At 41.3% G+C, this 60,813-nt stretch overlaps 4 protein-coding genes across 4 annotated transcripts; 1 reads left to right on the top strand and 3 right to left on the bottom strand.

The window, feature by feature from the left end:
* Positions 1 to 1,594: 1,594 nt before the first annotated feature.
* LOC128299062 (uncharacterized) lies at positions 1,595 to 2,272 on the bottom strand. Its single transcript, XM_053034909.1, has 2 exons — positions 1,849 to 2,272; positions 1,595 to 1,767 (listed from the first exon to the last, which is right to left on the bottom strand). The coding sequence occupies exons 1-2, from the start codon at positions 2,270 to 2,272 to the stop codon at positions 1,595 to 1,597; spliced, it is 597 nt and encodes a 198-aa protein (XP_052890869.1).
* A 41,506-nt stretch (positions 2,273 to 43,778) lies between these two features.
* On the top strand, positions 43,779 to 45,492 carry LOC128310209 (UDP-glycosyltransferase UGT5-like). Its single transcript, XM_053046794.1, has 3 exons — positions 43,779 to 44,618; positions 44,689 to 45,134; positions 45,198 to 45,492. Exons 1-3 carry the CDS (start codon positions 43,779 to 43,781, stop codon positions 45,463 to 45,465), a joined length of 1,554 nt encoding a protein of 517 aa, XP_052902754.1. The 3' UTR covers positions 45,466 to 45,492.
* Positions 45,493 to 45,616: 124 nt separating this feature from the next.
* LOC128298285 (uncharacterized) lies at positions 45,617 to 46,502 on the bottom strand. Its single transcript, XM_053034030.1, has 2 exons — positions 46,257 to 46,502; positions 45,617 to 46,114 (listed from the first exon to the last, which is right to left on the bottom strand). The coding sequence occupies exon 2, from the start codon at positions 46,112 to 46,114 to the stop codon at positions 45,674 to 45,676; it is 441 nt and encodes a 146-aa protein (XP_052889990.1). The 5' UTR covers positions 46,257 to 46,502; the 3' UTR covers positions 45,617 to 45,673.
* Positions 46,503 to 51,869: 5,367 nt separating this feature from the next.
* On the bottom strand, positions 51,870 to 53,183 carry LOC128298554 (sarcoplasmic reticulum histidine-rich calcium-binding protein-like). Its single transcript, XM_053034321.1, has one exon. The coding sequence runs from the start codon at positions 53,181 to 53,183 to the stop codon at positions 51,870 to 51,872; it is 1,314 nt and encodes a 437-aa protein (XP_052890281.1).
* Positions 53,184 to 60,813: the final 7,630 nt, after the last annotated feature.

Below are 60,813 nucleotides of genomic sequence, written 5' to 3'. Positions count from 1 at the left end.
AAATATTTAATCTTGAATTATATTCTGAATATTCGAGTGTTTTTTTTAACTAATATTTCTGGAAAATGAACTTATGTCGGTAAGATACCGAGTATGCATTTGAAGGTAACGGAAAACTTTAATAGATAGTGAAACTGATGTTTTGTAAAAAAATATACACCCTGGAAATAGTTATGTATGCTCGGAGGTTGGTAGCCCAAAAGAGCTGAGGCGTAATTTGAAAGCAACAGTTTTAATGTTTCTTAATATTATTCACTTTATCAGATACTTTGTTTATGTTGCTAAGTTTATGTTTGCTTTTTGATTATTTTCGGCACATTTAAATCGATGTAGATTTTAAAGTAACTAATTTCTTCTTTCTATATTTTTTCTTGTGCATAATGCTGATACTGTATTAGCGTTGTATATTGTTGTGGACAGAACGTCGCGCGACATGCCACTCTGCGTTTGTCACTACGGGTGACAAACCATCAGACGTTAGGTTGACAGCGGTCCACGTGCAGGCGTCAGGGCGCGGCCGTGTGTGTGCAGGACGAGCACACACCAAGGACTCGAGAAATGGCAAGCGGTCAAGCAAAGTGCGTGTGCGATTAGGCTAGGTGGTTAAGTTAGTTCTTTTATGTAATAAACGTGTAACCAATGTAACTAAACCCGTTTTGCGACTTCACATTTTTAATTGTGTTCCAGCCACAAGAACACAAAATATATATGTTTAGGAAAGTTTTGTTGGCTGCATTTTTTTTTATTTATTTAAATTTACTTAAATATAAAACAAGTCCGCTTGCAAACAATGCCTCAATAACTAAAAATATAGCACAAAACGCATCTAAAAAGCAGAAAGATAACAATTACAATATGGAGCTAACTAGCTTCGTATCTCAAATACGTCCTACGAATACACAAAATAAATACCAAATACATAGAAGAAGAAATACGCATTCAAAGTGTGCGAGTGAATAAATAACAAATATCATAGCTTTGGAAATTACGGTTTTCTACCCTTTTGTTGAATTGGCAAGTGTGACCAGAAATTTGTGAAATCTAACAATCTGTACGAAGGTTAACTGGAACGCCATAAAATTACTTGAAATTTTAATAATTTTATTACTTAAATTTGGGAATACTCTATCAATAACAGCGATTTGTGTAAGGAAACTGAAAAAGTTGTATTACATGCAGTATTTTTCAGCCTCGAGATGAAATATACACTTGTTCGCGTTAAAAGATGCAATACTTAATAATTTTTAAATTCTACGATGAGTACGAAAGATTTGTTTTAATCAATAATGCTTTCAAAATGGTGTACTACCCATTCACTCAATCTCTTAATCTCTTCACTTGATCCTGTTATACTCAAGATACTATTAGTCTTGTAATTATGTCAATGATTGTTGTTGGTGAACATTTTCGTGTTTGGAAAAGTAGTATGTTATACTTCACCAATTATTGTTTGATTCCAAATAGTTGTTCAAAAATAATATACATTTCTTAATAGCTTTTAACGATTTTCTATTAATTCTCGATCCTATTCTTGGATCTCGATGATCATATCCATAACGAATAATCGATTGATGATCGATTTATTTATGAAAAATCACTGAAGATCTTTCACATGTTTTTGGACAAGCTGCTCCACGTGTTGACGCCAGATCTGCTCCTTTTGCTCTTTGGTAATACCCGGTGCATCATAGCCATCGGGTTTCGATTGTACAAGTGAATGCATGAGCTTTTGGTAGGGCATCGGTCCGGGCAGATTTTCCTCGCTGGCTTCCTCGCTGATCTCTTCACTGGTCTCCTCACTGGTCTCCTCGCTGGTTTCCTCGCTGGTCTCCTCACTGGTTTCTTCACTGGTTTCCTCACTGGTCTCTTCACTGGTTTCTTCACTAGTCTCCTCGCTGGTCTCCTCGCTGGTCTCTTCGCTGGTCTCCTCGCTGGTTTCTTCACTGGTTTCTTCGCTGGTTTCCTCGCTGGTTTCTTCGCTGGTCTCTTCGCTGGTCTCCTCACTGGTCTCCTCACTGGTTTCTTCGCTGGTCTCCTCGCTGGTTTCCTCGGAGGATCGCGAACAAGTGTTCACGTTAACGTCCCTCAGCTCGAGCAGCAGCTCCGCAATCACATTCACCAGGTCTACGTTGATCTCGCTCTTGATGTCCACGTCGGCATCAACGTTTACCTTCACAATGTCCCCAATGTTGTTGTTGCTCATCGATATGGGGCCCCCGACGACCGCACCAATAAGCGCCGCGAAGCATACGATGGCTACAGGGAAATTCATTGTTCTGAACGAAACTTTAACGGACGTTAAAGGTGATCCACTAATGAGGAACCGCATCAGTACAAATCCTTTTTATACCAGGGTTGTATCCGCGCGATAAACCAGCGAGGATTAAGTATTAAGCATGTGCGGGTTTGATAAGACTTTATTAGACGTACAAATGTGCAAGTGAAATCTCCAATCCAGGAATTGATTGGAATGATCGAGCTGATAAGAAGCTTGATTTCGGTCATTAAAAAAAAAGGAAAAACGGAGATTTGTTCTGTTTCATGTTTACGTGCTTCAGCCTACTACGTTTTTAGTCACCCTTAACTATTACATAACAGTGGCCTTCATTAAAAAGCCCACAAGATATAATATTTTATTATTTATCATATTATTGAAAGCATGTTTACGGATTAGTGCAAATTTTTGAAATTTTTTCAAAGTCCAGTAATGTCCAATAACGCTTCGGTTCCACCCTTGTCAACACCCTCATTACCATAAGCACACAATGTGCATGTCACGGTGTACAAACATCATTTACATATACATGTGCTGCTTTATGTGGCGGCCACCGTTCGGATTACGGATCACCTTTCAGCTACATCAAGATTAAAGACGTTTGATGGAAACAAAATAGCTTAGCACGAAAGCTTATGTTTTTTCGCTCCCGTGTACAAGGTGATCGATCACGGTACCATCGGCGTGGCGGTCCACTGACCAAAGCGTATAGTGGCATAATTTATGAAAACCCACCGCGCTTTGATCGTTTATCCCAGGACCGGGAGGGAACATTTCGTCGTGTGACAGTGGCAAAATAAATTAATTTTAAAGGAATATGAATGTGTGGCGTATGGGGCGCTACAGTATCGGCGTCTTGTTCACAACCTCGAAGGTCCACCCTGCACTGGCCAAAGTGTAGTTGCAAGTATTTATTGCGCTTCAAGAATATTGTGACGTGTTGTAAAAAGTGTGCACAGCTTGCAGGCACTCGCAAATGGCAGTGGTGTGTTTTCTACATGAAACGAAAGTATTTAAATGGTTTTCTTTTTAGCATTTTCCTGGTGAGGGGGTGGTAAGAGGGTGAAGCATCATACACCTGTTTCTTCGTATTTGCCTTGACCATTTGATGACTGTGGATGTCGGTGGACTGGGATTAGGATGAAGCGGAGAACGGTGCACAGGGAAAGGCGGCCGTCGGGAACGCCATCGGTGGTGGCAGCATGTGTCACATCCAAACATATATCAACTCGGCAGAACTCAATTGAAACCAACTGCCGTCAGCGCACAGCGGCGTGGCTGTCGTGCCGTGTAGGTGAGGATATCGGAGTACCAGAAAATCGGACTTGTGCTGCGCGACATACGATGGCATGGAGAAAAAAATGCCATGATAAACGAGCCAAGGGAACGGGAACGACGAATGAATCACCCATAATGCCCTGCGGTGTGGAGAGTAATGGTAATCGTGAAAGCGTTGGACATTTATACAGTTTTTCCTCGAGTGGCGGCCCGTGCTACCGTGTCGGGCTAAAGCATCGTCAGCACAGTTTTGCAACGATTATGTACGGTTTACGGGCAGAATCACATCAACGTCAAATGCCAAGACTTTTTTAGAGTAGCGAAACGGGAATCACGCGGGGTGATGGTTATGATTGGCAAGCACAAATGGAAAGAGGAACCGAAAGGAAATAAAATGGTCAAACCCTACATGGCCACTTCTGTTCCTGTTGTGACATTCATACACACTCCATTCGGGAACTGAAGCGTTGGACTAGACTAAAGTATGAAATGAAGTTGCAACAATGAACATGATAAAATATAATAAGAAATTGAGGATGAAGCACGTAATTAAGTTGAGTTCAGAAAAAATGAGCAGTAATATTTGCTACAAGATCGATTTAGCCGAGCGAGTGTGCTGCAAATTAATCTTATGCTGGTCTCTCATTAAACTCACATTACAGGAGGAGACGAAACATACAGAAACACAACGTACAAGATAGGGGGATCGAATATCAGATACAATCAAAGGTGTAGAACTGGAACTATTCACATGCTTAGTTGTTATAATCGCTTTTTGGAGGAGGCACCAACGCCATTTGTGCACCTAAAATTGGGGTCCACATGCCTCATTTGATTGTATGAAGTGAATTTAATGACAAGACCAGATATAATGATGATCGTGATCTTGAAGCTCAAGGAAAATTTTCTATCATTCAAAGTCCGTTTTGGCAAGAGTACATGTGTCAGAGGCGTACAAGAACATTATGCAACAAAGTTGAACTATCTGTCTCTATTTCTAGGACAGGTGATTTGCTCTTGAACTTAGCATCCTGTATCTGAACGTCCTTATATAATCAGGGCAGAATTTAGGCGAAAATAGCCAAAAACCAATTTTGATGTTGGCACCATCAGCGGACCTGCTAACAAATCGTAACTTACGCAAGGGTGATGAGAGCACCCCCTCGAAGTCGTCCAAAACTTGACCAACCTTGGGTTGAAAGTCAGCATCGACCACAAAATTGATATTGAGATACGCACTAGGGTACTGACTGATAATTCTACAGTCTGAGGAAACTTCTGAACTCAAAACACTTGTAGCGACAAGCGAAGCGAAATAGAACCTATATAGTTCTAGCAGTCACATATACATTCACTGAGACATAAATGTTGTCCAAATCCCTCTTAGCCATGTTCGAGAGGAAGATGCTCAGGAGGATTTTTCTTGGAGGAGGAGGAGGTCTCGAATGTGTTGAATGTGGTACAATGGAGGAGTCGCTACAATAACTAGCTCTATGAGCTGTACGACGAGCATACTGTCGTACAGCGGATTAGATTCCTCAGGATCCGGTGGGTTGGTCAGATCATGAGAATGACACCGTATGACCCAGTCCGTAAAGTGCTTTTAGGTCGTCCACATGGACAGAAGATGCGTGGTAGGCCCAAATTGAGATAGAATGATGGTGTCAAAGTTTTTTGACACAACCTGCTCATCTGGAGGATTGGAGCTTAAAAGAAATGACGGGAGAGGGCGCCACCAGCGAGGCAATAAAAAGGGCTGCATTGCGAGGATCGCGCCCTATTCATGTTGCAATCCAGATAATGAAGAGTAATAAATTTTGAACGTCTCTAAGTATAACGAGGCTGTTAAAAATATACTTTTAAAGTCCGAATTTGCAACAGATGGCGTTAATGCGTCCACCTGAGAGACCGAGATAACGGAATGTCAGACGAAGACACTCGACCGTGGGCAGTTTAGAGAATCACTGCAGCAGGCCAAGACCGCGAAGCGGCTACAACCGCCGGATTAGTAAGTAAGTAAGCCAAAACTTCGAAACTCGAAGCCTAATTTCCTAATTGAAGCCACAAAAGCAGATGTAAATCTTCACGCAAGTTAAAACTGAAGATCAAGGATAAAGTGATCATATTTTTTCGGAGGGAAGGTCGTAGCACCTGCTCGTACTCGTGGTGAAGTACTACCTCGACAAAATGGGTATTGCAATGCAAAAGTGTAATTCAATATCGACTGCTTCTGAGGGGTTCTAGGTGTTGATGGAAAATTATATGAGACGAAGCACGCTGTCATGCATATCGCGCAGTGATAACTATTTGAAATTAGATTGCAACCACAGACGTGGGAACCGGATACGTAACGCCCTCTCCCAAGGATATAAGCACGAATAACATCATGTTCCTGAAGAAGGAGATTTTTTTATCGTAGCCAATCGAGCACTGATAGATGAGTATGACAACTCCACAACTAACCGGAACGATCGAAATTCAAGAAGTATCACATAAAGAAGGTTGTTAGCTTTTCATGTGACCTGATCTCGACCACTATGACAGAGGATCGTTAAAAGGAATGTACTGGTTAAACATAAGCAATATCGTTCAAACAGTTGATGCTTAAGACCAATAACTTTGAGGTCAAAACGGATATAAAACTGATCGCCAATGCCAATCAATAGCTGCACTAAATGAAGACCATTGTAATTTTATCGATCTTTTCTTGATTTTCGACCATCTGGCGTATTGCCAATCAGCAGTGTGTCGATGAATTTACCAAAAAAAGCCGTAGTGAACGTCATAAGCAACAAAAATTTGCTTCAATTTAAGTGCCTTAGTTTTATAACTGATTCTTTATTAATATGCACAATTTTCCTACACAACGAAATAAACAATTTGTAAGCGACCGCTAACCTAAACGTGCTCGGTACGCCATACTAGATCACAATTTGTCTGCAAATGAGTTTTTATTATCGTGATATTACGTTGTTTGATTTCCATACCACATTCACAGCAGTAGCAGCACGTTCCGGCAAAAGATCGGATCGCGGTCGAATATGGTCCCGAAAGATGTAGAGTAAATAAGAATTCTTTAAACAGTCCAAGACCACCAGCGTGTCGGAACCGCGCGTACTAAGACGAAGCAATGTTTTTACCTCTTCCGGTCCCGAACACTGCACAGCCGTTCGCGCCATAAAGTGGACATGTGGATAAGTAATGTAGTGCCGGTGCCGTCCTCCGGCACCGAGCAAAATATGGGATAATGTATGCACCCGATGCTGCCCGGGTCCGGGTCGTACCTTGAGTTCGATTTGGCTACAATGTGTACAGAATGTGTATTGGTCAGCAGGGCGGATGCGTCCTGAATGGCGCAGGGATGGAGGATATGGAAATGTTTCCTTTTCACGATCCGCTGAACATCTTGTGCCATTTCCTTCGGTTTGTTTTCTTTCGAATGGAATCGAAAGTTAGCTAGGGACGAAACTTCAGAATGTTTTATTGTAATTGTGTTCCGGTTTCCACCTCGTTTTGTTGGTGGCCTCGTTCTTCGTACACGCTTCGGTTATAGCTTGCGGAGTGGGTTCGGAGCGTTGTGTGTGGCGGATCGTTGTGTTGGCTGGCTGATTGTCGGGTTAGGCATGACAATTGTGTTTGCTTTTGGTTTAGCTCCGGGAACCCCCCGGGCACCGGTTAGGTGCCGATACCGATTTAAGCGGGTGCAGTTGTTTGTATGCGTGCACCAGTGCAGCGTATATGGCAGCTATCTTTTTCGATTCTACTGCGCCAACCCTGCGCTTCCTGTCCCATCCCATCCGCATCGAATCCAACACCAACACCTTTCGTTCATGCGTCCGTTCATCGGGAGCACCGTATTTTGCAGTTGCAGTTGGGCGGGAGACGTATGCAAATAACGTTGCAACCCAGCAAAATCCGTCCAATCGTTTTCGATTTGCCTGCCTGGCCCGAAAACTGGCACCGGAAGATTCGGGAAATCCGGGCTGGAGGTTTGCAAATGAGCCCATGTACGTCCGGCTTGCGGTGTGTGGATTCATGTTTGATACGAAACGTAACGAGCCGATCGGTGCCAGTTCGTTCTGCCTTGTCGAACACTACGCGCCACGCCGTACACTCCACGCTTTCCAGGGCTGCGTTTCACAGACCGATTGCCCCAAATTGCAGCCGGAAGTCGGGAAAGCTTTCATCGGTATTGTGTAGGTAAACAACTGGACTGACCATAGGGTCGGATTGAAACGGTCCCGGATTACCGATTGACCGATGGGATGCTGCACATGTTTACCGAACAAATTTGCAATTATCGCCATCTGGATCGTGATCGTGAGGTCCATCGGATTGGGTCGGTACCGCCCCGGGGCATAGGTCTAGCTTCCGGTCAGGGGTTTCGGTTGCAGAATGCACACTGTTCCTGGCACCGGTAGCAGGTGTTTAGCTGACGTTGGAAATGTGGCATTGATGTGCTGACAAGTGATAAACAATGTGTTTCGTATTGTTGCTACCGATGGCAATCATTCCAAGAAGCCGTGGTGCATTCTCCAGAAAGGATTGCCACTATGAGCTAGCACCGATTGAACTTTGACTTTGATCGTTCGCCGCTGGGGTAGTGTGTGTGTGTGTTTTTTTTTATATTGTTCTGCTTTGTATTGTGTATCAGTGCTACCATTTGCAACCGGTACATGTACACGGAATAACGTAAATATAAAAGGGTAAATTATAAGCGTCAACCCTTCCTGGTAGACCAGGAGCATTCTGCTCGTACTCCAGATGGCATATAACGCAGGTCCACCTGGTTCCTGTTTCATTACAATTTCTGGTCAGTGAACATATTTTTAATTTTATGCCCGGATGGGAATCTTCATTGTAGCTGTCCTCAGCAACATAACGACTATTGGTCATATTGCTAGAGGCGAACGTGGAAAAGGGGAAGCGCAAAAGACTGCATCATGCCACAATGAACCTTGCGGCGTTGTATAAAGCTGTAATACGGGTGCAAAGCTTGCACAGTTCTTTTCGTTGCTCTAGGTGACGTGCTCGGCTGGTTGCTAGCTGATGACAACTGAAATCGCACTAACTGCTTTGATGTTTCATTATTATCTTGCTTGGTTATCCGTACTTTGCTATGGATTTTTTTTAAACAGCCGCCCAATCATCGTCGAATGGCGATGAAAGTATACGAAACAACTTCCAAAAGAAATTTTCAACACTTGTGACAAGAATTACTTCAATAAACAAATCTTAGTTAGAAAAACTTCTGTATCAAAAGTTATTTTATTTCGGGCGCTGTAATGACTCCATTGCAGTAATAATAAATAAGATTGTAACAGGTCTGCTGAAAATTGTTTGGCCTAATACATAGATCGCGCTAGTAGATTTAAATCCATATCATTTTTAGTTTGTACCAACCAAGGTCTGTGTAGGATAGAGGTCGAGTAATATAGAGCAATTTGACAAGTAGCCAAAAGTTCGTTACACGTGATTTGACGTTTGATCGCCCTTTTCCATTCAAATGTATTGTGTGTAGTTGTGTTGATTAATCGGGATATAGTTAACAAGTAGGCTAGACGCAAGGAATCTTACACGGGCAACCAAACGTCAAATGAAATCCAAAATGGCGAACCTCTATCTTGGCTATTACTCGACCTCTATCCTACACAGACCTTGGGTACCAACCTTCAAACGAGTTCTGTCAAAATTTAAAAGCAGTCGTACAATAACCTAGTGGGCTAGAGCCAATTTGTGTGACGCAACTTTTGTGTTTTTAGTAATCATGGAAAAGAAGGAATTTCGCATGATAATAAAGTATTGCTTTTTGAAGGGGAAAAATATAGTCGAAGCCAAAAATTGTCTTGATGAAGAGTTCGTCGGATTTTCGTCGGATAAAGAGATGTTCGTTGAAACTATTTTTGAGGCAAAAGAACAAATACTACTACAACAAGGGTATCGAAAAATTGAAAGACGTATGTTGAATACAACAAAATAGTTTTTCCAATAAAAAATGTTTTACTGTCATAGGCCAAACAATTCAATATCAATTATATGTTACCATGATGATGGAATACGATATCATATTGCATGACTGTACCAAACTACAGAATCAATGGTTATGAATGTACCAAATAACGTAATCAATGGCTATGCTTTACACACTCAACGCACCATGCGTCACTGTTTCTTTAATCCTTTAAGTATGTTTGGGTTAACAACGTAGAAAACAAATCCATAGAGCGCGTATTGGTCCGACGTTAAAGAATAAAACCGCGTCAAGTGATTTGTTATCGTACAATAGGGTAACGGTGGTAGTATTTAAAATCAGATTTGAAATATGGTGCGCTACTCTGGTACAAAAATAGCACTGTTCTGTCGGTTATCAATTTTACACTCTTGTGCAGTATGTGTGAAGGGAGGGGTGGACGTCAAAGTGACCTCCGACGTCGAAGGGCCCCCTCTGTCCTAGGTGCTTCGAAGGAAGAAAGAAATTTGGTGAACACCACGATACCGGTATCGCTAGAAAACCGTGACTTCAAAGTTCAAGGGCCCTATTTCATGTTGAGTGAGAAATGGTTTTCACTACCACAATGCCGATGACTAACAGGGACCTCGAGGTGACAGACACGCGGACCGACGGTGAGGTAAGGGTTTATAAAGGAAACGTAAGCTACGCCTTCCACCCGTTCACACGATAAATTTCACCAAGGGCCTTCGCATGTCTTGATTCGTCACTTAGTATGACTCACAAATGTTTCAGCGCACTGTTCAATCGTGGCAAAACGATAAAGTTATCACAGTTTGGCAGGAAGTGAGCATTTGTCTACCGGTTAAATTGGAAGCTCAGCGAATACCTATTACAGTGATTAACGAACAGCACATGCCGCGCTAACAAAGCTTACATTAAAGCCGATGTTTATGGTAGGATAAAGTTATCGCACATGATTGATTTCGGATTCTCATAACCTCTGACAGTTTGATTAAGCGGCTATTGAGCTTGCTATTGATGGTCGATTTTATGCAGAGGTCATACATATAGTCCGATATCTTATGCAAACGTACGAAAATGTTATTTAGAAATCACTTTGTAATTATAAAAAATACGTTTGCATGTAGGGCAGATGGTCCGAAAATACCAAACCTATTATTAGAAATGTTAGAAAAGCCATCCTGTGTTTAAAAAAAACCCAGGTGTTATATACACTAGCAATGCACTTGAATTTCGGCATAAATATGATAGAAAAAATATATGGTTAAATAACTCACGTAAAGTAGTAACTATGCGTAAGTTGAATTTATTTGTGTAGACTGAAGTTTGAAATTGTACTTGTAGTTCAATCTATATCTAGATGGAGATAAAAAATAATTTACGTTGGTTTTGACAAAATAATTCAAATAATATTTTCTTGGAAGTACTTTTTACAATAAAAGTTTTGTGCTTGTGGGATGTTTTTTTCTAAAACCCTGAAGATAGATTCTAAGCTGATACTTGGAGTGGGAGCTACTTTTTTATTGTATTCTTCGGATTGCCAAAACCTTCTAACAAAAAACTAAAAAAATGTTCTCCTTATATAATATATACTCCTTATACTTGTTGCTTGAGTGAGCTTATTATTTGCTATTATATTTCTTAAGTTCGATGGGCCGTTTGAAGCGCTATTTTTTAAATTAGGTTTACAACATTACAAACGAATAATAAATTAACTGGCAGTTGACCACAGCACAGCACGAATAAAATTGAAAAACGCGTAACGCGACATATCGGGTTCGCAACGATCATAAATTGAGTTAAATTCTCAATGTATAATTTCAAACGGATCAGAGGAACCAAAACGATTATGCCTTTCCTCTACTTTGAAGTAACGTTCTAGTATATAGCTGGGACGTAAAGATTTATTCTGGAGAGCAAATAATCTCTGCGCATTACAGTTCCGCTGTTCTTGAGCAGACCAACTAGCTGGTTACCTAAAGTCGCTGTATGCTCAAGCTGATCATTGTAGCTTAACTTCAACGTCAAGGAGCATTTCAAGGTCTCTGAATTCGACTACTTGGAGATGATCCTTTTACATTTTTATTTTACGCTAGCAACGTGGACGTCACGAACTTATCGTAATCATCACCAAATGCCAAATAATAAATATATTGCAATTGAAAATTGACATTAGGCGCCACAACCGCTTGAGGTCTGCTGTAGAGTTCCTACCGACTTTGATCATCCTTGTACTTGGTTTATAATCTAATATGCCGAGATGTGAGTGTTCAGGATAATTTCCTAACTAATGTTTCGTAATATTTATTAATCGAGATATCGATGACAGTTATTGAAAGTTATATGAAGGAATGATTCGTTTGAAGTAGTTCATTTAAAAATATTATTAACCCTCAAACCATATTTATAAAAATCCTTATCAGAGACCTGTTTTCCTTTCTAGTTGTAATTGTTGCTATTATGTACACTGTGATTAGAAATTCATCTTCAATGTTCGTTGCACACCTTAAAATGCTTTACCTTTCAAATGGCACAAAATAAGTATTTGATTAAAATGTTCATCCTACTGACACAAAATAGCAATTCGCAACATGTATGCATACGCAGACAGGAAGCAGGCCATGAATTTCTTGGAATCCTGCTTTAATGCATGGTTATAATCTATTTGGCACCGAATGAGGCTAGGCAACGTACTAGATCTCGAATGCCGAAGGTCGTGACACGTGAACATTTCCCCGGGGGGAAATACGGAGGATAGGGATGAAACTAATTAAGAATTTAATTAATTATTAATCGACCCGTGACGAAATCGATCGGTGGTCCAATAGTGCAGGCAAAGGCATCATTTCGCGGCATGCAGCCACCACACAGCGCTGGCACTCCATACTCATGAGTAGCGACACGATGGGCCGCTCCCCAGCGAAAGAAACGAGCAGTTGTGGGAAGCGCTTGGCTTTAAGGAATGCTGGAATTGAAATTCGATTCCGATGTGGCACTTAATTGAAGTGATTTGTGGAGATGGAAGGATGGATTGTTCGCAAGGATCGGTTTTGCGTTTGCATCCCAGCTGGGCCCGTTCTGGAGTGGAGGTTCGGGAATGCAATTCCGTCGGGATGAATTAAATTGCAATCATTTCGCGGACGCCTTTGGCCTCCGTATGCACGCTGCACACGACACACCAAAAACCCCGTTTGTCAATCGACGGATGAATTAGCTGCTTTGAATACCTCAATAATTAAGACATTGCACAACTGGCTGACCGCAGGTCGCGCGAACACCGAACAAGTGCCGGCACGAGTAAACTACATGGATCACAATTGATGAACCGGCTGCAAATGGTAATTTCAATTTCCAACGGTCCCCCTTCGCGATCGCCCACAAGCGGTGTGCGTAGGTTTAAAGTTGTGGTTGACACTTAAGCAGTGAGCCAATTGGTATCGACACAAGCCGATTTAGTGTGCCCCCGTTTGGGTGTGAGAAGCTGCTTAACAACGGACATGTTAATGCCGGAGCGTGCCAGAACGGTGAGTGATAGTGGAAGTTGCAAATCACAGTTTAATCTTTCACTTGAACCTACATCCATTAGCATAAGTGCTTGGAAGATAGAATCAGAAGAAAGAGCTAGCTTTCTCGCTCTGACAAGCGATTATGGGAAGAAGAAAAAAATACACACCGAGAAATACATCCCTTGCGTTATGGACGACTTTCTTGGTATTGGTATTAGGCATACGCCTGCCACGTGTCAGACTGCTTCCGATTACAATCCGTAGGAAGTATTAGTTTTCTTTTATCGGGAAATGCCCTGGGTAAAGTTTAAAGTATCGTTTCCCCTGTGCAGGGAAACGCGCCTCTCTTCTACACGGGTCGTCTCGTGAAACGGACGCCACTATTTGCACAAACTCTCTATGTAAGTTTGTTTTTCCGGCTTGGTTCTGGTACGGGATAGTTGCGTGTGCATTTTACTTGCGCAAGTCGAAGGCTAATTGAAATCGCATTTCCCGTGGGCCTGCGGGAGGCGTTCATCGTCCTTCATCACCCATAATCCGGGTCGGCCTGATCCGACGGTAAACGTGTGTCAGCCATTACCGGTAATCTCGCGCATTGGAGTATCAGTAAAGAGGGGCGGAGGGAATTTTTTTTTTCTCGCGTAGAACATTAAGGACCCTGTTTACGAGAAATTTTCATTTGTGCAATTTTAAACCATGCAACATGACCCGTACTGGACGATTAGCGGAAAATGGGCACGTCAAGATAGCAAGTGACCGGGCGGAAAAACGTTGACAATGGGTGTAACTTACGCTTGGCGGTCCTGGCATCAACTGTCAAAAACTTCGAAATAGTAGGCTGGTAAGGATGTGTGGGTGTGGGTGTGTTTTTTTATGTTATTCAAAAAATGATTATTCAAACAAACGGCTGCCGGCAGCAGCGGAAAATAACTGACAGGTGACTTATTCCGTGCATGGGGCTAAAATCAGTTCTTTCCATTTTTCGCCATTAGCATGCTCGGTGCTCTAGGCGGAGGGCGGCGAATTAATTATTTGCATGCAAATATCAATTTACGGAACCATTAAGCTGTGGTAAGCACTAGCAAGACACGACGGATTTCAAGCGAAATGGTCATGACGCCTTGCCAGCCGGAAGGGTTGTTTAAAAACAAGCGAACACACAGAGGCCCCTAAAAAAATGAGCAAACATTCTGCGTTGTTTTACTGTGTTGTAGGCTGTTTTGTTGTTCGGTTGTGTTGTATGTTTGCTTGCCGATAAGAAAATATCGCTAAATAGCACACAGAAAAAAAAACCCTCCAAATTGTTCTCCTAACTGAGGAAAAAAACATTTCCTGCCCTATAGGGTGCCATGGGAATAGTTAGCCCAAATGGGATTTGAAACAAATGCACAGTAATCCATCGCACTGCATGCGTGCGCAAGTGTGTGTGTGTGCGCGCGCCAGAAGCGGAAACAAACTGTTGATCGTTCCCGCTAAAGGAGGTGTTTAAGAAATGGCGAGCGGAACTACACTTTCGGAACTTGTTAGTGTCGCTGCATGTTGCATGAGCGCTAATTACTCGGTTCATTGGCTCCCATGGAATGTGTGATTCCTTGCCATTCGAGCGGTTTGGCGAGCTGCTTTCCTAATGAGGGGTAGGGTAGGGTTTGGAAATATTTTTCAATTCCTCAAATTGTAACTAATTCGTCTAAATTAGACTGCTCATTAGTGACGGGCTAGTGGCAGTTGCGTGGTTAGCTGCAGTGCTACTAAATGTGCGGCAGCGGAACTTCAGAATGCGAAAGCGCTGGGTTTATTTTTCTTACTACTCATTAACATCAAACTGTTGACAGTTGCATGGTGTGAGAGCGATCATGTCCCTGGTGCACGTATCGAAGCGGTGCCAGAACACGCAAAAATGCATTTTGCGCAATCTGATTAAAGTCCTGCATCCTGCAATGTGTGTTTGTGTTACGGCTACTCTCGCAATAGTTACGATTCGTACTTATGATTTGAACGTCAATTACTGTAATTGAAAAGTGGATCATTTTTAATAATATACCAATGTTGAAACATAGTGCAAAAGAAATATACATATCGCATGTAGCTCGTTTGTTGTTAGGGCTCATTCAATTATTACGTAACGGTGATAGGGGGTGGGAGGTGTCGGTTGGGGAGGGGGGGGATTTTCTTAATTTCCCACTTCATATGCCATCTATGAAAAATTTTCTTATTTAAGGGATTTTTATACAAATTCCATGTTATCTATCTACTTGTCGTTTGTTTAAAGGTCAAGTCTCTTGGTATCTTCTGCTACCTACTCATTGATGACTTCTGATGTCCACTCAGATGGTGATTTTGCAGTCCTGTGTGTAGTAGTGGATCCAGTTTGCATCCATTGTCACATAGCAAACATCGTCGACTCTTACATTGAGCTTGAAGAGCTCTAAACAGACTCAGAATGATGCATCCAAGTTATCCACTATCGTAAACAGCTTTATACAATCATACATCAATCATTAACCATACATCAGCTAATTATTCATTATCATTTAGTGCTCGGAAGCTTATTCACGGTACAATGAATAACTTTTGCCAACTAGAACGTGCAACAACGTGATCGGTGTTTGTATGGCCGTGTTTGAACTCAGCATACCAGCTAAAATGGTTGATTTTAATGGTGCTGAATTTTACGATGCTTATCAATTCAATTTAACCGTTTTTTTTTTCAAACAAATGCAATTTTTCAATTGACATTCTAAATTAATGTTGATCAACTGGGTGTTAAATGATAACAATGGGTTTGAGTTTTGAGTTTTCCGGGACTTCGTGGTCTTGGTCTGCAGCAGGAGTCCTCTAAGCCACTTACGATTGAACGCCGTCGTTAGTCAATCCATAATCCCGGTCTGTTTGGTGGACTCATCAACGGAATCCCTCTAACTTAATTTGGGCCTACCAAGCCTCGTCTAAAACCTCGACCTAAAACGGCTTTTTGGACAGGGTCGTCCAGTGTCATTCTCATGACGTGACCAGCCCACCGGGGCCCTGGCTGGTCTTATCCGCTATACGACGGTAGGTTCGCCGTACAGTTCATAGAGCTCATCATTGTAGCGGCTCCATTGTCCTTCCACACATACGGAGCCAAAAATCCTTCTGAGCATCTTCCTCTTGAACGCGGCTAAGAGGGTTTCGTCAGTTTTGGACAAAGCCCATGTCTCACTGGCGTATGTAAGTACTAAAGCTATATAAGTTCTATATACTCCTAGCTGTGTTCAATTGAAAATTATTCACTAAATCTACTTTACTAAATGTATATATACTGTCGCCATTTTTTGGATCCTTTAAATCTGTGTTTTATAACAAAAAAGTTAGTCAAAAAGTAGAATGAATAATGAGAATTAACAGAAGAGAACTACGCAAAAGAAAGGTTGTTAGATAAATAAGAGAGCAATAGTACTGATAAATAATTTACGTACGAATTGTTTTTCTTATTAGATTACATCAATTCGCCATGGTACGATGTAATGTAAACTCTCAAACGAGCTTCCTGAACTTTTTAAATGGACGATTACAATGAATGAATGATTTGACAATTTTTGCGTTACGTAATAAGTGAATGAGCCCTTATATGGTAACATGAAATAATATCGAATACTTGTACGATTAGTGTTAATATTTAACTGTATACTACCAGAGTGGATTATTACTACTGACTTGCTTCGTTATTATTGTTATTTTGAAATATAATTGAACACGAAACAATATGAATTAATAAATAAATGAAATCAATTAATTGAAAAATGTGCGTTGGACTTAGTTTTCCTGGACGTTAAGTAATAATCTATAAATTCTACTACAACATCACCCAAATCGAATACCTGCAACAGAAAGATTCCGCCTCGCCTAGTGGGCGTAGGAAGGTTTAATATGCTAGAACCATTCCCAGGCCGATATGGAATGATCAGATTACACTAACTTTTGTTTGTCACATTACCGGCATTATGTTGGACATGGCGTTCAAGGCACATGCAAAAGACTAAGATCAAAAATCGGATAAGCTTCTAGCGTTCTTACCAGAACAATGCCCAACCTCTCGGTCGACTCAGGGCCCATTGCAGGAAGAACAGTTCTGTGTGGGTGAGAGCAGCAGTAACGATGGATCGACATTTTCACATTTTCAAATGACTGTCGATTGTGTGTCATTTGCGATAGCAATCTTATCATCAACAGTGTAAAGAACAAATACTGGCTCCTGAGCTGGTTGGGGTTCGCTTGCGCTACTGGGGCCGGCCAGCGAGTTAGTTCGCTCAAAGCAAAGCCGACGGGAGTGAGGTAAGCGTTGGTCGCACGGAAAAGCGTAATTGATTTTGTGCATTAAAATGCATGCGATGTCATTAGAAAGTGATTTGGTGAAGCGGGCCAACCGGGTTTTTGATGGGCTACGTGGCCAGCAGTAACGTAGCCCGGTGCCTATAAACGCGGAGTGTTGTGGCCATTTCTTTGCACCCATTGCACCCCCCGATATCGATCTCCGCCACTCTCCGCGCAACCCCCTGGACTTGAGCTCATTTGCCGTCCTGTTTTCTTTCGGGAAAGCGTTTGTTGTCGTCCTGGTTGGTGTTTCGCCTAGGTTGCAATTATATCGATCCGTTCCGATGGGAGGGAGGGTTCTAGGATTGGTGTGGATGGTGCTTTTCGCCGTAGGCAAAACGATCGTACATACTGCCGGACGCGAGACGGGGTGTTTGCTATTTGGAAATAAAAACGCGACACAAGAAATGTACAAATTTAGAGGAAATAAACAAATGGAATTAAATTTGTATGCAAATTTGGAAAACAAACGTCACTCCTATCGCCTTGGCTAGGCCTCGGTCCGACAAGGATGAACCAAACAACCGAAGGGACAAAGGACAAATACCCATTTCGTACCGTTTTATCGCGCTGCTGGGGGTGCTGACTTCCGGCCAGAGTATTTGTCTGTGTGTGTGTGAGTGTTTTCGTGAGTAATTCCGACGATAAGACCACCCGGGCAGTTCAAACGATAGCTTTCTTGTTTTGCGAAGGGGAAATCACACCCTTACTACCGGTGCTGGGTTCGGCCGGTCTAATTGCTGTGCAAATTATATCTCTAACGAGATAGATAATGACACTTTTGCTCCCGGCCCGTCGCAATGCGAGTGCCTGGAAATGGCTGGAAGGAGGGGAACGAACCCTCGTGGCGTTTGAGTTTGAAAGAGTGTTTCGTTTCTGGTCAGGATTTATTGAAGCTCGGTGTACGAAATGTCTAATTTAAAGGGACAGACATAAAGTAAGCGATAGAGTGAAACGAAGTGAAGAAATCAAGTTCGATGTTTCGGAGATATGTGAAAGTAAGTGTGACATGGAGGTAGCAAGGAACCATTTTGTAAAAGCGTTAGCATTTCTTTCGAAGAATGATGAAATAAGGCTATATTTTTTGTCTGTAATTTTCAGCGTTTCTAGATTGTCCATCTTAAGAAATATGTTCGGAATGCTTTCCAGCTTTATAAATAAAAAAGCGACCATAAACTTCTTCTTCGTTGCGATGAGATGAATGGTTTGGCCAGACTTTAAAAAATTAATATTAATTCAATTAAGTCTTGATGAAGCGTCTGATCCGCGAAATTCGGTCTCGCACATTGTGCACCGGAGCGAATGGTTTTGTCTCTTTTCTTACAGTCGTTGTTACTGTTCAGTGTCGCACGTGCAGTGACATTATTGGACACTAACAAGAGACTCTCGAGTTAATTTAGAAAACTCTTGAACGGCTGAACAATGCGATGCGTACAAATATCCCGGCATTAAATGGACCTGTTCTTTCTGGAGCTTAATTTTGTGTGTGTGTTTTTTTGGTTGAGTCAAATCAATTTTTCTTTCCACGGCATTTGTTTTTCATCGATTGAACGACCCATCGAGCTAATAGGCTATAAATATTTATCCTCTGCCCGGCTTTGCTGCGAAAGAGGAACGAAAAGTAAGGGCTATGGTTTTTGGCCATCGATTTTTCCGCTTAGTTTACGTGGGTGTAACCTTAAGATGTGGAATTAGGATGTGACGAAAAAAAAAAGAATCACACAAACACTCTAACCCCATGGAAAAGGGATAGTAGGGAAGGTTTGCGGAAGAAAAAAAACATTGTGAAAAAATTGTCACTAATGAGATATTCTGCCACGGTAGCAATGCCACACAGCCGACGTTGTTGTTGGTCTCGTAATGGAGTTTCTTGCCAGTGGCCACACATCTGTCATCCTTCCGGCACGACAGATTCCGGGGTTTCCGCTCAACTGTCGCGGTTTGTTCGGAGTGCACTTTCCTTTTCTGTGCGGTGTGTATAATGGTATTTTTCATTAAAAATGTAACACTTGTCCCATGCTGCTACCCGTTATTTGCCGGCGATGGTTGATTGAAGTCAAGCTGTGCGTTGATGATTCGACGAACTGTTTCATGCACTCTAAGGCGAAATGAAGTGGACGATTTGATCGATTGAACGTGTACATTGCAGACGCGCAAAGAGACAAGGTGGCATGAGGGAGGACTCGATTCATTAGCGAGAGTGCTCATAATTTTGATGGCACAGGTGAACCGGCTGCGGAAAACTGTAGCATTCGGAATCTAGTTGCGCCGTCTGGATAGTTCAAGCAAATTGAAATCTATATCGTTTGCCAGTTGGGTTCTTGAAGGTATGTTCATTTTGAGTGTTCTAGCCAAACCACTTATTTTGAGAAAATGTTGTACTGGAACTATTTTTTTTGTTGTAACTTCTTAAGCATTTTAATAACGCATTATTAAAATGTTCGTCATAGTTATGGTTTATGCATACGGTGTATTTAAAAATATAATAAGGTACTTACTTTAAATGTAGTATTTTACAAAAAAAAAACTTTAAGAAAGAAACCGCTTAATTACAACAGATTTTACCTTGGCCATACACATTGCGGGAGAATATTATAAATATTTGATTAATAATTTTAGGTCGGATATTTCTGTAGCTTTCGTATTGGTAAATTGTAATATACGATTTTTTATTAAACTATGGCGCATCTAAAATTGTATATTTTCCAGGTGTCTACATAGTTATATTAAGGACAAAAAACCTTTTTCAGCAATAACTCATGCAATGATGCAATAAAAAAATGAAAAGACGTAAAATTAAATGCAGAAAAATTATTCTAACATTGATTTTATTTATCTCTTAACTTACGTAAATTTTGTAAACCAAATAGTCCTTATAGTTAAGTTAGGCTTAGTATACAATGTTTTGTGAAAGGCTATGTAAGGCTTCAAAAAGCGTTATATTGCACTTTAAGTACTTATACATTTATTGCAGATAACAAAAACCTAAAGTTCGCAATAAGCGTGAGGTGAGTTATTATTAATTAGGTTATTATGTTAGTTCTAGCCTTCACTGAAACAATTTAAAAAAATATACAAATACCATCGTATTTTCCACTGATCAAAACTTACTTCTGACTTATTAGATGTTTATTTTTTAGAGATGACAGTAGTATCTTATCATTTATGTACCATATTATGTTTATGTACATAACAACAATCTTTAAACGCTAACGACTAACGACTAACGACTTCAAATTTTCAAATAGTTGAAACTGAATATTTTGTGATCGATTCATGCTTAGGGCTGCCATTTTTTTAACACACGTGCTGCATTCTTGAAGGAAAATGTATTCCTAACTGGGACTATCGTCCAACTGATAAATTTTTCACCGACCACAGTCCTAATTAACTTTCCTTACACAAACTTGCCGGTGTTGAAATTGCACCAAAAGAAAAAAAAACTGTGAGGATGTGAACGTCCTCGTACTTAACCTCTCACTGAAACTTTCACGTGGAGCCCCCCGCCAAATATCAAACAATAATCGACGACGACGTCAATTTGTTTCTGTACCTTTTTGTGACGTCTCCATTTCTTTCCTTCCTTTTCCTGTATTAATAAATCTAGCACGACAATACGTAGGATAATTTGAAAAGGATTATCAGATTTCGGTTGTTTTCTATTTGGTTTCCTGGATTGACACCTTGTTTTCGTTTTCGTACACTGCATATTTTCCTCTCTAAATCTCCCTTTTTTTTTCTCTCTCTCTCTCTCTCTCTCTCTCTCTCTCGCTCTCTCTCTCTGCCTGTGGATCTCAGGGGATACGCGTTATCGTGTCAAATCGAACAGGTTCCATTCGGTTTGAAGGGTTTACATTGCCCGTCATAACATATTGCCTACTACCGGTGAAGTTTTCCATCCACCAGAGCATGTGTGGTCCGGGATGGGGAAGGAAGAATTCAATTTTGTTCTTTGCTGTTTGTTGTTTGATTGTACCGGTATGGGAAATACTCGTAGCCCGGGAACGACACGGCAAATCAAAAGGATATCATTTCTACCGGTGAGGTTGTGCTTGTTGCTGGCAGGTCGGAGAGACGGGTGAAAATTTGTGGAAGATCTGGGTGAATATCTGGGCCGAACCAGCAGAACGGCAGGAAATACTGGGGACAGGTTAGATTTGGTGTTTGGGTGAGTTTTTTTTTTGTATTTCCTCCATCGGTTTCGATAAATCCTATCGTCTTCGTGACCTCCACTGCCAGCACCATCATCATCGCGAACGTATCGAAATGGTCAGTGACCGAGTGGAACAACAAAGAAAAATAGCCATCTCTTGCCATTTGCCGGTTTCGATTTGGCGGCCTTGAAGGAAAAGATGAAGCATCACCCCGTTCCCATCAAACGAAGGAACGTGGAAGAAAATCACTGAACTAAAACAATTCCACCATAGCAAAGCGCAAGCATAAGCATCCTTGTACGCCTTCTCGAGGGGCGGGAGGGTGGTGGGGGAACCGAAAAATGAAGCCACCGTGTCGAATCCGTGTGTGTGTGTGTTAGCGCGATCGGATATGGAACAGAATTGTAAAATTTATTTGCTTTCTGACAGCGTGAAGGGAACCAATTGGAGTTGTGGCCGGGGATCATCCTGACGGGGATAGCCAAGTGGCGTAGCATGTTTTGCAGCTGAAGATGAAAAATCGTCTGTCCCGTAACGGAAGGAATCCGGAATACACGGGAATTTACACATCACCGGCAATGGCACGTGATAAATATCCGGAATCGGACATTATTATTTTTCTATTTGTATTGCGCCTTCGTTCGGTGCCGGGTTTTTCTTTCCGCCTGTGGTGGTTTGTTATTTTTTTTTATTTTCTTTCTCATACCCCTTCTCGTTACACAGCCACCATTTCTACCCGCCCGCACGCGGTCGGTTGACGAAGGAAAAGGAAATTCCGGACCATTTGCAGCGAAGCGTCGTAGCGAATCTGATTGCCGGCAAAACGTGCAGCTTGGGATGGTGTATGTGATTCCTTTGGCATATCGCTCCGGCACACACACACACACACACCGGCAGCACACGCGAGACGGCGAGAAATTGCAGTGCAGGGACCATCGTGTATCGTGGCCCCGGATCGAATGCCTATCGACAGGGAATAAAACAACCGTGGGCTGCACGCCCCCACCCGTTCCCATTCTTTCCACCGAAAAAGCTGATCGGGGCAAATCTAATTAAGGCTACGGATTAAATACAAATCAGTTCCTGGTAGCGATTCCGACCGGTTGGCAAAACAAAAGAAAAAAATTGACGAAGGAAGCTTTACCCTGCCAAAACCAATAAGATTACGGGGCGTATTAGCTATTATTATGTAACTAAATATTCCAAACCACCACTTACATCGATGGATTGGGGGGTTTCATTCTGATTTGGTCAACGTACGATTACGGTTCACGGTTGTCGGTTGTGCTACAGGGCAGTGGTGAAGTGTCACGGTAACCCCTAGCAATATACCCGTTGTACCAAGAAGCTATAAGTTTATATAGAGAGGATGATCATCATTTCAATTAGCCTTGGATGGAGTCGAACCATACATCCACCAGGCTAGTGTGTGGAAGGCTGCGAATTTCTTGTACTCTCCCGATACTGTTGGATAATAAAAGTCGTCGGCTTTTTTTATTGCAAATAAGTTTTCCAATGTTTTCTTGTGAAAGCTCTCTGTTTATTTCCCAGTTGTGGTGCATGCACCACGCGTTGATGCTGCTGCAAGTAACGGTGTGTTATGGACCATGTTTTACTTTAGGCCTGGTAAGCCTTTAATCGTCAGAGTACATCACAGTGCGTGGGCATGTGCGAATACCATGGAGATTTGTACATAAACAGAAGTAACGTTTGAAGTGATATAGGCTATGATTGGTTTTAAATATTGGCTGTTGAGTAATGTACAATGATTTTGATCCAGATTCCAGAGGCAATCGGCTCAACCGTGGACGAATTCTTCGAAAATCTTCCGACATTGGCCTGTATGATCACGTTTGAAACCTTCTATGCAGGGTGCCGTCACGATTACTTTAGGTGAATGTATCCTCACCGGGTCAGTGCTGGATGTTTCCTCCACCGGGCATACGATGGAAAGTTTTGCACAGATAGTTCTGCGTGATCCGTCCGCTCCGATTTGTTCGCAGCACGTGTACGTCCACTCACAGTTTTCGTCCGGTTGGGAAAATAACGGCGCGGATAGGACCACAGAACCACAGACAGTGAGTACGATGAAAGAGAGAGAAATCACTTTCATTTTACGATACAATCTAAGATCGATACCGATGTTGGATGGTAATTTTGTTCGATATTGGTGTGCGCGAATTAATATAAGATCACAAGTAAGAACAGGCTCTTGGAGAGGAACCCAGCGTGAGAACAGCGTTTCAGAGATCGCGGAAGCCTAACCTTACACTGAACTTGCGATGCAAAACGAAGCCAATGTGAAGCGCTGCAATCGTTCAGAAAATCCCCTATTCTGACTGATAAGCGGGGTCAGTGATGTTATTATTTGGCTAACTCGCACAATAAAAAAGCGCAAACTTCAAAAAAAATAATAAATGATAGTGACGGTTAGAACAAAAATGTTTGTTTATTTCAAGGTCTGTGTAGGATAGAGGTCGAGTAGTATAGAGCAATTTGACAAGTAGCCAAAAGTTCGTTACACGCGATTTGACGTTTGGACGTCCTTTTCCATTCAAATGTTTTAATGTTTTTCGATTTTAGTCCGGAATAAGATCTGCAGATCTCATTGGCGATTGGTGTTAGGCATGATTGGTGTTCAAGGCAGGTGAGAAGACAGAGAATCGGATTTTGTAAAGCGATCATTTGGCAACGAGTAGGTGAGGCTCTTCACATGTGAGAATGAGGATGAGGCTCATCATATCTCCCGGTTCACAGTACGACGTGAAAGTCTGGTACCGTGTGATCAACCCTTGGTTCAGAACACTAATAGGTGATGACCACACACCACTTTATAAAACCATCAACAGTTTGCTGTTTTAACTAAAGGCATTCAAAACGAAGGAATATTTTAACGACCAAGCTAATTGTAAAGCAACTCGATATAGTAAACAAGTAGGCTAAGTCGAATTCTGGGGCAATTTCGTTTATATCTCAAAGTCACAGAGTCGACTTCCTCCTCTGCATTTAATTAAGGCAGCGAATCAGGCGATTTTTAGAATGATTTCATTAAAATAAGTTAAAAACAAATGTTTTGTGTGACATAGAAGGTATTTTCGATGAATTTTTAACCATTTTGCTTAAATGTTGGGCTATATATTAGCTCAGCTGTCAAATTTCCAAAAGCCGCGTATTTCCGAATCCGCGTATAAGAGGATCCGCGTATCTCGGGGACTGCCTGTACTCAATGCTAACGCTTACATCAGGATAGAACTCCTAAAATGGAGGAAATCAATAAGTAAGTTTGTAAAATATTTTATTAATGACATTGATACTGCACATGCGTTCACGACGCTAATTATAGGACGGCATCTTAACGACTGTTTGGCAATGCTGACATCTTCATTGCAACATTTCCTACAAAACAACTCACAACCATACGGGCGCGTGGAAAACCAAAAAGCTTGGTTAGAAATGCGTTTGCCAAACGATTTAAATGATTGATTAATTTGAATATTCCTAGCAGGGAGAATCGTAGCCCCGAGTCGCTCCCAGATGAGATGATTCGCACTCGGCTTCAGTCTAATGGCCAAGATAGAACTGTTTATTTTCCAGCACACTTCCAGCTGCTACGACGGTTTGGAGTAAAAGCGAGCGAACCGTAGATTGCACCTTACGGCGACAGATAACGGTGGTGACGCTTGCACGTTTTGCATGCCGTTTTCGTTAAATTTTACTGCTATGGAGCTATTGATATTTGCCACGGTGATTGGACTGTTTCCGTTATTGCCGTTTCTAGTCGACAGCCAGTTCGGTGGCTCGGCATTGAGTGCAGTGCAGCTGTTAGCTTTAAACGATGCAGTGAAGGTGCATCGAAGTACAGGTCCACCATATGTTTGTACAAGAAGGGGTGAACGTCACCAGGGTAATCCTTATCTTGCCGCTAGCAGCAGTTATTTGTTAGTGATCGTCGATTGTAGTCGAAGTCAAACGCATGCCGTTTCTTTAGATTGGTAACTTTTTCAATTACCATTTGACACCGGACGATGCCATCGGTAATGGGAGTCTGGCAGAAAAGTCTCTTGCTATACGCGTTGAGACATTGCTTCTGAATCCATTGAATTCTACGATACACCATTTAACCGGAAATGTATCCTACGCAGCCAAGTATTCGATTCTGGTATCTTTCAAACTGGAACAGTATTGGAATGACAGATTGAAATGAGTAAATAAGTTAACAAAACAAATTTCAATCAACAAGGTACAAATGAACGTGTGTGGGTTTTATATTTCTTGTTCTCGATGCTTTGCGTGGCCTATAAAACGAATAATCTACAAGAGGAATACAGTAAACAAAACAAAAATAACAATAACAAAAAAATAAAAATGAAAATGGCTACATCAAAATATTACTTGAATTTAATATGTTTAATATGTTAGAATACATAAAACCGTATTAAATACAATAAAATTAAAGAATTTCAAAAAAGATGTCGATTCCACGGTATACACGAATCTTTTTTAATGTCAATAGACCGTGCAAGTTAAATTTTAAAAATTTAACCTTTGCAAATCAAATCAAACAGTGTGGACAATATGTTTTAAGGATGGCAGATTTGATTTATTTGACAGTCTGTTCATTATTCTCGCTTTGGCCTGTCAGGAAGGATGGTTTTCTGCCGTCAACACACAGCAAACCGGCACATTTCTGGCATTAGAAAGGTTCTGTATTAAATGAAGTTCTCGCACTTTGCTAACCACCACTACGGATGCTGGTCCCGGTGATGAAGGTTTGATCGACCTGCAAGCGCTGTGTCACTGGTTTGTGGTGGTCGGCAGAGAGGCTGACAAGCTAACGGTTTGAAAATCATTTCTTTCGTTGGAAATCAACGATTCGACGTCGCACATCGTTCTGCGAAGCGTTGGCATATTGGTCATATGTTAAAGGCTTCGTTTGTGCAGGGTAGAATTACTTTTGCAATAACCATGAACACAATTTAAATGATAATTACTAACGAAAACAAAAAAAGGCTATAATCAACCAATCAAAGTGCAATGGTTGATTGGTTTTTAACAGGTAAAGAAGCCCGAATAATGTTAAAATACGTATAATGCAGAATAATGCGGTATGACGGCGGAATTTATAAATATGTTTGGTACGGTTATTCGATACGTTTCTTTGTGTGTTTTGGTTAAAGCCAGCCATGTTGCTGGTCTATCATCGAGATGAACATCATTCTGCGAAGTGTAGGCATATTGGTAATTTTGAATGGTTTCATTTCTAGAGTATAGGATTACTTTTGTGATAATTATTCGCGGTTCACGTTCATTGATGAAGAGATAAATACATATTATAACGGGACGATTTTTCCATGATTTTTTCCATTATTAGATTAGTCGATTGATTGGTTTGGCAGCCGGATTATATTGCATTGCATGAAATGAAACTGATAGTTCATGAAATGAACATGATAGTTCTGAATGGTGTAGTTCGGCTGCAAATTACTGATGGCTTCCGTGTGGAAATTGGATGGCATATTTATTGAATATATTGAATTTCATTATCATTATCGAAACACCACAATTCTAGCTCGTGATCCAATTAATGAACAATTCCTGCAGGAACAAAGAGCACAAATTTGATCGAACAACTCCGAGAAAGAACCGTTTTCTTAGTAGCGGTTTAGCAGCATTTACCACTAATTAACACAATTATTTCGTAATAAATAAAACAGAATATTAAATTTACTTCAATCTGGATGATGTTAATTGTGCGCATAAAAGAAAATGATTTTGACCATATTAAATTCCTATCGTGCAATCAGCAATGATTTGCGGTCAGTCCTTTCATTGGGCAGGTGAGTGATGAAATTTTACAAATGAATTCTCTGCTTGCGAGCGCTTTGCACCGTTTCCCCCGCTTTGGTGGCGCATTTCGGGCAGTGGTTTTCGGTTTCTGATTGACAGCAGTAGCAGTAGTGGCATTCTTTTCCGTGCTGTTGCTGCACTAAGCCTCGACACCACTTTGACACCTCCTTTACTAACAGCATGACTGAGTGTAACTGATTGACTGGTATGAAGTTCCACTCATTCTCTCGCTCGTTTGTGTACCGCCCGGGATGCAAACGGCAGATTGCGCCGGGTTTCCGGTCGATAAAATGTGGCCAGTTGACTGAGGCTTTATATTATGTGCTGGCTATTTGCGCCCGGAACGATTTGTGCACTGCAAGAAAACCACAGACCGGAAAGGTGAAACAATATAAATCGCACCTACCACGACCGTTTGTACGTGTCATAAAACATTCTGAAACATAGCGGGGTAGCGCACAACACAATCGCAGCCTGGTAATGGACACCAGGGGGTAATCGATTGTTTGCTGGGGAAGGCTGTGATAATGTGAACGGCAACCGTCAATGATGATTCGCTATTGGCTGGAAATCTAGAGTCAAGGATTGTCGTGATGCAGGATTGCATTAAAAAAGCATTCGGATATTATTTTATATTACAGAATATTGATAAGTGTACGAGTATTTAATTACCAAAACTAGAACTGCAACACAAATCAATTGAGCTGGAAAAAATCGACTATTGCATAAAGGGTGCTGGAATACTGAGGTTACCCCTGATGCTGGTGATCGATCGATGTATCATCTGTATCCCATTTCGGTATTTCTGCTCTTCCTTAGCAACATCGTTCATATGTCACGTAAAGATTTTTTTATTTAATGTCTAGACTGGGTATGCCCTCGTCACAGTTTGACATCAAGAACACCCTAGTTTTTTTTTAGCGTTGAATCAACGTTAGATAATTCGTTGGTCCCTAAAGTTGTGTGTAATCTGGAATCATCAACATTTGCAAAATTTCACACCCGGGAAGGCTCAATGTGCAGGAACGGAATTCGTTCCAGCGCTTATCTCGAAGGGTCCCGTCGGGCTTCGTGATATAAATGTTAAACACAATCATATCATACCGATACCGCCCTACGAACCCCGGGACTGTTGCGGCGGGTCGGTAAAATCGCGCTGCAAATCAATGTCAGTGGTGTAAAGGAAAATTAATCAAATGAACACGCGGTTCTGAATAATAATGAAACGAAACGATCGTACTATTGTGTTCTTTTACTCGTTTTTTTTTTTCAATTGTCGATTAATTTCCACGAGCTCGACACGTCCTGTATACGAAACCGTTACAGTCGCTTGAAAGTGCACATTGGAAAAGGAATGCGTTGCAGGAGCAAGCGAAAGTGAAGTGATGGGCAAAAAATAAAAGAAACAGTGTATTCGTCACACCAGTTTCAGGGCTGGCTGGGATGAAAGGTGACGAATTAAAAATGGTCACATTATGGTACCATTCATGGTTATTCATTACTTCAAATGATTGTAGTTGGTTGAATGAACTGAATCGATTCGACCAAACCTCAACTACCGAACTGTCCATTACGATGTCAACAGTCTTTTACAAATTGGAACGAATCAATGAGTATAATATAACCATTATATGAGCATGAGTATAATATAGCATAATGAAATGTAACGGAGTGGAAAATACAAAAAGAAAATCAAACGGAATAGACTGCCAGCACAGGCTACTTAGGGCTCATTCAATTATTACGGTAACGCAAAAACTGTAAATTTTCGACCCCCTCTCCCCCTATTGTAACGAAACGTAACACTGGACGCAACCCCCCTCCATTAATTACGTAACATTTTTTGACCTCCCTCCCATTTTTGGGTAAAAAAAAAACTTTTTTTTAAATAATCTATATAATTCCAACGTATTTCGACAAACAAACAAAACATACAAAACGATAAAAACAAACTGCCTAATAAATTTACTACTCACGCCAGGCTGACATGCTTAATTGTTGTTAATAATTGGAAGCGATTTTAGAAAATTTTTCAATCTATACAGCTACGATTATGCATACGATATTTTTTTAACAATTGTTGTTTTCAGGCAGTCCGTATCTTTCATCAATATAATTTGTATCATTGGCATGCACCAAGTTAACTAATCCAAGGCTGGATAGGTTCTGCATAAAGATATCAATTCCTGGAAGACGCTTCGTATACAAGTCCTTGAGGACTTGGTCTGAGGTCTGATCCCAAACGTAGGACTATAACTACATTTATTGGTAAAGTAGATTTAATGAATAATTTTCAATTCAACGAAGCTGGGAGTATGTACAACTTATACAGTTCCAGTACTAACATACGCCTCTGAGACATGGACTTTGACCAATACGCTCAGGAAGACGCTCAGAAGTGTTTTTGGCCCCGTGTGTGTGTGTGTGGAAGGACTTTGGAGGATCCGCTACGGCGAGCTTACTGTCGTACAGTGGATTAGACTCGCAAGGCTCCGTTGGGATGGTCACGTCATGAGAATGATACCGAACGATACAGCTCGTAAAGTCCTTTTAGGTCGTCCACATGGACAGAGAAGGCGTAGTATGCCCATATTAAGTTTCAGTTATGGCGTTGATGCGTCCACCAGAAATGCCGTGGTAATGGATTGAAAGTAGACGGCGCACGTCCGTGGGCGGTTTAGAGGACTCCTGCAGCAGACCGTGAAGCGGCGGAAAACTCAAACCCATTTTTATCATTTAACATCCAATGGAACATCAGAAACTTAGAATGTCAATAAAAAATATATTTTGTTGAGAAAAAAACGGTTGAAGCATCGTAATCGTAAATCAACTATTTTAGCTGGTATGCTATCTTCAAACACGTTCTAGTTGTTGAAAGTTGATCATTGTACCGTAAATAAGCGTACTAGCACCAAATGATATTGATGCATAATTAATGATTGCGTGGAGTTCTTTGAGATAGTGGATTACTTCGATGCATCATTCTGAGACTGGTTAGAGCTCTAGTTAATTAAGTTTTATGAGTCGACGATCCTTGTTATGTGACAATGGATGCAAACTGGATCCACTACTACACATCGGAATTGAAAATCACCATCTAAGTGGACACCAGAAGATATCAATGGGTTGGTATCAGAAGATATCAAGAAAATTTGACCTTTCAACAATCGACAAGTAGATAGATAACATGGAATTTGTATAAAAATCCCTTAAATAAGTTAATTTTTCAGACATGGCATATGAAGCGGAAACCTAAGTATAATCTTATTGTATGTTACGTAACAAAAAGTTTAACCCCCCTCCCCCCTATGTAACAAATCGTAACGCTGGTTCTGACCACCTCCCTCCCCCCCCCTGTCAGCGTTACGTAATAATTGAATGAGCCCTTAGCGGTCCTTAGCGGTGATGCTACAACGTGTTCCATATGTTTTCGTTAGGTTCGCTTGTACTAGAAAATGCGTGATTTTTACCGCACCAAATGTAACTGTGTACTAAAATAAGCATACTTTAGGGGGTTATGTTCTAAACACTAGTCATAAATTACAGGGCAACCGCAATGGACAGAATATGCTGAGCACAGCATTCTGAATCGTGAAAACGAATAAGAAAACTGGACATTAGAGAGAAAAACAACAATTTAAAAGAATTGTCAAAACTGGACATGGCATCGTGTGCTCAGTTTAGCACCATGGCCAATACCAAATGATTTAAAAACTACACATCGATTAACTGGAAGATTAAATGTGTCGCGTATTATTGGGTCATGTGTACTGCATAAAAAATAAAAATAGTGGAAGAAGACAATAAAGCAGTGCAAATTTCCATGAGTTCCGAAGAGATAAGATATATAAGATAAGATATATTCCATAATCTTGAATGTATTCGTTGGATAATACAATGAATTAATTGGGAAAACAACCAAAGTCGGAAAATATAGTTACTTCATGAATAAATGGTTTTCCAAAATGTAAGTAATGTATTACGTCATACCGATCGAGGCTGTGTTTGGAATACTGATGCTGAATCTTTTCATCAATCTCGCAATCGTTTACACGAAGTGCGCTTGTGTGGATGAGCTGGTGTTCTGAAACCTCAGAAAAGTAAGGTCTGTTGTATGCACTGCTTTCTGTCATTCCCCGAGGCAATCTCGCAACCAAATGAAGCCGATCGAGCGTAAGCGAAGATCCTACATTAAATCCTTCCCGATCCCCTGTACCGAGCGCGTGCTTTGATTGAACCTTCGGGGCAGGCTTTCTGCGTCTGATAGGTGAATTAAAATTTTGCTTCATTCGTGTTCTGCCCTCTTTTGCGTCATACAGTCATGCAGCGCAAGGGAATAGCGAGATCTATTGAAATTATCGCTCGGCGATGGTGACATCAAAGCCCGAACGAACGAAATCCCGGTGAACACCTGCGTCTCGTGACATAACTCAATTCCGCAGAATTGCACCGAAGCCATGGCATTGAAAAAGGAGTCGTAGGGATGGAATCCCTCATCCGACCTTTGGGATGTGTGAAAAGAAGTACAGCGAAGCCTTGTCACCCATGATAAATCAGTGCAGGACAAACATTGTTCATTATACGGTAGAGCGAAGTAATATTTGGTCAAAATTAAAATATCAAACAAAGACTGATTCCGTCATTTGGTAGCCCGGGGTTCGGCAACGGGCCGGCAATACAGTGTTACGGGAACCCTCCACTGGTACGTACGATATTCTGCGGATGAAACGAATCAAGGGGCGCTATTGAAGGTGCCTCATCCGTGGTGAATGCGTACGAAACATGCATCAAATAATTGTCAACAGTAATAGTATGAATGATGGTCGTGATAAATAATGCGTTCCAGTTGGTTAAACGATGGAAAACATGCTATTAGGGTAACCGAAATGAAACACACGGGAACAAAATAGCACTGAATACTATATGAGATTTACCTCAGAAAGAAATGACAAAAAAGTGGGAAAATACTCTCCGTTGCCAACCGAGCACTATCCCCAGGCTGTAGTTATTCGCCCCGAAAATGTGTCTGCAATATCTTTGTGTCACCGAATTATTGAGGGCAGATTTACGAACCACGCCTAGACAGGCTGGTCGTCCCGTGTCGCGTATCGATAAGAGCCTCGCATCCTCGTACGGTTTGGGAAGATTTTGCACCCCCTGGCAGAACTACGGCACGTCCCCCTGCTCATGGTGCATGGGCAATATTTCCCCGAAGTTGGACGGAACCACCGAGCAAGGCAGATGATGAAGGGAAAGCATATCGCAATGGACATTTTGAGCGCACTGTTAGCAACAATTGAGAGCGAATGCGCGGGTAAGCTCCTGTTGCGATACATATGTTTTCCTTCCCGCTCGACCGGCTTGCGACTGGATTCCACGGGAAGACCAGCATATGCCGGCACCTTCCGGTGTGCACGCAAGTGTCGATGCGTGAAATGCGTTTGGATAGCATTTTGCTCGGGCAAGAATCGAAAGCATGGATCTGCTTACAGCGAGGGAGGCGTTGAAGTGAAACTGAAACGTCAAGATTGTGCTTAGGGCCGGTGCCGCAACACCGCATCCAGACACGCAAAGTCCGAGGGGCGCCACTATCGAACTGGATGGTAAATAGTAATTTAAAACGTGGATAAACTTCCGATTGTGATGAATTAGGGAGTAGCAAATAGGAGAACAAATAATGAAACAGATCTTCGCATTGAGCGGAATGCCGATTGTCGAGGGGCCATACAAAAAGGGTAGTGATATAACAGATGAACTGCTTGTAACGGGAGTGTTACAGAATGAAACTGAGCAGAAACATACAATTGCTAGGGGCTAAGATATAATTTTGAACAAGAATGGTAAAGAATTAGCGTTTATGTTTGTGTTTGCTGAGAGGATTACCAATTGAAGTGGATTATTTGTCTTTCTGGCACAGCTCTGCGACGAAATTACTGATATTAAACATCATTCAATAAACATTCACATGCACGAATATTGTAGAATGTATTTAGAGAATGGAAATCAATTACTCACCGCACTGCACTCGAGAATAACACATCATTGTACTCAGAAGCTTTCAAGTATCTTGTTACAAATGCATGAAAATTAATTTCAAATGTCAAAATGTGGTGATCGAGCGTTCATTCGAATGATGTCTAGACTTAGGTCTAACCATTTCGCATTGGGCGCACATCTCCACCGTAGAGGACAGGTCGACTCCAAAGTATGTGGCTGCGGTGTCGGATTCCACGATGTGGATCATCATTTAAGGTCCTGCGTGGAATACGAGGCTGCAAGACCCTCCTTGTTGGACGCAGTCCGAAGTATAGTAAGAGTCCCTGATACCCCAATTCGAGATCTGCTGAGGGGCTCGGATGTTGCTTACCTCAAGGTTATTTTTGATTTTTGCCGAGCTAATGGTTTGTCTGTGTGACCCTGTCTTCCTTATGTTTGTGTTTGTGTTGTATGTTGTACCTCGCTTGTATGTATGAAGATGTATACGTGTTTGAATGAACGGAAGTATGAATGTGTTTGATGCGTGTAAGTTGTGGGTACGATTAAGCAATTCGACCGCTGCAGAACCACCAGAACGGCCTGCCAATGCTGACGAAAACATGGAAGAAGAAAAAACGCACAACCCAAATCAAGATACAGACCCTCGCAAGAAAAAGGACCACTCTATAGGATGACGGAATACATGCAGTAACACGACCGAGTACACCCGGAATAAGGCGACCTTTCACTGTTTGGAGAATGAAATGTCTTCAAACGAATGTGAATTGTACAATAGATTAAGTTACTTTTAGTTGTAAGCAATACGGCCTGGCCGTTCCTGAAGAAATAAAAATGCCAAAGTGTGCCTTTAGCTTCGTTTCTTATAGGAACTGAAGGAACCTTGTTGAGTTTTTGAACCTACCTTCATGAGAAAATTAAAATAATCCTGCAAGGTACGATTTTTACATATTCGTTGTTATTTACATTTTAGTATAATTCATTTTGATTTTGGTGGCCACAGGTTTTGGTTTACAAATAGTTTTGAATGTAAATTTGTTACTACGAATTCTATCGATGATAATCTGTTATCAGAGGTCTAGAATAATACGATTTCGCGTAGAAACTGTAATTGACACACACAATGTGTTTTCATCAACTCAAAAATGCCATAACAAAAACAACAATATCTTCCTAGCTATCATATTATTAAAAGAAAACATAGCTGAACTGAAACAGAAAAAGGTTACAGGGAAACTTATTTCCTTCGATTTGAATCAAGCCTTTGATAGGCTTGACAATGAACGAAATAGGAATTAACAAAAATATAATACATATATTAAAAACAATAGGAGACAAAGCAACATCTGAAATTTTAGTAAATGGTACACTATCCAACACATTTCATATACAAAGATCCGTAAGACAAGGGGATCCCATATCTATGCTTCTATTTGTGATCTACCTAAATCCTCTAATAAGAGAATTGGAGAAAATATGCTCTGGAGAGCAAGACTGCATCACAGTATATGCTGATGATATGTCAGTAATATCGTCCTCCCCAAGTAAACTTGATCGAATTAAAGAGCTAATCGCACAATTTGGAGAGGAAGCTGGGGCCAAGTTGAACTTAACTAAATGTAAAGGATTAGATGTAGGACATACAGTAAATCGCAACAAAATATCATTATCGTGGAGTATTAGGAGTAACGTTTATAAATGATGTACGGTTAATGGGCAAAAGGAATTGGGATGAAGTGTCAAAAAAAAAAAACGTATAATATATGGCTCCACAATCACAGAATTTTGAATTCATTGCAAAAGATCAAAATCTGCAACACGTATATTCTACCCAAGATATGGTATATTGCCGCAATGTTTTCTCCACTGAACTCACAGATCAGCAAAATCAAGGCAGAAATAACGAGATTTGTATGGGACAGAGGGAAACTAAGAATTCCAGCTCAAACTTTAGCTCTACCAACTAAAGAAGGTGGCCTTGGTCTTCAGATGCCAGATCTGAAGAGTAAAGCTCTGTTGACAAATAGGCACACAAAAACTATAGAATTCACCACTATATCCAAGCTTGCATTGCAAAACACAGAAAATCCACCCAATATTACAACTTCAAACCTTCCTTGCATAAAATCCGTTATACAAGAAACAGCATATCTTCCGAGGAAAATTAGAGAAAATTTATGAAGTAAGAGCATTTACGAACATTATTTAAGACAAGAACTACCACAACCGAACATATGTACACAATATCCGTCCAAAAATTGGAAGCAAATATGAACAAATCTACACAATAGTAATATGACAAGCAACCAGAAAAACCTGTACTTCTACTTAATTCACGGAAAGGTACACAACAATGAAACGCTTAAAAAAATGAAAATTAGAAACTCTGAACTATGTGAGAAATGCAATGAAATAGAATCGCTAGAACACAAATACGCAACCTGTCCCATGATGAAAAAAATGGGAAATTTTTCTAAATCTAACCAAACAATCAATTTGTACAAAAACTCAAAGCTGGGAAGAGCTAGTTTTCCCTGATACCACCAAGAAAAGAGCGATTTTCAAACAATTTATCAATTACATAAATGCAGTTAATCAAAATCACTATGTAGACATAAGTGAGGAATTATTAAGTGTAGAATTTTAGAGTAAGATATTTTATATTGAAATACAGTTTTTGTTTCAATCTTTAAAAAAAAACTCTGAAATCTTCTTTAAACCCATGGTATGTCAAGATGAAGCGATCTTTAAAAAAAAATGTCAAACAAAACGACGCGTATTAAAGGTTGCAATTTTCGAACCGATTTCAACAACAATTATTTACGAACGTAGTAATGTTTTATAAACTTTTTTAAAATATACTAAATCCTTTCCTAGGAAAGAAAAAAAGAAGAAAACATACAGGTGCAAAAAACCTACTTTATGAATTTTTATGCATCTAGGTTCGATCGTTTCACAGCAGGAACGGAACGAACCTAGTAGGTTCGTAATGAAATTCTTAACACTAATTCCTTCAATTCTATGCAATTAACCGCTTGGTTGTTACAACCAAATACACCACTTTTCTTCTATTACTATACCGTTTCGCAGTATTTCATTTCCAAAATCACCAAAATATTGTTTCATTTAAATATAAAAGATAAGATTAATGGCACAACAAAGTTAGGCCAGCAAATGATGATTATGGATAATCGGATATTTTTAAAGAACGCCAATTGTTACATTCCGCTTACCTTCAAGAAGGGAAGACGATTTCATAATTACCACCAATGTTGAATCCGATTGTGATCGAATGGTTGCTAAAATTTCACTTTGTGAATTTTTCTAATCATACTTGCATGTGAATGAACATTTAATGTTACTTTTTTGCCACGCATGCCAGTCGTTTGTATGTAAAAGCAACAATTGCGCTCATTTAGATGTACGAAACACTCACTCCTGCTGGGGATATTATTCTTCACTTGTCTGTGGGCAATTTAAACTTAGCCGCAGATCGAATTTAAACGTTCGTTGCTTCCCAACTTTCCAGCCAATTGACGCCGTGGTTGACTTAATAATTTTCTAATTAAGATTTCATGCCAGTTTAACGTTCAATAGAAAGGCGAATACGTTCCAAGCAAGTCCTCTAGAGCATTTACCCTCGTATTGGACACGTGCATGCCAACCGAGACGGCAGCAAATCTGGTCGCCGAAGCGGATCGATCCTACTGGCAATTTGTTTTGAACCCGAGAAGAAGGGGATATGAACAACATATCCCTCGATCCAGCTCTCGCCCCAACCCCGTATACATGTTTGCTCCGTTTCATTTCTTTGGCTGGAGATCACAGCCTTGCGGCATAATGTAGGGATGATGTTTTTAGTGGTTACGTTTTTCAGAAGGGTAAACAATTTGGCAAAAGGTAAGCTACACTGCTGCAACAGATCCGCGGGACCTGAATGAGGGGGCGGGTGTGGTGTTTCAATTGAGTCGTGAGGTTCAAAACCTTCGTCCAAAGATGCCTCGGTACAGCAGCACAAGCTTCGGATAGTAAGTGCAAAAACACCCACGAAAATTTGTAAGAAAGTAGAAGAATGAAAACAAAAAAAAAAACATGCCTACAAAGCTGGAAAAGGACACGCTGGCGTAGCAAAAATTTCTAATTATACTAAATATTTTAATTAAAATTATAACGCTCTCACGTATGCAAATTATGAACTTTAAATGTTAAAGTTTCATCGGTGTTTCCTAGAACGGTAGTAGAACCGGTTGACCGGTTAGCCGGTGTGCCATTTTCGTCCCTCAACTACCAAATTCTTCGTAGCAGGCGATGAGATTTTCGTACCGACTAAGGTTAAACCGTTCTACCTCACGACAGCAAACAGCGTAACGCCGGATATTTGGCACAGTGTCTGGGATACTAACAATTAAATGTACAGCACCAGCTTCAGCTGATGCTTTCGGAAGGGAATTTTTCCACTCATAAACACAATCCTTTGCTGCATGTGGCTGACAAATGCTTTCAATTTTATGGGTTCGTTAGTGGAAGTCAAACTTGGAATCACAGTCACGGCCGCGTGGTTGGAACCACCAAACGAAGAACGAACACATCAAATAAACACATACTGGCATAGGGGAGGCTACGCATAATGTCGCTTGGCCTCGCGGTTTAAAAACCAGAGTTGGAGGAAGTGTTAAAATTAGCATATTCGTTTCCATCTTCAGCACCCAACGTCACTAGTACCGTCTTGTAGTTCCGTAAATCCTTTGAAGGTTCATGAAGTTTGGAAGAACAGAAAGTAACGCAGGAAGATTCTAGGACAAAACCCCTTCCATTTCGATGATTCTTTCGCAATGCAAGAATAAATTCTCTCTTGAAGCAAGTCAGAACGCTTAATAATGTCTGTACCCGTTCTTTAGTCTCCTCATGAGACACCGAAGATTTTGGGTTGTGGACGCAAAACTGTTTTGGTGGGGAATCTAAACTTCTGCGTCTACGTTTTCTTTTTTCGTTCGGTTCAATTCCGGGTGAATCGGTCCGTATACGGCATTACAGGGTTTTACACTTTAGTTCAGACTGGCAGCACACATTTTTTGACACGCCGCACTCGATTTCCTGTCGCGGGCGCACATTTTTGATTGCAAGCACCGGATTTTTGATCGGGAGCATTTAATTTCAACAGCCAGACGCTTGAAAGCTTTTCGGCCGCATGTTTATAACCCCCCTTGTGAAAGATTGGTTTGAGCTTGTAGCATTTGTTTATATGCAATATTGTTTGTTTTTTTAGTTACTTGATAAGTTTTGGTGCAAAATATATTTAAAAAATTGTGAGAAGCTGTATAAAACAAGTATCGGGTAACGTATTTGAAGAATTATGCCCAAATTGTTCTAATTCTATGAATGCAACAGATTTATTTAAATGTGCAGCAGTGGATCCTTGGAGATAAACCTATGTCCATAGGATTGGTTCAAAATTTAGCTAACCGACAGAATGGCGGCAGATTTCTAATCTTCTCTTGAGCTATTCACGGACATCGGTGTAATCATTTTGCGTAAACCTCATATATTCCCACGTAATACTGCTGCTGCTAACAATAGTGTTGTCTGTCATTAGACAGGTACGTAATTGTTCGTCCGAAATTCTCTAACTCACCCACGATCTTGTTTACAGGTATCACACAGGTATCACAACGTGTTACACATTAGGAACACATTTAGAGTTACGCATTCCAAAGAGGTACTGTGTATTTTATCCTTGCAATACAACAAGGAGATAATTCTGTTCATGATAATCCTACAGCAAACTTGGATACATCGGAGGCTGTACCTCGACGCCGTAACAAAACTACATCTGACGAAGATCGCAACCGTGTTGTTACAGCGTACGAAAATGGTGCATCCGGCAAAGATATTGCAGAAATGCTAAACATCAATCGAGGATTTAATAAAGTTTATTGAGCTTATAACACCATTAAATATTAAGAAATGCATAGCTTGAAATCGTATTAATTTTCTTTAGGTTCACTGTGTGCTTCCAATTAATTTGTTTGCGTAGCTCTAAATGTGTTCCTAATGTGTAACACGTTGTGATACCTGTGTGATACCTGTAAACAAGATCGTGGGTGAGTTAGAGAATTTCGGACGAACAATTACGTACCTGTCTAATGACACACAACACTATTGTTAGCAGCAGCAGTATTTCGTGGGAATATATGAGGTTTACGCAAAATGATTACACCGATGTCCGTGAATAGCTCAAGAGAAGATTAGAAATCTGCCGCCATTCTGTCGGTTAGCTAAATTTTGAACCAATCCTATGGACATAGGTTTATCTCCAAGGATCCACTGCTGCACATTTAAATAAATCTGTTGCATTCATAGAATTAGAACAATTTGGGCATAATTCTTCAAATACGTTACCCGATACTTGTTTTATACAGCTTCTCACAATTTTTTAAATATATTTTGCACCAAAACTTATCAAGTAACTAAAAAAACAAACAATATTGCATATAAACAAATGCTACAAGCTCAAACCAATCTTTCACAAGGGGGGTTATAAACATGCGGCCGAAAAGCTTTCAAGCGTCTGGCTGTTGAAATTAAATGCTCCCGATCAAAAATCCTGTGCTTGCAATCAAAAATGTGCGCCCGCGACAGGAAATCGAGTGCGGCGTGTCAAAAAATGTGTGCTGCCAGTCTGAACTAAAGTGTAAAACCCTGTATAATACCCTCACATACCGTAGGTAATGCGGTGTGTAAGCAGAGAATAAATGGATGTATTTTTGATCTTGTGTGTGGGCGTGTTTTTTTTTTCTTCCTGCTGTTACTTCGGTGCACTCAGTGAGGTGGACCATTTGGATGGTTTCAGCGTTTGTTTGTTCGCCGAAGTCGGAGCAAGAATGGAAGCGCCCCCCCATAACCGGAAGCAGCATGGGTTGGTATCACAACAAAAACATGGACGCACTTCAACGTCCAAGGAGACGTGTCGCTAGGAGACGACGTATCATACGGCACGGGTGTATAGGGTCTAGGGTGTGCGATGCACGCACAATAATGTTCTTATCCATTGTAGGGAGCATTACTGCCAACAGGGTTCGGCATCGTCAGGGTATTGAGCAGATTTGTTATTTAGAGCATATTGACCGTGTATGATGTAGGGGTGTTCATTATCCGTACGCCTCGAATCGGGCAAACAAATGTAAAGAGCCGGAAAGCGGTATTAACTGAATGCTACCAGCAGTGGATGTGTATTGTTGTCTTTGCTGCAGTAAAAAAATGCTACACACATACACACAGCCATACTCATAACGATGAAAATTTATTGTGTTACAAAGTGGGAGGAAAAAGGTCTAATGTACCAGATTTTGATTTAATTTTGATTTTGAATTACATGCGCGATCGATGGCACGCGCCCGCATCCTGACATGATTACCGTAGCATACCATAGCTTGGCTGCCTTCAATATTCCTCGAATCGCTGACATTGGGTGTCCTAGGTGTGGGTTCCATACGCCCGGAATGGAAATTTCTTCCCCACATATATTGCTGACGCCGTTTTCGGTTCAAATGTGCATAAATCAACATCATCAGGCTCGTCAGTGCACTGGAAGAGTCTTTAAGGTGGAGGGTGGTGGGTGGGGTAGTATTCTTGGGAGGCTTAACGACGAACCGGAACGCTCCGATTGTCGGTCGTTATAGCACCAGTAGCAGCAGCATCAGCAACAACCTACCAGGAAGAGCCCACCCTTTGACCTATGGCGAAGTCTAGCCCGGTACTCGAAAGCTGCAGCGGTGTGAATCATCGTCGGTGCTTGAATGCTGGCGCTGGTTGTTGTGGAGCTGCACAGCTCGTCCATAAATTACCTCAGATTTCTTGTTTACATTACTTTACTGGCTCTTTGTGTCGTCACTCGTCCCCTTTCTGTCGTGGCAGACTGCGAGAAGGGAAAGCAATCGAGGGTGGTACCGAATGGTAGTATACTGGTTGGGGTTCGTCTATTCTGGCGCTCTGTATTGCTTCCGGGAAGCGGAACCGGAACAGATGAACGGATGAGTAAACACGAACTATGGTGGCTGTGTGCGTGTCCGTGCGTTCCTGTGCGTGGTAGCATGGGTGGTATTACTCGGCGTGCAGACAAGCGAACAACATGCTGTAAGTACATGGCACATTAGAGCACGTTGGAAGTTGTTCGTCCTTCATGCCAGCGTCCGTGTGGTGAAAGGGTTTTGGGCTGGCAGAATAAAAACTCATTGAGGAACATCACACAACGCCGATATACGTGAACGACGTGAATAGGGCAAGATAACTATAGATTGAACAGGAACGATCAGGAGGTTGTGGTAATACCAAGATCATGTTGCTGTTTGTGTGCGTTATCAGCATTACACAACCACTAGGTAAGGTGAGTAAAGTTTGTAATATCTTATTTACACAAATTGAATTAACGGTAATGTGAATGTGTTCGGTGGTGAGAGTTGTTGTAATTTTATCGATAGGAGAACGTTTGAAACGAAATGTTTGAACCTGTACACACACCGATTACATCTTGTGTTAGTAATCTTTTTGTATGTGTTGTGAGCAAAGTTTAATTGATGCTAATTAATATTTAAATGTATATTTTCAAATATTTTCTTTTTCTTTATCGGCACAATAACCTCAAAAGGTCTAGGTCAGCCATTTCTAGCTTTCTTTGACTTTATTATTATCCGTAGCCAGATAGTCAGTCCTGAGTACGGGGGACTGGTCCAGATGGGATTTTTCTACCAATACAACACCGGGCCACCCCATTATTCAAATCTCTATCCTAGCTTAAACATAAAGTAAACATAAGACAAACGAAGTTATAAAATAAGGAACAACACTTAGTTCGTTTGTATTATTTGATACGAGAAGAACGGTTGAGGTTGTTTCCGATGTAGTTGTAAAAGTGAAGACTCAAACAAATTGCATTTAATCAAATTTAGTTGATCATATCAGAAATTTGATTGGTTGGGAAGGAACGGTTGCATCATTTATTAAGAGTTAATGTAAACCTGTATATTAGATAAAAGATAAAGAGTAGGCGGTCATCTAGGGCCTCGCCGTGTTGGGGGCCACAAACAATTTGTTCCGATTATGCAATTTTTGGGAATTTAACAGCAGAGTTAATGTATAGCAAAAAATTTAATTAAAAAGGTCAAACAAATTGATCAAAAGTATCTCCCTGGGTTATATAAAACATTTGTTTCTATGTGATAAATTAAATGCAGAGAAGAATATCGAGTTTGTGACTTTAAAGTATTAACGAAATTGCACCAGGATTTCCGAATGTATAGCACCAGGAGAGCATCCACGGAAGAGGTAGCACCTAGTACAGCAAAATTCCGCCCTGGGCCTTCAAGGGGATTGATCCTCCACTAGCTTTAATAGTTACAATACTAAAAATCAGAATAACCATGATTATTAAAAATCAAAATCAGTCTCATTCGTGAATTTGCTATTCGTTTGCTACTCAATAATCGATCATTTAATCTCACTTAAACAGTCAACTCTTTTGGGCAAATAGTATACTGAAAAAATGAGCAAATACTTCATGCCTTGCTTAGCTTTAGGTAATATAACTTCTATTTATAGTAATGGGAATGGCGTTAAATAACGAACAGTTTGCGAACATAATCGATGGCACTAGTTGTTAATAGAAATCCACTTCTTCTACTTGAGTTCGTCTTCTACAGATTCGTCACAAAGCACGTGATGATGGAGCGGAAATTAAATGCTGTATTGGAAGATAGGTGTGCGTTCAATCGCATGCCCTTGGCTTTGATGATCAGTAACGCTCCATTGACCATCGTCCATGTATGGGTGTCGATATTTGGCTATTTTTTATGATGCTGCACCGCTTTGAAATGAACTTTGGATCAGAACCGAACGCAGTGCGTGGACTACGATACATTCAGCTATAAACAATAGGCAGTACGTTTATTTCGCTTGTAGTCGTTCGCAGTCAACCGGCACACAGACTGTCGGTAGTTGTACCAGCAGCGTTCAATAACTTACAGCGATAGCTGCCCCAAACAGTGACATTGTCGTATGCGATTAAACCAGACGTTAGCGAGGAATTGGTGTAATCTCGGTGTTGTCAGAGACCGCGTCACCAATACATCCAAGGGTCGGTGATAATTGCCGGTGTCCAAATTCGTATGATAAGATATAGTCGTACGAGTTCTTGTTGGATTGCGTGACTTTACCGCCTTCGAAATACATTTTTCGAGTGCAATCTGTCTTCCAACGTGTGCGTGTGGAGCGGTCATGAAAACGCAAAGACTCCCGTAATTATAAACGCCGAGAAGTAAAGTGACTGTTTTTTATTTAACTCAGCCCAATCAACGTGCACTAATTGGCATCGTTCAGTGGGGATAAAGTTGAATATTTGGTTTAGTATGACGCTGCGATCGAGATTGGTGCTTTGGGTGGCACTGATGGTGTGCGCCGTGCGTGCTGAAAATATTCTTTTCCTGCAAACCACACCCTCGAAAAGCCATCACATCTGGAACAAGCAGATATTCGAGCGTTTGTATGAAAACGGGCACAATCTTACCATTTTGTCGTTCGAAAATGAAACCTCCGTGCCAGGCAAAACGTTCCTGGTGATGGAACAGTTCTACGGCAAGCTGATGGCGGCATTTGCGGACGGCGGCATGGCGGACTTTTCCAGCTACGAACATGCATTCGGCAACATAATGAATGTGTACCAGTATTACACGGTGGCAAGTCAGATACTGGAGGACGAGGAAGCCATCAAGCGATTGCTCGCATATCCAACAACGTTCCGATTCGACCTGGTGATACACGACTTCACGATGGGTCAGTTTTTGCTCGGTTTTCTGGAACACTTTAACAACCCACCACTAATATCGATCTCGCCGTTCAACATACCATCGTACACCCAGTACCTGGCGGACATACCGCTCTACACAACCTACCTGCCCCATCCGGCCTCCGACTTCGATTCGAAGATGAGCTTTATTGAGCGGGCGAAGAACACGATCTACTGGTGGTTCGATATGCTCTATCGGCAACAGGTGTTCATGCCCAAAGAACAAGAGCGAGTTAAGCGCGTTTTCCAAGGCACCATTATGCCGCACGTGAAACTGCTCGAAAGGCGATCGGAGTTGGTGCTGGTTAACAGCGATCCCGCTCTCGATTTCTATCAGTTACTGCCACCGAACGTAATTCAAGTGGGCGGATTGCATATCAAACGGGCAGATGAGATGCCACCGGTAAGTGTAGATATGGTCGCAGAGCACTTGCTAAGTGTCGCCAATTACATGTCGAATAACTCATCCGTAGATGATGCAACAGTTCATGGCACGTGCGAACAAAGGTGTGGTGCTGTTTAGCTTCGGTACGAACGTACAGAGCGAAATGTTGGGCCCGGAAGTGAACCGGCAGCTGTTGGAGCTGTTCCGCAGCCTGCCCGACTATGGGTTCATCTGGAAGCACGCCAATGCGGACAAGCTGGTGATGCCGCCGAACGTGCTGATGACTGCGTGGGTTCCACAGTCGGCAGTGCTGGCGCACAGCCGCACGAAGCTGTTGATTAGCCATGGTGGATTGCTTAGCTTGCAGGAAGCGGCCTGGCACGGGGTCCCCGTTATTGGTGTGCCCTTCTTTGCCGATCAGTTTTCGAACGTACGCCGCATCGAGCAGGCAGGTATCGGGATAGGCATACCTTCTAGCCAGATGAACGCAGTCACACTGAAGGAAGCGATGGATAAGATATTGGGCGATGCCAGGTGAAACAAACAAGATGAATTATCGATTATCCGCGTTGCATCATTTCGCTCTTTTGCTTACAGCTATCGGGCACGCGGCAAGGAACTGTCCTATGTTTTCCGGACTCAACCAGAACCACCGCTCGATCGTGCCATTTTTTGGATCGAGAAAGTGATCGCCAACAAGGGCTTGCGGTATCTCCGTTCACCGACGCGCAATATGGCACCGTATCAAGTGTACGGTCTGGACATGGTCGCCGTACTGCTGTTGATCGTGCTAGGGTATTATCTTATCTTTAAGCGTCACTCGAAAGCCGTCGGTGGAGCAGAAACGAAAAACAAAACAGAATAGAGCTGATCTTGAGGAAGATTTCTCTGGGAGAAGACACGTTGATAATTGGCCACGGGGGCAACAGTATAGAAGGGGTTAGCAGTTACGCGATTTGTTTTATTTCCTTTCATCCCGAAAACAGTCTTCCGCTCGATAATCAGTTCGTTCAGTCGTACAGCAAGCGGACCAGAAGCAAACCGGGTGTCTGGTATTGGTTATGGCACGTAGATCAAATGTGCACCGTACTGTCGCGATCGAGCGCGATTGTGGCGGCGTACGATGGTGGTGGTTCTTGTGGAGGGAAGATCTTGCTAATCTTCTCGTAGGACGGTGGTTCGTGATCACCCATAATCGTTTCGTAGGTCGGCGGTGGTGTTGCGTTGTGCGGATAGTCTCCGGCGTGGCCCCGTTCGATCGAGTATATCGATTGCTGATCACTTTGGGGTCCCGCCCAGAGACAGTTGCCGACCCGGTGCGTCAGGTAGACTGAGATCATGATGCAGATCAAGAAGAAGGCCACCGCTAGGGTGACCATAATGATCTGCGTTTCCAGCTGCTCCGACCAGCCCGTATGGTTCATCATGTATTCCAGTAGCAGTGCCACGACGACAAGCGAAGGGATCGTTATCAGGACGATAGCGAAATCAATGACGCACTGCTGCCACTTCATCTACAACGAGGATGATTTACAACACACACAAACAAAACAAAACAATCACACACGTACACAGAAACCAGAAACATATCGAATATTGAGTATATTGAGGCACAGTGACGTTATTTAATTTTGCACTCCGGAACCGCATACTTACGGTGCTACATTTTGAATCACGGCGGAAAACGAAAATTAACGGTTGCGCGTAACGTTAACAGCAATGCACTAAACGCGTTGATAAGCACTAATGACGATCCCGCGCAGTAATCTGTTCCGTGCAGCACGATCACACGCCGTCCAATATCCTGAGCAGGCGGATACTGTGTGGCGAATACGATAGGGCGACTATCCGCGGTCACCAGATAAATCTTAAACTCCCCTCTTATTTTTCTATCGCTCTACACACCACTGCATCCCGCCCGGTTCGCACACAAGAATGAGTATCGCTACCGGTCTACGTAAACGCGGCGCATCAACTCTTTCTCGCTTGCGCACAGTGGCGCAGATTTTGCTAGATGAAGATGCTATCCGCGTGTGACGCCCTAGCGCCAGACCGGTGTACTGCTTTTGGTGACCATTGTTGACACAGCGATTACGCAGTTCGTGCCCATTTTGTTCGCGTTTGTCGAGCGATCTTTGTACGATTTTCCCTGCGGAATTTCGTGAGCGTTACCTCCACTGAGGGTTTTGTGTGGCGTAAAGGAAGGTAAGACAGAGCAGAGCTGCAGTGAGAACGATGGACAGAGTATTATTCGATACTTCATAGGGGCAGACGGATGCGCGGTAGTAAACGGAAGTTTAAACATCGTTGCAAACTCGCTTGCCTTCCAGGTGCTAATTGTAACACGCTCTTCGCCTTTTGTTGCTATAAGAATGATGATTTGAAGAGTTTTGTACATAAAGCGAGCAACGTCGAGAGATTTTTGCTTGTAAAATGTAAGAAAATTATTGTTAAAGTAAAAACACATAGTAAATAAATTTATTACTTTCTTTTTAAATTAAATATGAAATGTGTTTCATTCTTAAAGTTGAGCCTTATAGGCAGATCACTTAATAATGAAGTAAATTAAAATTTATGTAATGATGTAATGAACTGTTATATGAAAACTTAATTTAAATTCATGACAGGAATTTTGCCAAATCGTAACAGTAAAGCAGTAAACATTTCTGCGAAACACTCCGCAATATTTTGCTTGACGGTGCGATTTTATGATACTTTGTATATGTGTCGCTTGGCTTGGAAAGATAGCGGCTCATGACGTTTGTTGTTGTGGACAGTTGCCTTTATTTTGTTGTCCGACGATCGTGCGATGGTACCCATCACAACGAACTGCGCCACGCGTACATAGAAGCAGAAGGATGGTAAAATGGTTTTATCGCAAAGACCAGATGACGTAGTACGGATGCAGCGATCTCGAGATAACAATGCTCAACACAGGTCCGATCGTGCAGTACAGTCGTTGTTGACAGTGTCAATGCCACTGTCTTTTTACAACAACAGACCATCGCCCTTCCCAAGGAGACGTGACGCATTCAACGTAAAATGTCGGTTACTTGGTTACTGGGAAAGTCATCGGCCACGCGTAGGCCACCCGAGGTGCGGTGTGATAATTGGCCTTGAAAGTGAAATTTTCCGTTGCGCACTGTGGGGATCTGGTTTCACCCTCACTTTGCAATTGGTGTAAAGCAGCAGCCTCATATGTGGATCAGTTCCGGTATATATGGTTACGTATCGGTAAGATCGGTGAAAGTCCTCAGTGTTGTAAGGGCCAGTCCTATGTTTGCGGAAGGTAGTAACATATTCATCATTCCATAGCTTAGATAACCGACGTAAGTGAAAATGTTTCTTAAAATGAAAGAAATGGCCATTAGCTGGATGACAAATTTAAATCGCGTTTCTTTGTAGAATTCCCCATTACTCATGGATTGTTTCGTAGGGGCATGTATGTGATCTGGTTAACCCGGTTATGATATTTTAAGCATTCTTTTGTGTAGCTCAGTAAGAAACAAGTTATTGTTACGAATGTGATGCCTTTCTTCCGTCAATGTGTACAGTAATTAGACAATGACAAAAAAATACTTTTTGTAAGTGACATACATAGCATTTGGCTAATATAATATAAAATATAAATAATTAATTGCAGGTATTGTGTGATTCTAATGCGAACAAAAGCAATAACAAACAATTTCATTGTTAATATTTGTCCAAATAACTATTTGTATGGTGTATTTGGTAGAGGGGTCGATCTTCACACGACAGGACCGCTGTAAAATCCCTTCCGTACCAATTCTCCGTGGGTGGTACTGATTATCCAGCTAAGAGTAAATAAAGTCAAAGTAGGCCAGAAATGGCAGGCCGGGAATTCAAGAGGTTGGAGAAATTCGAGCATGCACCTTAAGCTAGCAACCCCCATATTACAACGTTTAGCAAAGACATGTTTTTTTTCTGGAAGCTGAAAACTAATATCCACATTGGTACGTTATTCACGTGCATTTGATCATCATTATAACACCTATAAATTTCTTCTCTTATCGTTACCCTACTATGCTACTCAGGGATACAAACAATCATCAGTGGCTATGCTCGTGGCTATGCCTAGGGGGGTCTCCATTACGAGGATGGAGTGCTCTTGTTCATGTTCTTGGGGAAGACAGTAAGTTCATTTAATGTGATAGCGGTAATATTATTTAATAGCTATTAAACTCACTATGATAGTTTTCTAAGAGAAGAATTTCGTGATTCTTAACAAAATAGAAGCAATTTTTAAGATTTGTTTAGCTGATCTGATGACCCTTCATAGTATTAGTTGAGTATAATGAAAATGATGAACGTATCATAATTGGTGAGAGTTGAATTTTGGAATTAGGGCGATGTTTCAAAATTTATTAGGAGGAAAAAAATGGATGTTTAATGTTTTTTAATTAATTCGTCCACCGAGAACGGTTTAACGAGTATCGTTGTTTGAAATTACAATAAACGCAAAGAATTTCTAAATTGGGACATGGATATCGTAAAATCGAACTGACACGAACATTGATTGAATCGTCTGTTGTAAACGCAACAATCAATCGTTCGGATCTTATTTTTAAATACATTTTACAAACTACGATACGACGCCAGTCTAGGCAAACTTTAGAAAAAACACAATCCAAAAGTAGGAACCGCCAAGCAATAAATGGTCTCGACACGCACCACCAATGCAATAAAACAGCATCCTTTGTACGGGTAACAAAAAACATAAGCGGAACAAAAATAACATAAGTGTGCTAGGCCCGCACGCCGTAGCGTACAGGTAACAGCAATAAAACTGCATTCCAAGTCCTTAAGAAACCGTCAGGTCTGGCAACGTATTGAGTCTAGGGTAAAATAGGGACCGGCAAAAGGATAATATGGACCGACAGGAAATACGCGCCTATACATTTGGTGCAATTAACTAAACGGCTAAATCGGACGACGGATCCAAATCCTAAAACAACATTAATCTAGGATTCTTACCTCTCAAACCGTTGACATTAACACACACTCATGGCGTGTAGGATAGGCACTAACACTGTTAAGAATTTTAATATATAAGAACATACATTGTTGAAATAAACGCACTTACAATCTAAAAACGAACGAGAGCAGTCGCGTCCACGTTTCATTCATTCAATCTAAAAACACGACTTCGTGAATAAATCCGTTCAGTGGATTACATCGTCTAATCATGGCTTTAAGTGGCGCGTTAGTACCGTATACTGTGTTAGCGCGAGTTTCGTGCAACATTTGCCGATATCTAGATACCGATCGCGGAACAGCAAACGAAATCCTACTTACTAGCGGGGGATCATCTATGATTCCTAGTAGTAGTCCTGCAATAAAGATGACATGAGCTCTGCTGCGCCTGACCTCTAATGTTTCTATGTCCACAAGAAGGCAACGCTGTTTGTAGGGTGGTAGCAAGGATCCGTCTGCCCAACCTAGCTTTCTTATGGCGTATCGTGCGAATCTTTTCTGTTTTGTCTCAAGTCTTCTTATAGATATCATAGTATACGGACAAGTCACAACTGAACAGTATTCCAATAACGGGCGAACCAACGAACAATACAGAGATTTTAGACAGTGTGGGTCATTAAAGTCCCTCGTCGATTTAAACAGTAGGCCTAATGTTCTATTTGCGCGGTTAATAAAGTTCATAAAAGGATAAAGGATAAAAAAAAATAAAAAATAAAAGGATAAAGGACATATACATTGATGGAAACATTGATGAACAAATGAATATAAAAGTACAAATGGAAAACGTTGCAAAAGGAAAAGAAAAAGGCGTTCATAAAAATAGACGTTTGAGAATGAAAATATTTTTAAACAATAGTATGTCATACTGTCGGCCCATTCGGTGATGTATTGGTAGCGGTGCAGGTTATCATATGATAAGACCGGTTAGGAGGATAAAATACAATCTGGACCAATTCCCCGTACGCAAGAATGACTATCCGGCTACGGGTAAATTAAGTCTAAGAAAGCCATAAATGATAGGTTTAGACCTTTTGAGGTTGTATTACCGATAAATAAGAAAAAGAAGTATGTCATACTGTATATATAAACAGAAATGCAGATTTCTTTGTTCTCTTGATATTAGGCTGATTTGAATTGTCATATTAAACTAACACCCGGAGAATGTAATTGTTCGACCGCTTTATTATGTATTGACGATAACGAGAACAGTTAATGTATGAACAGAGCAATTATGCTGTCTTAATCTACACAAAAAATAACAACAAAGCAATGTAAGAGCAAAAAAAAGCAAAGTGAAGTTCTTATAATAACTACGAACCTAACAACATGGTTGACAACAACGAACCATAACTCCTTCTCATTTGGTTCAACAACTCTCGATCGGTGATTTCAATTAATCATAACTGAACTGAAATAACTCGTTACTGTTGTGCTTCAGCTATATCAGCAAAATATAAAAATTCTCCTGTAGAAAAATATTCTTTGAATTGAATGTTTGAATTGAACGAATGATGGAATGATTATTTAAAATACAGGGGAAGATTAAACTCGATTTCAAAGATGCTGATGGATGTTAATAGTACGATTTAACATAATCATATTTGTACCTGAGCAACAATTAGGCAGTAATCGTATAAATAAATATGTCTTTGAAGTAGCGAACAGGTTACCAAAATTTGGTTGCTACTGCCAGTGGTTACATTGTACAATGCAACAAAAATCATACACAATGGCATTCTGGAATGGTTCCGCATAATCGAAGACACACGGTGTCGTTTTTGTAACATGATGAATGATTTTGTTTTTGTGAGGTGTAATAGAAGGGAAAGGCAAACACACTTTGATGACTGGTGCTCGTACCAATAATTTGATTAGCAATCAGTCTGCAAAATCAAAGCTAACAAGTGCATTAACAACATTGTATGGCAAAAAATACTTGTGTAATAAAAAAAAGCAAAATAGCAAAGGAATTAGTATGCTAGTACGATAGAAAACAAGTTAACAACACAGGCAACACGCTTATCATAATTGGTCTGATACGGATTGATAGGTATCGTTTTGAAATTATGAAACCATGCGCCGACACCGTCTACAGTAGTGAACAGAAAAGAAAACCATCAAATTGCTAGCGGAAGAGGGCTTGGAGCATGTATGCACCTGGCACGTAGCTTATTCCGGACGAAGCGTAAATCGACGCCACGGTTCGATGGGCGCGAAAATAGGCTTGTGGTACATTGATGCCCCGATCCCATTCGCAACGGTTTCCGAATTCCACTACCACAAGGAACCGCTTCCGGGGGGTAAAGTGGGGCCGCTGGCAGTTTGTTGTTTGACTTTGTGAATAATTGTTTTCACGATTGGCACCTTCACCGGAATGGGCTGCGGCAGGTAGACAGGGACGTGCTTCTCGATCGGGTACGGAACCGGTTTTTCTATGGGCACGGGAATTTTCTTCTCCACCGGATACGGAACAATCTTTTCGATCGGTACCGTGATCTCCTTAATGTCCGGAACGGCGATCGGTTGGGCGACCGGTATGTGGACGGGGTAGGGGCGCGGGACGGGTACCAGCACGGGGTGGGGAATTTTCACCCGCACTTCCTGTGGGATAGGCACGTGTATCTTCTTCACGTACGGTACCGGTACGGGGGTTTCGATTTCTACATGTTGACTGATCGGAATGGCTCGCCCTTTGGTGTGTATGATCTGCGGCCCAGGTCCGCCATAACCGGCAGCTGCTCCGATAGCGGAGCCGCCGTGGAAATCTTCATCCTCGTCCTCCTCCTCACTGCCCTCGTCATCGGTGTATTCGTGCGACGTTGGCAAGCGGTTAGGCGTTCCGTGCAGTATCTTGTACGCTTGTATGAGCTGTGGATGGTAGGAGGTATGGGTTGAAGATACCTGATGGTGGTAATGATGTGGCGACTGTGACTGCTGTTGCTCCTGATGCTTTGGCCGGTGGTGATGTTGGCTGTAATGATGATAGTGAGATTGTCCACCAAGCCCAGACGAAGTTCCCGTGCTGCTGCTGCTGCTGGTAGCATGATGGTTTTGATGTTTTTTAGCCTTATTATGATATCCTCGGTACGCATTGTAAGCGTTCGATTCTTCGCTGGCACTCGTGTCCACCTCGTCGTCTTCCTCCTCGCTGTCTGCATCCGAATAATTGGGACGACTTCGTGTCCTGCCGCCATGTTTGGTAACAGTTTTGTAGGTGGTCATGTAGTGATGCTGATGGTTAGCGCTGGCTGTGGCGGAATCATCCGCATAGTCGGCAGTATCTCGCTCCTGTTCCTGGTCCTCGTACTGATCGGCTGCTTCTTGATACTGCGGTCGATACTGATAATGGTTGGACGCAGTCTGAGGGTTGACGAACGCGGCATTACTCTCACCACTCTCGATACCATTGGACAATTCGTTGATCTCTTCCGGATCGTCGTGAGCATTAAGGTGGATGTTTGATCCGGGCGATTGATACGACAGCACGTACTTTCCAAGAATCTTTGCCGGTACCGGGTTGGCCTGCGTGCTACAGTGTGCCAGCAGGTGTACCAGCAAGGTGGTAAGCACCACAGGAATAGATGCCATCTACGGAAATAATGGAAAACATCCCCACAACAGCAGTTAGGCTGAGGCTAACGTATCACACTAGAACTCACTTGTTTGATCTTGTATCTAATGCCCGGTTTCGATGCCGAATTAATATTTTTCACCTCACTTGCACTGGTCGAGCATACTACTGAAAAATGAAATACGACACAATTGATAAAAGCACTTCCACCGCCACACAGTGTTCCTCAGCGTATGGCACGAGGATTGAAAATACGATTCAATACGGTTTTGTTTCAAATACTGCGGGTGCTGCTCGCCGTAGCAAACGTATCCGTTCGCGGTGCCTTTCACTGACCGAATGCACCGATTACCGGGCAGAAGTGCAATATTTATAAGAAAATTGGCTGTTGATTGAAGAAAGGGCATGGTCAGTATTTGCAGAGCATGGCATTCACTAAACTACCACGGCCCCATCCGAAGGGTTTCGTGCATACTGTGCGGTGGGACCTAGTAGGATCGGATTCGTGGCGGTAACCCAAGCGGAACTTCGTGCGATATCGAATGACCGCTTCCGCCGTACCTTTCCCCAGCGCCGAAGCAGCAGACGCGCTGGTAGGGGAAGGATTGTATGACGGAAGAAATGGGGACCGAAATTCAGTACGGCAGTAGATTGGTGATTAAAAATTCCCATGACCGTTGCGATCGTCCGAACAGTCGATGTGCAGTGTGTGGGGTGAAGCAATCGAAACTACGCGCGAACCATTTAATGGCCAGCAAAGCAAAGCATGCGATGCTTGTTCGTTAGGGTAGCAGCGCTAATACGGTATACTTTATGTTTACGGTTGGATGGTGTGTGTGTGTGTGTGTGTGTGTATGTCCAAAACACAATGGCAATGTCGGGTGCAGTTGTCGAAAGGTGTTAATAATGGAAGCAACCGCCGAACAGTGAAATCAAACATAAGTAAACAATTTTTTTGTTCAATTTAAATTGATTATTGGAATGATTAACGCAACAATGAAACGAAACGCAAGTGTAATTATGAGCTTAATGGCTTATTAATCCAGCTGATAAGTGCTGCTTTCAATGTTGTGCAAGGGCGCGACGGTGGATCGGCATGGGATTAACAAATGAGGAAATACTACTCCACTCCACTCACAGAAAGAACTTACTGTTTCTCGGTAGGTATGAAAACATGTGAATTAAATGAGTCATATGTTCAACTGCATTACCAGGAAAAGAAAAAAGAAATGGAAACTATTTTCTGTTAACGTGAATGATAAGATTCCACACTAGCTAGCCGGGTGATCTTCTCTTTGTTTTACATAAAAAAGTTGAAATGTACCATTTCATCGGATTTTATTCATGTTTTAGTCTTTGCTTTACCTGCAAAACGACGTCTGCGTTGATTGTGATTCTGCTCTGATGCAGCAAAGTGCATTCGTTGCAGTAACCAACAATGAAGTGACAGAGCCCTGAGAAAACTGCAAAAAGAGAGAATAATTGACGCAATGCCAAATAGAGTGCGTGCTGACGAAATAATACAAACACGTTGGTATACATACTAGTGATGGGAAAAATCGCTCCCATGTGGGATTCGATCCGACCGATCCGAATCCGCCTTGGGATCGATTCTCCGAATCCGATCCGAATCCTACTAGATTTTTTATAACCACAAAAAAAAAACTCTTTACTTTGTAAACAAAGAAAATGCTTTGTGGATATGCTAATACGATATTTTTTTCTTTAATTAAAAAAATGGGTTCAATTTATGAATTTTAAACCCAACCAATATTACATCGTAGCTGAATCACACCCAATCAAGATCACCAAATATATTATGTGATTTTTTATATTGATATGTTTTAAACCAAATGCAAAAATTAAAAAAAATACAAACCAAAGCTATAAAAATCCAAATCCATAAAAAAATTATCCAATTATTCCTATGTCTTCCTCGCTTAAATTATGCTTTAGAAATAATATTTCATTGAGTTTTTTTTTGGGGAGCAGCCTATTTCTTCTGTTCGTATAAATTTGCCCTGTCTTAGAAAAAATGCATTCACATGGAACAGAATAAAAAAGCAATAAATCACAAAATATCCGCATTCGAAAACAATCCCTATCACAATCCCAGATTCCAATCATGACAGATCCGGATCCGAGATCTGGACTCTTGTTTTGGATTTCGATCCCGGTTTCCCGTCATATCAGATCCGGATCGAAAAGGATTGTTTTGGGATTCCAATCCAGAGGATCCTGGATTTAGGATCGAATCCGAATTGATCCAATGAAGGATCCAATCCCAGAATCCGATCCGATCCGATCCGTCCAACACTAATACATACCATCCGGGATGGTATCCGAACTACGAAATATGAGCTTCTTATACAGTGGCCTCGATGAACAATAGAGCCGATGGATCCTTCTATTCCGTACGTAACCATGTTTACGCTACCAAAGAAAAAAACATTGTTATATGGTCGATAATTTGATTGCCTATCAGGAATATCAGGAAGCATGGGTTGAGCAATCAAAACATGATCCATCTAGAACGAGCGAAATTGTTAAAACCCAGAGAAGAAGACAGACGTGATGCAATGTTCTAGTTTGTTTTACTATCTGCATGTGATTTTTTGCCGCTGATTAATCAATGAAATGTGATGATTGGCGTTTTACAACAATACAAAGGTTTCTTTATTTTGCTAGTCTATTTGTCAGTGACTTGAGTGGTTATTTCGTGTGAAATAATTGATGCTGCCAACCATTGCGAAAATACATCCTGCAAGGACCTGGAGCACGATAACCGTGATGGTTTGGATTGAAACGTTTTCAGAATTGTAAAATAACATTTTGAAACGATTATTATTAGGTTACAATTTTTATGCCTGAAATGGAATAGTATAGACATCCATAGATCGACATTAGTTAAATCATTTGTCACTGCTATAAAAACATAAAAAATAAAATTCGGTTTAAAAACGCTTTTAACTGCATTGCTCACCTACCAATTGTACTTGCGGTTGATACCAGTACATCGTGAGCTCCGCGTGAAACCTTGTGTATTTTAGTTAATTAAAAATTGTTCCTATGTGCGTAGACCACACCGGATTCATTTTTCCCATATTGACGATCATGGTTTAGTACCAGTGAGGGTTAGCTCCAATCTTTGGTCGAAGCGATTGTGGACAAGCGTCCCGCGAGACAAAAAACTAAAGGTTTGTTTCCGTTCACGTTAGTAAAGGAAAGCATAGACAACCCTGCACCAAGCAGCTGATGATATGATATAAAAAAACAAAAACGGAAAGAAAGGTGAGAACATACGTGCGGTGGCATTTTTGCGTACGACTTGCATCACGGTGCGCACATGCATTGCGTGCATCACTACTGTGGTCGAGAAATTTGAGACATTTTGCCTGTTGCTTCCGTTCGCGAAAACAACTGCAGCAGTTTGTTGTTCTTTGTGCCACGGTGTGGTTTCTGACCACTGTATTGGGCGAGGAAGTAAACGCTGCAAAAAATACCTATACCTCCGTGCGGTTTCATACCGGGAGTTCGATCACGCGCACAGAATGCTTTCATGCAACCGTATCGATGCAATCAGTGCGGTGGCCGCAGACCAAACCGAAGACAAAAGTGACCCCGGGAGAGTTGTTAGACGGGGCACTTCATTGCGTAATTGAGAGGTAAAAAACGGAAAGACCACTAGAAAATGATACTCGCAGTTATGTCAAGGAAAGATTTCCTTTCTTTTCCGGAGATTCGACAAGTTTGGAAAGTTTCCTCGTCTGCGTTCCGTGGACGTGTGGACGCGATTCCAATTATTCGTTTTGTTGCAAAGCATCGAAGATAATGCTCCCAATTTCCTTGTTGGGCTTGTTCTTTCATCAAACGGGCAAGATAGAAAAAAAATACATGAACATCAAACACGGCATTGAAACATAGATCAGATACTTTACCATTCACATCCAATCGCGCGGACACGGTACATTGAGCTTAATTGATGAATGAATGAAACGAAAATGGACTCTGCGGCCACTGCACTCCATTGCGGCTAGTTTGGAGTGTCGTTTTTCCACCCGTGGTCCGGTGGTGTTTGGTGGTTAGTGAATTTCGTTCGTTTGGTACGTAAAAATGAAATTTTGCGCTCACTGCTCTTTGGTTGGTTCGGGGCCCGTGCCGTCCGTTCCGTTGCACGGTGAACCGTATCTGGTTCGAGCGCGCGTCGTGTCCCAGTTTAATGGCGTTGTTTACATATGTTAATCAAATGAGCATAAATCTGATTTGATTGCTTCCGAGTTCGGCAGTGAGCGTCATCAGATCGGTTGACGGTAATTATTCATGGCAGATTAGTTTCTGCCCCCATTGGGATATCAGTGGGCGACTTACGGCACACGGATCGTATCGTCCGGTAGTGCTGTGCAACTGGCGTATCGATGTGTTGCATTGAATTTCCCCTTGTTAGGTTTCGTGAATGTCCACCATTTATTCCACCGAAAATTTGATATGCTGTTTATTATACAGCCAGGTAGGAAGCATAGGATCCTCTTAATTGTGAAGCAGAGGCATATAGGAGAATTTAAACTTTATTATACAGAAGTTGTAATGACAATTTGATAATGGAACCTTTTTTTATCTCTAGGAGACGAGAGAAATATGAAACAGCTACGCAAATATATGTAAAGCAATTATTCCTAATCTAAAAACGAAAAAAAATAATATCGCGATTAATTTGCTTGCATCATGAGCAATTATAGTTGTCGCTCAGACTAACTATTAAGCGCGTCACTCATATGGGCGTCGCTTAACTATGTAAGCGACCATGCGAAAGGATGCGTGAGTGCGTGAGTGGATGCGTGCGAAAGGAACAGGTGCGCGTGACTACTCACGCATCTTCTATACGTGACTAAACGAGCCGAGTGCATCGGAAGTGCGTAGGCACAACAAAGCGAGCGGGCTCAGCGCTTAGGGATATTTAAGTTCAAATCCTGTAATTGTCAGGAGTTAGGAGTTAGTTATTTTGCCGAATTAATCAACACGAAATAATTAAGAGACAGGAAGGAAAATGTTTTTCCTTTATGTAAGAGATAAACAGCACTAAAACAACATGAATAGAAATAATGACTATGTTTTAGAAAATAAAACTTAAATTAGTAGCAAGGAGAAATTTAGTGCAGCTAACTATTTCAACCGAAGGATCTTTCGCCATCCTCGTAAACCCTCTAATCCAGACGAAACCCTACCCGAGGTAATTTTGTTTGGACACTAGTCGGCGACCAACACCGCTAGTATACAACGAGACTTTATAAACTGCAATGGAATAAACACTAAAGGTTGGCAGCACGGTTGCATTGAGAGGTCAACGCATAACGTGAAGCGATCCGGCCTCTTTGCGCCAAACCTTTGTCGTGTACGCATGTGCATACTTTATTTCTACATAATTCTGTACATATATTTTTTATTTATTTAATTTCTATTATGACGGCAATGCCATATTTTCAAAACTATACATATATAATGTACGCAAAAATCGTCTTAAAAATAGTGTTTACCGTTTGGAATTTTAATTGTAATTGACTCTTTATTTTACATTCGTACGCTTAAATTCCCTGTTGCTGTTTGCTATAAATTTGCAACCGTTGATTCCCTGGAACTCATTCCTTAACAGATAGTTTACCTGCCTTTGAGTTTTGTTGAGTTTTTTACTCGAATGTTTATTTATTTTTTCGTTTAAAACGGCCTGGTTGTATAGACTTATTTTACCACGTATCCTTGCTACGGGGGATTGGTCTGGATTTTGGCCCGATCCGTTCGTGTGAAGACCGGCTCCACTACCATCATCCCACTGGGACGTCCCTTGTATTCGTGCTTGTTGGAATTAGAATAGGTCTGTACCACGTAACGGAAAAATCGTTATTGTTTTGAAAACTTTAGGAAACAACTGGAAGAAATGTGGTCACTTAGTATGACTGAAGTTAACGTCCTAGAAATTTCAAAAGCGCTCGTCGCATTTGTTCGCAACATTTGTTTTTCTTTGACGTTTTGCTCTGTTTCACGTAAATTATAGACAAGCTTACCTACAGCACTTGCATCCTATATTTGTTTCCGGTCCCTATAGATAGTAGTGGAGGCAAAATGCCGCGTATGGCCGCATGTAGCCAACCGCCGAGATTGGTTTGCCTTAATTTGTTCCTTCCACCGGTTGTGGTCCACCGTGGTTGGATGGGTGGCTTCCTAGCCGACGATAAGAAGCGGTATCATGCATACTAAAGTTAATTTTTACATGGCCGGTTTGGCCATAAAAAATATGTTTTTATTAAATAAAACTTAAAACTAAGTCTTAACACTATTGAGTTCCTAATTGGAACTGCTCTGCTCGGCTGTCTAACTAGAACTTCTTCGTCTGAATGCTCAACTGGAACTATGTTGCCTTTGCTTTGTTTTGCGTGGATGCCGGTTGATCTTGGGAACGGATGTTTATGTTGAATGCGCGTTGTCAGCTCTCTTGGTGTCAACGCGATTATGCTCTTTGTTCGATGTAACGCTGCACGGGAATTTGTTTACGCTGCGGCGCAATCTGTTTACGAAACGCGATCTGTTTATGAAGTGCGATCATGGCTGTAGGAATATACGTTGCGCTATGTTTTATGCTGAGTATGCATTATGCTGCCTTTGTGTTGAATATGTGTTGTGCTGACTGTTGTGCTAACTCCTCCCCTCTTAATTACTTTGTCCTCAAAGTTTGTGCTTCGCGTGAAAACTCAATGGTATTTCTTTATGCAGGTTTTTATCTGTGAGACTTCTTGTGTCTGGTATTTGAACTTCTATTTTTTGTTTACGACATTTAAGAAACACGTACAATATGCCAATGCCAGTTACAATTACGATCGTTGTTGTTCAAGAACTCTGTAGGTGGATTATCTTCAAGGCTGGTCTCGTTGACTATCAATCCCAATGTTGAATGATGAGATCTTCTAGGGATGATGACTTCTGTATTGGAGAATATCTCGTCATTAATTTTTATATTGCAATTCTCGAACTGTATTATAAATGAACCATTTAAAGATTGCTTTGAGTTGCTGCAGTTTGATGTAATTTCAGCCCATGCATTATTGATCAGAATATTTGCATCATTTATCTGTGTAATCAATTTAGCTGAATATACTTTTTCATATTGGCATTCGGAATTTTCTCCTTGTATAAGTTGGTATACACATTGCGTAGGATGTTGAAGGTTGCTTCCTTCACATAGATAATGAACACCTTCTTCTTGGCATGGTTTAATGACTTCGAATACGTGTGTTTCGTTTCTTATGATGAAGTTCTGTTTTAACATTATTCGTTTCCCATTTTTTACTATTGGTTCGATGAAATCATACTCGTAGATTTGGGGGGATATTCTTGGGAATTTTAGCATATACAGAACATGTGTCGTATTCATCATGAATTGCGCTACTGATTGAGCAAGAAGTTCTTCTGCTGTATTATAATCAAAACCGTTCTTCTTCAGGAATTCGTTAATCGTTTGTAGGTCTTCGGTGGACAATAATTTGCTGTTCGGTATTTCGTGTTTGGCTGATATAATGGCTTCTTCGATAGTTTCAATCTGGTCTTGCAAAATATCTAAATTAGATAGTATTATTAGCTGTCTTGTTTCTGTTGCATATG

This window comes from Anopheles moucheti, chromosome 2 (genome assembly GCF_943734755.1).
Source record: "Anopheles moucheti chromosome 2, idAnoMoucSN_F20_07, whole genome shotgun sequence".
Taxonomy (NCBI): Eukaryota; Metazoa; Arthropoda; class Insecta; order Diptera; family Culicidae; genus Anopheles; species Anopheles moucheti.
This window is presented reverse-complemented; position numbering and strand designations above follow the sequence as displayed.

Excerpts from the sequence above, each read along its gene's own strand:
- LOC128299062 (XM_053034909.1), bottom strand. The coding sequence starts at position 2,272 with ATGAATTTCCCTGTAGCCATCGTATGCTTCGCGGCGCTTATTGGTGCG. Across the intron at positions 1,768-1,848 it reads AGAGACCAGTGAGGAAACCA|CCAGCGAGGAAAATCTGCCC; the intron begins GTGAAGAAACCA and ends TCAGCGAGGAAG.
- LOC128298285 (XM_053034030.1), bottom strand. The coding sequence starts at position 46,114 with ATGAAGTGGCAGCAGTGCGTCATTGATTTCGCTATCGTCCTGATAACG.
- LOC128298554 (XM_053034321.1), bottom strand. The coding sequence starts at position 53,183 with ATGGCATCTATTCCTGTGGTGCTTACCACCTTGCTGGTACACCTGCTG.
- LOC128310209 (XM_053046794.1), top strand. The coding sequence starts at position 43,779 with ATGACGCTGCGATCGAGATTGGTGCTTTGGGTGGCACTGATGGTGTGC. Across the intron at positions 44,619-44,688 it reads GGGCAGATGAGATGCCACCG|ATGATGCAACAGTTCATGGC; the intron begins GTAAGTGTAGAT and ends ACTCATCCGTAG. Across the intron at positions 45,135-45,197 it reads AAGATATTGGGCGATGCCAG|CTATCGGGCACGCGGCAAGG; the intron begins GTGAAACAAACA and ends TTTTGCTTACAG.